Here is a 61035-nt window from a genome sequence, read left to right as displayed (position 1 = left end):
AAAGCAATAGTGTTCTTAAGGCATCATCTCCATGAAAATTTAAAAATTGAATATCTGTTTGTGGAGGATCCCAAAGAGTTATGGGATAATCTCTGCCAAAGGTTTGAAAGCCTGGAGAGAATTATTGGGCCGAAAGCTCGTATGACCGGATGAATATACGATTCCAGGATTTCACTTCGTTAGTGATTATGACTCGGCTATGCTTCGTATAACTTCACGATTAAGGTTATGCGGACAAGCAACAATCGATGCGCCATGATAGAGAAAACTCTATCAACTATGCATGCCGATAATGCGATCTTACAAGAATTATATCGTGAAAGGCATTATAATCGATATTGTGATCTAATTGCCATTTTAAGGATGGTCAAGCAAATATGAAAGTTATGTTTCACAATCATAACAAAAAGGCCAGCAGGACTGTTGCTCCTCCTGAAACATATGTTGTTAAAACGGACAACCATGGCGAAATTTCAAAAGGGAAATACCACCTTTCATAAGGGGAAAGGAAAATGGCGTCCGAACTTCAAACCCCTAAATCCCAAATTTAAGGGGAAAAAGAAGTTTACGCCTAATAAAGGAAAGCCAAATCAAACCACCAAGTGTTTCAAATGTGGTATTCTTGGACACTTTGGGCAAAAGAGTGTCGAATCGCTAAACATTTGGTTGACCTTTATCGACTTCCCAAAAGGGAAAAGGAAAGGAAGTTGAAACAAACTTCGTGAAAGAAACATCTCCAGTTCTAAGTCTGGATTTGTCTGATTATCTTATCGATGATATAGATAATGGTTGCGGACCATCAACTTAAGTTTACTTTATGTAAAAAAAAAATATGTTAATAAATAATGACAGTTGTAAAATATTTCCCTTTACCATGTTTATTATGTATCATAAATAAAACTGAATTTTCTTTCTCTGTTTAATTTATTCATAACTATTTAATTTATTCATATTGAATCTGTGTAAGACTCTCTTAGTATATGTTGTTTGATGAACAAGAATCCCATCTTTCAAATGTTCAATTTGAAGACCAATACAAAACTTAGTTTTCCCTAAGTCTTTCATCTCAAATTCTTTCATCGATATTTGCAAAGTAATATCAAGTTCATCGTTTGTTCCAATGATATTTAAATCATCAACATATACTGCAATAATTGCAAAACCCTTTTTTAACGTTTTATAAAAACACATGGGTGATTGGATTATTGACATATCCTTCCTTAAGAAGATATTCCTTAAGGCGATTATACCACATTCGCCCTGATTGTTTCAGTCCATATAAGGATTTTTTCAATTTTACACTGTATATTTCTTGTGGGTTTGAGTTATGGGAAAATGGTAACTTTATCCCATCCGGAACTCGCATATATATTTCAGTGTCAAGTGTTCCGTATAAATATGCAGTAACTACATCCATTAAACGCATTTGCAATGATTCAGACACAGCTAAACTTGTTAAGAACCTTAAGGTTGTTGCATCAACAACCGGAGAATATGTTTCATCATAATCTACTCCCGGTATTTGTGAAAAACCTTGTGCAACAAGTCTGGCTTTGTATCGTACAATTTCGTTATTTTCATTGCGTTTACGGACAAAAACCCATTTGTACCCAACTGGTTTTACACCTTTAGGTGTTTGGGTTCAGTCCAAAAACTTCTCGTTTTCAAATGATTTTAATTCTGCCATCATTGCCGCTTTCCATTTTGGCCAATCATCTCTTTGTCGACATTCTTCAACAGATTTTGGCTCAATATCATCGTTATCAATGACAACTTCAACAGCGATATAATGGGCAAAAATATCATCAATTTTTGTTATTTTTCTATCCCTTTGTTTTCTGTATATGCATAATTCATTGATATTTTTGATTATCAATGCCTTCATGTTCTTTAGTAAGTACATGATTATCCCCTTCAATAAGGGTTTTAGTGGCATTTTCCACCTTTTGTACTTCATTTTCTTCTTCAGAACATGTAATGATTTCTTCATCAGTAGTGGGCATTCTTTTGGACTTTCTAGGTTTAAGATCTTTTGATCCAATCGGTCTACCACGTTTCTTACGAGTAGGTTCACATACCAATTGATTTCCCGATTGTTTTTGGGGAATCTGAATTCTTGACGGAGCATTTAACGCAGGTATATGTGACTTTGTCACTTGTTTTATATCCGTAAATGCATCGCAATTGGTTTGCTATGTTTTGAAGATGTATAATTTTATACACTTCTTGTTCACACATATTTGACTTAGGGTCTAGATAAGATAATGCTTTGGCATCCCATATAATGTCCTTTTGACATGGAATCATCTTATCTCCCCCTAAACATGGGAAATTTATTTCATTAAAATGACAATCATCAAACCTTGCAGTGAACAAGTCACCTGTCATTGGCTCGAGATATCTTATGATTGATGGAGATTCATATCCAACATAAATTCCCACTTTTCGTTGTGGGCCCATCTTGGTACGATTGGGCGGGGCAATAGGAACATAAACGGCACATCCAAATGTTTTTAGATGTGCAATACTAGGTTCCTTTCCGACGACTAATTGCATCGGAGATAATACATGATTAGCAAGAGGTCAAGCCGTAACAAGTTTCTTGCATGTAAAATAGCATGTCCCCAAGCGAAGATGGAAGCTTACATTTCATCAATAATGGTCTAGCAATCCATTGTAATCTTTTAATTAATGATTCTGCTAACCCATTTTGTGTGTGAACATGAGCCACTGAATGTTCCACATCTATTCCGAGTGACATACAATAGTCATTGAATATTTTAGATGTGAACTCTCCAGCATTATCAAGCCTTATTTTCTTGATTGTATGGTCCGGAAATTGTGCCCTTAATCGAATGATTTGTGCCAACAATTTGGCAAAGGCAACATTTCTTGTGGATAATAAACTAACATGACACCATCGAGTAGATGCATCAATTAGCACCATAAAATATCGAAATGGTCCACATCGTGGGTTAATTGGTCCACAAATATCTCCTTGAATCCTCTCTAGAAACATAGGAGATTCAATTCCGACTTTAGTTTTGGAAGGCACGATAATCAATTTGCCAAGTGAACAAGCCGTACAAGATTGTTCCTTAAATTGTGGAACTTTAACTTTAGTTAAAGGATGTCCGATTGAGCTTTTGATAATTTTTATCATCATACTTGTTCCGGGGTGACCCCTGATCGGTCATGCCATAAGGAATAAAGCTCTTGGTTGTCTGTTTTCACTTTAGACACCAAATTGATTTCAAATGGACGTATATAAGTATAATACGATCCCGGAAGAGTATCTTGACATTTTTTCAAGTATGTATTTCTTATCATTCTCTACTTTGGTAAGATACATATACTCCTTATCATCTGACTCAATGGTTTCTATATGATAACCATTTGTCCGTAAGTCTTTGAAACTTAATAAGTTTCTACGAGTTTTACTCGAATACAGTGCATCATTTATTATGACTTGTGTCCCTTTTGGGAGCATTATACAAGCCTTTCCTGAGCCTTCAATTAATGTTACAACACCAGCAATTGTGGTAACATTAGCCCTAATGGGCATTAGTTCAATAAAATAGGCTTTATTGCTCAGAATGCTATGAGTAATAGAGAAAAACTAAAAAAAAAAAAATATAGGTGGTGGGGAACATGAAGAGGACAAAAGGTGAGGGAATTGTGGTTTTTCCTCAAAGCATGCGTACTAGTATACTACTAGTCTACTACCCACCCCACTACTCAAAGCATGTGCTCTACCACCTAAAACTTTTGTTTTTCGCAACAATTCAATATTTTAAGGAAAAGTGGAGGTGATAGGTCCACCATATACATAAACAATTCTTTTGGGTATTAATTGTTTTGTTTTGTACGTAACATCTTATGGAGTTTGGCCATTTTTATTGTTCAAAATTTATCTTTCAAAATTTGTTCTATAAGGTAATATGACAAGACATAAGTTTTATATGGGTCTATAATGAGTATAAATATTATACTTCAATATTATATACCATATATGTACAGTAACTCATACCGCTATAAAAGGGTTTGATCTGTATCTTTTTATCTTATTCATATAAGTTTTGTTATATCAAGATTTGAACTCTTGACTTTTTGTAAAGGTCAGACGTCTCGGACCACTATGACTTGTCATTCCATGTGATTACTTTTGTAAAGTAAATTTCATATATCGTCTAATTAAGTTTATCACTATTAACTTATTGTTAAATATGTTAATCAGAAAATGGCACATATGACGAAACGAGACTTTGATATCCTTGATAATAATGGCACAAAATACCTTCAATGGAGGGTGGATGCTAGAGCAAATTTAAAAGCCAAGGGACTAGAGCATACAATTTTAGTAGATGAAAATTCTACTTCACAAGAACAAGCAAAAGCAATAGTGTTCTTAAGGCATCATCTCCATGAAAATTTAAAAATTGAATATCTGTTTGTGGAGGATCCCAAAGAGTTATGGGATAATCTCTGCCAAAGGTTTGAAAGCTTGGAGAGAATTATTGGGCCGAAAGCTCGATGATTTGGATGAATATACGATTCCAGGATTTCACTTCGTTAGTGATTATGACTCGGCTATGCTTCGTATAACTTCACGATTAAGGTTATGCGGACAAGCAACAACTGATGCAGCCATGATAGAGAAAACTCTATCAACTATGCATGCCGATAATGCAGTCTTACAAGAATTATATCGTGAAAGGCATTATAATCGATATTGTGATCTAATTGCCATTTTAAGGATGGTCAAGCAAATATGAAAGTTATGTTTCACAATCATAACAAAAGGCAGGAGGACTCGTTGCTCCTCCCGAAACATATGTTGTTAAAACTGGACAACCATGGCGAAATTTCAAAAGGGAAATACCACCTTTCATAAGGGGAAAGGAAAATGGCGTCCGAACTTCAAACCCCTAAATCCCAAATTTAAGGGGAAAAAGAAGTTTACGCCTAATAAAGGAAAGCCAAATCAAACCACCAAGTGTTTCAAATGTGGTATTACTGGACACTGGGCAAAAGAGTGTCGAACTGCTAAACATTTGGTTGACCTTTATACAGCTTCCCAAAAGGGAAAAGGAAAAGAAGTTGAAACAAACTTCGTGAAAGAAACATCTCCAGTTCTAAGTCTGGATTTGTCTGATTATCTTATCGATGATATAGATAATGGTTGCGGACCATCAACTTAAGTTTACTTTATGTAAAAAAAAAATATGTTAATAAATAATGACAGTTGTAAAATATTTCCCTTTACCATGTTTATTATGTATCATAAATAAAACTGAATTTTCTTTCTCTGTTTAATTTATTCATAACTATTTAATTTATTCATATTTATTTATTTTGAAGATATGGAAATTCAACAAAGAAATGCAGAACAATGCCACGATTGACGGTGCCACAACTCATAGCATTTCGAGCAATAAAGCCTATTTTATTGAACTAATGCCCATTAGGGCTAATGTTACCACAATTCTTTGGTGTTGTAACATTAATTGAAGGCTCAGGAAAGGCTTGTATAATGCTCCCAAAAGGGACACAAGTCATAATAAATGATGCATCGTATTCGAGTAAAACTCGTAGAAACTTATTAAGTTTCAAAGACTTACGGACAAATGGTTATCATATAGAAACCATTGAGTCAGATGATAAGGAGTATATGTATCTTACCAAAGTAGAGAATGATAAGAAATACATACTTGAAAAAATGTCAAGATACTCTTCTGGACTGTATTATACTTATATACGTCCATTTGAAATCAATTTGGTGTCTAAAGTGAAAACAGACAACCAAGAGCTTTATTCCTTATGGCATGACCGACTGGGTCACCCTGGAACAAGTATGATGATAAAAATTATCAAAAGCTCAACTGGACATCCTTTAACTAAAGTTAAAGTTCCACAGTTTAAGGAACAATCTTGTACGGCTTGTTCACTTGGCAAATTGATTATCAGGCCTTCCAAAACTAAAGTCGGAATTGAATCTCCTATGTTTCTAAAGAGGATTCAAGGAGATATTTGTGGACCAATTAACCCACAATGTGGACCATTTCGATATTTTATGGTGCTAATTGATGCATCTACTCGATAGTGTCATGTTAGTTTATTATCCACAAGAAATGTTGCCTTTGCCAAATTGTTGGCACAAATCATTCGATTAAGGGCACAATTTCCGGACCATACAATCAAGAAAATAAGGCTTGATAATGCTGGAGAGTTCACATCTAAAATATTCAATGACTATTGTATGTCACTCGGAATAGATGTGGAACATTCAGTGGCTCATGTTCACACACAAAATGGGTTAGCAGAATCATTAATTAAAAGATTACAATGGATTGCTAGACCATTATTGATGAAATGTAAGCTTCCATCTTCTGCTTGGGGACATGCTATTTTACATGCAGCAAACTTGTTACGGCTTCGGCCTACTGCTAATCATGTATTATCTCCGATGCAATTAGTCGTCGGAAAGGAACCTAGTATTGCACATCTAAAAACATTTGGATGTGCCGTTTATGTTCCTATTGCCCCGCCCAATCGTACCAAGATGGGCCCACAACGAAAAGTGGGAATTTATGTTGGATATGAATCTCCATCAATCATAAGATATCTCGAGCCAATGATAGGTGACTTGTTCACTGCAAGGTTTGATGATTGTCATTTTAATGAAATAAATTTCCCATGTTTAGGGGGAGATAAGATGATTCCATGTCAAAAGGACATTATATGGGATGTCAAAGCATTATCTTATCTAGACCCTAAGTCAAATATGTGTGAACAAGAAGTGTATAAAATTATACATCTTCAAAACATAGCAAACCAATTGCCAGATGCATTTACAGATATAAAACAAGTGACAAAGTCACATATACCTGCGTTAAATGCTCCGTCAAGAATTCAGATTCCCCAAAAACAATCGGGAAATCAATTGGTATGTGAACCTACTCGTAAGAAACGTGGTAGACCGATTGGATCAAAAGATCTTAAACCTAGAAAGTCCAAAAGAATGCCCACTCATCGATGAAGAAATCATTACATGTTCAAGAAGAAAATGAAGTACAAAAGGTGGAAAATGCCACTAAAACCCTTATTGAAGGGGATAATCATGTACTTACTAAAGAACATGAAGGCATTGATAATCAAAAAATATCAATGAATTATGCATATACAGGAAAACAGTGGGATAGAAAAATAACAAAAATTGATGATATTTTTGCCCATTTATATTTATTGAAGTTGTCATTGATAACGATGATATTGAGCCAAAATCTGTTGAAGAATGTCGACAAAGAGATGATTGGCCAAAATGGAAAGCGGCAATGATGGCAGAATTAAAATCATTTGAAAAACGAGAAGTTTTTGGACTCAGAACCCAAACACCTAAAGGTGTAAAACCGATTGGGTACAAATGGGTTTTTGTCCGTAAACGCAATGAAAATAACGAAATTGTACGATACAAAGCCAGACTTGTTGCACAAGGTTTTTCACAAATACCGGGAGTAGATTATGATGAAACATATTCTCCGGTTGTTGATGCAACAACATTAAGGTTCTTAACAAGTTTAGCGTGTGTTCCAATCATTGCAAATGCGTTTAATGGATGTAGTTCTTTGCATATTTATACGGAACACTTGACACCTGAAATATATATGCGAGTTCGGATGGGATAAAGTTACCATTTTCCCATAACTCAAACCCACAAGAAATATACAGTGTAAAATTGAAAAAATCCTTATATGGACTGAAACAATCAGGGCGAATGTGGTATAATCGCCTTAAGGAATATCTTCTTAAGGAAGGATATGTCAATGATCCAATCAGTCCATGTGTTTTTATAAAACGTTCTGAAAAGGGTTTTGCAATTATTGCAAGATATGTTGATGATTTAAATATCATTGGAACAAACGATGAACTTGATATTCCGCAAAATATCGATGAAAGAATTTGAGATGAAAGACTTAGGGAAAACTAAGTTTTGTATTGGTCTTCAAATTGAACATTTGAAAGATGGGATTCTTGTTCATCAAACAACATATACTAAGAGAGTCTTACACAGATTCAATATGGGTAAATCATATCCTGTGAAGTCACCAATGTTAGTTCGCAATCTTGATCTGAAAAAGGATATATTAGTCCACGAGAAGAAAATGAGGAAGTTCTCGGACCTCATGTACCGTATCTTAGTGCAATTGGTGCACTAATGTATCTGGCAAATAATACAAGACCAGATATTGCTTTTTCAGTTAATCTTCTAGCAAGACATAGCGCAACACCAACAAGAAGGCATTGGAATGGTATTAAGTACCTCCTACGTTACCTTCAGGGAACCCAAGATCTTGGGCTATTTTACCAAGGAAGAAAAAATGCAACTCTTGTTGGTTATGCCGATGCAGGATATTTATCAGATCCACACAAAGCAAAGTCTCAAAATGGGTATCTGTTCACCTATGGCGGTACACCGATATCATGGAAATCAACCAAACAAACTTTGACCGCTACATCATCAAATCATGCTGAACTAATTGCTCTTTATGAAGTCGCTCGTGAATGTGTATGGTTAAGATCAATGATACATCATATTCAGAAGGAATGTGGATTAAAAACAATAACTGATCAACCTACTATTATATACGAAGATAATGCGGCCTGCATTCATCAAATGAAAGAGGGTTTCATCAAAGGAGACAGAACCAAGCATATTGCACCAAAATTTTTCTTTACTCATGAACTTCAAAAGGAAGGTGTGGTTGATATTCAACAAATTTCATCAAAACACAACTTGGCAGATCTTTTCACAAAGTCACTCCCATCAACAACATTTCAAGAATTAGTAAAGAATATTGGAATGTGCCACCTTCGAGACAAATCTTTGAAGCGAGGGGGAGTTTCATACGTACCGCACTCTTTTTCCCTTCATTAGGTTTTATCCCACTGGGTTTTCCTAACAAGGTTTTTAATGAGGTAGTCTATGAAAGCGTATAAAACACACAATCCTATACATGAAAGGTGAACATTCAAGGGGGAGTGTTATAATTACTTCCAGAAGTAAGGTGAAAGTTCACCTCTCCACTTCACCATGAACAGTAAGATAATGCTAAGTAATTGTGTATGAACAGTAGCACTTTTAAATTATACGGCAATGGTAGATTACTTATGAGAGTTGCATACTTATCTTCTTAAGCAGCTCCTTTTACTCTGTATAAATAGGTTGTCATATTTCAATAAGAAAGAGAGACAACACCATTACAAACTCTGAAATTATCTGAGCTAAAACACCAATTATTACAATATTTTCAAGGTTGATCCGGTAATTTTAATAAAACCGGTTGTCGCCGCCGTCGCCGCCGCCAACACCACCTTATTATGCATCCCCTTTTTTTTTTATATGCACAACATGATGAGACGGTCCCGGAATATCTTCCGGTCGGATTTCGGAACCTGGTTTTTCAACACTAGGCTCACTATTAAGGTCGATATTTTTTCGATCTTAACCTTTTTGTGTGGGAGGTGCAACACCATCCAACGGTCCCTCCGACGTGCGAATATTACGTGGTTGAGTACCACGAGCACGCGGTGGATTATCACAAAAGGTAAATTATTATCTTTTATGGTAAGATGTATATTAAGAAAAATATGTAACTTAAAAACAAATTAATACCATTACACTGATGGTCCATTTTTTTTCGTAAAAATGATATATTGTGAACAAGTTACATATATAATACTCCGTAGTTATGTTATTATAACAACTCAATACCTTGAACCTTTGAAGTTTTTGAGACTTTCGTGCTGATAACGTATTGTAATAATTGGTGTTTTAGCTCAGATAATTTCAGAGTTTGTAATGGTGTTGTCTCTCTTTCTTATTGAAATATGACAACCTATTTATACAGAGTAAAAGGAGCTGCTTAAGAAGATAAGTATGCAACTCTCATAAGTAATCTACCATTGCCGTATAATTTAAAAGTGCTACTGTTCATACACAATTACTTAGCATTATCTTACTGTTCATGGTGAAGTGGAGAGGTGAACTTTCACCTTACTTCTGGAAGTAATTATAACAGAAAATACTCTATATATAAATTTTATAGAGCAGAAGGAATTACGGTCGCCCGTAAAATATTTACACTTCTTGTTATCTTTTCATCACCCTTTTGTTAAGTTACTCTTATCACATATCGTTGTATGTTTGGGTTATTATTAACATGATGATAATATGTTTGAAGGAAGTTTATGCTATATTAACAGAAGGAAGAAAAAAATAAAAAAAATAAAAAAAAAATGGCCAAACTCCATAAGATGTTACGTACAAAACAAAACAATTAATACCCAAAAGAATTGTTTATGTATATGGTGGACCTACGCATGCTTTGAGGAAAAACCACAATTCCCTCACCTTTTGTCCTCTTCATGTTCCCCACCACCTATATTTTTTTTTTTTTTTTTTTTAGTTTTTCTCTATTACTTATACACTATCAGTTACGTTCATCATCATTTTTTTTTCTCTTCTTCCTTCTGTTAATATAGCATAAACTTCCTTCAAACATATTATCATCATGTTAATAATAACCCAAACATACAACGATATGTGATAAGAGTAACTTAACAAAAGGGTGATGAAAAGATAACAAGAAGTGTAAATATTTTACGGGCGACCGTAATTCCTTCTGCTCTATAAAATTTATATATAGAGTATTTTCAAGGTTGATCCGGTAATTTTAATAAAACCGGTTGTCGCCGCCGTCGCCGCCGCCAACACCACCTTATTATGCATCCTTTTTTTTTTTTTTTTTTTTTTATATGGACAACATGATGAGACGGTCCCGGAATATCTTCCGGTCGGATTTCGGAACCTGGTTTTTCAACACTAGGCTCACTATTAAGGTCGATATTTTTCCGATCTTAACCTTTTTGTGCGGGAGGTGCAACACCATCCAACGGTCCCTCCGACGTGCGAATATTACGTGGTTGAGTACCACGAGCACGCGGTGGATTATCACAAAAGGTAAATTATTATCTTTTATGGTAAGATGTATATTAAGAAAAATATGTAACTTAAAAACAAATTAATACCATTACACTGATGGTCCATTTTTTTTCGTAAAAATGATATATTGTGAACAAGTTACATATATAATACTCCGTAGTGTATAAGTAATAGAGAAAAACTAAAAAAAAAAATATAGGTGGTGGGGAACATGAAGAGGACAAAAGGTGAGGGAATTGTGGTTTTTCCTCAAAGCATGCGTACTAGTATACTACTAGTCTACTACCCACCCCACTACTCAAAGCATGTGCTCTACCACCTAAAACTTTTGTTTTTCGCAACAATTCAATATTTTAAGGAAAAGTGGAGGTGATAGGTCCACCATATACATAAACAATTCTTTTGGGTATTAATTGTTTTGTTTTGTACGTAACATCTTATGGAGTTTGGCCATTTTTATTGTTCAAAATTTATCTTTCAAAATTTGTTCTGTAAGGTAATATGACAAGACATAAGTTTTATATGGGTCTATAATGAGTATAAATATTATACTTCAATATTATATACCATATATGTACAGTAACTCATACCGCTATAAAAGGGTTTGATCTGTATCTTTTTATCTTATTCATATAAGTTTTGTTATATCAAGATTTGAACTCTTGACTTTTTGTAAAGGTCAGACGTCTCGGCCCACTATGACTTGTCATTCCATGTGATTACTTTTGTAAAGTAAATTTCATATATCGTCTAATTAAGTTTATCACTATTAACTTATTGTTAAATATGTTAATCAGAAAATGGCACATATGACGAAACGAGACTTTGATATCCTTGATAATAATGGCACAAAATACCTTCAATGGAGGGTGGATGCTAGAGCAAATTTAAAAGCCAAGGGACTAGAGCATACAATTTTAGTAGATGGAAATTCTACTTCACAAGAACAAGCAAAAGCAATAGTGTTCTTAAGGCATCATCTCCATGAAAATTTAAAAATTGAATATCTGTTTGTGGAGGATCCCAAAGAGTTATGGGATAATCTCTGCCAAAGGTTTGAAAGATTGTGTGTTTTATACGCTATGTCTTGCTAGAAGATTAACTGAAAAAGCAATATCTGGTCTTGTATTATTTGCCAGATACATTAGTGCACCAATTGCACTAAGATACGGTACATGAGGTCCGAGAACTTCCTCATTTTCTTCTCGTGGACGGAATATATCCTTTTTCAGATCAAGATTGCGAACTAACATTGGTGACTTCACAGGATATGATTTACCCATATTGAATCTGTGTAAGACTCTCTTAGTATATGTTGTTTGATGAACAAGAATCCCATCTTTCAAATGTTCAATTTGAAGACCAATACAAAACTTAGTTTTCCCTAAGTCTTTCATCTCAAATTCTTTCATCAGATATTTTGCAGTAATATCAAGTTCATCGTTTGTTCCAATGATATTTAAATCATCAACATATCTTTGCAATAATTGCAAAACCCTTTTGAGAACGTTTTATAAAAACACATGGGTGATTGGATCATTGACATATCCTTCCTTAAGAAGATATTCCTTAAGGCGATTATACCACATTCGCCCGATTGTTTCGATCCATATAAGAATTTTTTCAATTTTACACTGTATATTTCTTGTGGGTTTGAGTTATGGGAAAATGGTAACTTTATCCCATCCGGAACTCGCATATATATTTCAGTGTCAAGTGTTCCGTATAAATATGCAGTAACTACATCCATTAAACGCATTTGCAATGATTCAGACACAGCTAAACTTGTTAAGAACCTTAAGGTTGTTGCATCAACAACCGGAGAATATGTTTCATCATAATCTACTCCCGGTATTTGTGAAAAACCTTGTGCAACAAGTCTGGCTTTGTATCGTACAATTTCGTTATTTTCATTGCGTTTACGGACAAAAACCCATTTGTACCCAACTGGTTTTACACCTTTAGGTGTTTGGGTTACAGGTCCAAAAACTTCTCGTTTTTCAAATGATTTTAATTCTGCCATCATTGCCGCTTTCCATTTTGGCCAATCATCTCTTTGTCGACATTCTTCAACAGATTTTGGCTCAATATCATCGTTATCAATGACAACTTCAACAGCGATATAATGGGCAAAAATATCATCAATTTTTGTTATTTTTCTATCCCACTGTTTTCCTGTATATGCATAATTCATTGATATTTTTTGATTATCAATGCCTTCATGTTCTTTAGTAAGTACATGATTATCCCCTTCAATAAGGGTTTTAGTGGCATTTTCCACCTTTTGTACTTCATTTTCTTCTTCAGAACATGTAATGATTTCTTCATCAGTAGTGGGCATTCTTTTGGACTTTCTAGGTTTAAGATCTTTTGATCCAATCGGTCTACCACGTTTCTTACGAGTAGGTTCACATACCAATTGATTTCCCGATTGTTTTTGGGGAATCTGAATTCTTGACGGAGCATTTAACGCAGGTATATGTGACTTTGTCACTTGTTTTATATCTGTAAATGCATCTGGCAATTGGTTTGCTATGTTTTGAAGATGTATAATTTTATACACTTCATGTTCACACATATTTGACTTAGGGTCTAGATAAGATAATGCTTTGGCATCCCATATAATGTCCTTTTGACATGGAATCATCTTATCTCCCCCTAAACATGGGAAATTTATTTCATTAAAATGACAATCATCAAACCTTGCAGTGAACAAGTCACCTGTCATTGGCTCGAGATATCTTATGATTGATGGAGATTCATATCCAACATAAATTCCCACTTTTCGTTGTGGGCCCATCTTGGTACGATTGGGCGGGGCAATAGGAACATAAACGGCACATCCAAATGTTTTTAGATGTGCAATACTAGGTTCCTTTCCGACGACTAATTGCATCGGAGATAATACATGATTAGCGAGAGGCCGAAGCCGTAACAAGTTTCTTTGCATGTAAAATAGCATGTCCCAAGCGAGAAGATGGAAGCTTACATTTCATCAATAATGGTCTAGCAATCCATTGTAATCTTTTAATTAATGATTCTGCTAACCCATTTTGTGTGTGAACATGAGCCTTTGAATGTTCCACATCTATTCCGAGTGACATACAATAGTCATTGAATATTTTAGATGTGAACTCTCCAGCATTATCAAGCCTTATTTTCTTGATTGTATGGTTAGGAAATTGTGCCCTTAATCGAATGATTTGTGCCAACAATTTGGCAAAGGCAACATTTCTTGTGGATAATAAACTAACATGACACCATCGAGTAGATGCATCAATTAGCACCATAAAATATCGAAATGGTCCACATCGTGGGTTAATTGGTCCACAAATATCTCCTTGAATCCTCTCTAGAAACATAGGAGATTCAATTCCGACTTTAGTTTTGGAAGGCCACGATAATCAATTTGCCAAGTGAACAAGCCGTACAAGATTGTTCCTTAAACTGTGGAACTTTAACTTTAGTTAAAGGATGTCGATTGAGCTTTTGATAATTTTTATCATCATACTTGTTCCAGGGTGACCCAGTCGGTCATGCCATAAGGAATAAAGCTCTTGGTTGTCTGTTTTCACTTTAGACACCAAATTGATTTCAAATGGACGTATATAAGTATAATACAGTCCAGAAGAGTATCTTGACATTTTTTCAAGTATGTATTTCTTATCATTCTCTACTTTGGTAAGATACATATACTCCTTATCATCTGACTCAATGGTTTCTATATGATAACCATTTGTCCGTAAGTCTTTGAAACTTAATAAGTTTCTACGAGTTTTACTCGAATACAGTGCATCATTTATTATGACTTGTGTCCCTTTTGGGAGCATTATACAAGCCTTTCCTGAGCCTTCAATTAATGTTACAACACCAGCAATTGTGGTAACATTAGCCCTAATGGGCATTAGTTCAATAAAATAGGCTTTATTGCTCAGAATGCTATGAGTTGTGGCATCGTCAATCGAGGCATTGTTTCGCATTTCTTTGTTGAATTTCCATATCTTCAAAATAAATAAATATGAATAAATTAAATAGTTATGAATAAATTAAACAGAGAAAGAAAATTCAGTTTTATTTATGATACATAATAAACATGGTAAAGGGAAATATTTTACAACTGTCATTATTTATTAACATATTTTTTTTTACATAAAGTAAACTTAAGTTGATGGTCCGCAACCATTATCTATATCATCGATAAGATAATCAGACAAATCCAGACTTAGAACTGGAGATGTTTCTTTCACGAAGTTTGTTTCAACTTCCTTTCCTTTTCCCTTTTGGGAAGCTGTATAAAGGTCAACCAAATGTTTAGCAGTTCGACACTCTTTTGCCCAGTGTCCAGTAATACCACATTTGAAACACTTGGTGGTTTGATTTGGCTTTCCTTTATTAGGCGTAAACTTCTTTTTCCCCTTAAATTTGGGATTTAGGGGTTTGAAGTTCGGACGCCATTTTCCTTTCCCCTTATGAAAGGTGGTATTTCCCTTTTTGAAATTTCGCCATGGTTGTCCAGATTTAACAACATATGTTTCAGGAGGAGCAACAGTCCTCGCCTGGCCTTTTGTTATGATTGTGAAACATAACTTTCATATTTGCTTCAGCCATCCTTAAAATGGCAATTAGATCACAATATCGATTATAATGCCTTTCACGATATAATTCTTGTAAGACTGCATTATCGGCATGCATAGTTGATAGAGTTTTCTCTATCATGGCTGCATCAGTTGTTGCTTGTCCGCATAACCTTAACTGTGAAGTTATACAAAGCATAGCCGAGTCATAATCACTAATGAAGTGAAATCCTGGAATCGTATATTCATCCCGGTCATCATCGAGCTTTCGGCCCAATAATTCTCTCCAGGCTTTCAAACCTTTGGCAGAGATTATCCCATAACTCTTTGGGATCCTCCACAAACAGATATTCAATTTTTAAATTTTCATGGAGATGATGTCTTAAGAACACTATTGCTTTTGCTTGTTCTTGTGAAGTAGAATTTCCATCTACTAAAATTGTATGCTCTAGTCCCTTGGCTTTTAAATTTGCTCTAGCATCCACCCTCCATTGAAGGTATTTTGTGCCATTATTATCAAGGATATCAAAGTCTCGTTTCGTCATATGTGCCATTTTCTGATTAACATATTTAACAATAAGTTAATAGTGATAAACTTAATTAGACGATATATGAAATTTACTTTACAAAAGTAATCACATGGAATGACAAGTCATAGTGGGCCGAGACGTCTGACCTTTACAAAAAGTCAAGAGTTCAAATCTTGATATAACAAAACTTATATGAATAAGATAAAAAGATACAGATCAAACCCTTTTATAGCGGTATGAGTTCTTTTGTACATATATGGTATATAATATTGAAGTATAATATTTATACTCATTATAGACCCATATAAAACTTATGTCTTGTCATATTACCTTACAGAACAAATTTTGAAAGATAAATTTTGAACAATAAAAATGGCCAAACTCCATAAGATGTTACGTACAAAACAAAACAATTAATACCCAAAAGAATTGTTTATGTATATGGTGGACCTATCACCTCCACTTTTCCTTAAAATATTGAATTGTTTATCAATATTATTCTCATGAGTGGGGTGGGTAGTAGACTAGTAGTATACTAGTACGCATGCTTTGAGGAAAAACCACAATTCCCTCACCTTTTGTCCTCTTCATGTTCCCCACCACCTATATTTTTTTTTTTTTTTTTAGTTTTTCTCTATTACTTATACACTATCAGTTACGTTCATCATCATTTTTTTTCTCTTCTTCCTTCTGTTAATATAGCATAAACTTCCTTCAAACATATTATCATCATGTTAATAATAACCCAAACATACAACGATATGTGATAAGAGTAACTTAACAAAAGGGTGATGAAAAGATAACAAGAAGTGTAAATATTTTACGGGCGATAGTAATTCCTTTCGCTTCTATAAAATTTATATATAGAGTATTTTCAAGGTTGATCCGGTAATTTTAATAAAACCGGTTGTCGCGCTGCCGCCGCCGCCAACACCACCTTATTATGCATCCCCTTTTTTTTTTATATGCACAACATGATGAGACGGTCCCGGAATATCTTCCGGTCGGATTTCGGAACCTGGTTTTTCAACACTAGGCTCACTATTAAGGTCGATATTTTTCCGATCTTAACCTTTTTGTGCGGGAGGTGCAACATCATCCAACGGTCCCTCCGACGTGCGAATATTACGTGGTTGAGTACCACGAGCACGCGGTGGATTATCACAAAAGGTAAATTATTATCTTTTATGGTAAGATGTATATTAAGAAAAATATGTAACTTAAAAACAAATTAATACCATTACACTGATGGTCCATTTTTTTTCGTAAAAATGATATATTGTGAACAAGTTACATATATAGCAGCTCCGTAGTTATGTTATTTAAGGGGAAAAAGAAGTTTACGCCTAATAAAGGAAAGCCAAATCAAACCACCAAGTGTTTCAAATGTGGTATTACTGGACACTGGGCAAAAGAGTGTCGAACTGCTAAACATTTGGTTGACCTTTATACAGCTTCCCAAAAGGGAAAAGGAAAGGAAGTTGAAACAAACTTCGTGAAAGAAACATCTCCAGTTCTAAGTCTGGATTTGTCTGATTATCTTATCGATGATATAGATAATGGTTGCGGACCATCAACTTAAGTTTACTTTATGTAAAAAAAAATATGTTAATAAATAATGACAGTTGTAAAATATTTCCCTTTACCATGTTTATTATGTATCATAAATAAAACTGAATTTTCTTTCTCTGTTTAATTTATTCATAACTATTTAATTTATTCATATTTATTTATTTTGAAGATATGGAAATTCAACAAAGAAATGCGAGAACAATGCCACGATTGATGATTGCCACAACTCATAGCATTCGAGCAATAAAGCCTATTTTATTGAACTAATGCCCATTAGGGCTAATGTTACCACAATTCTTTGGTGTTGTAACATTAATTGAAGGCTCGGGAAAGGCTTGTATAATGCTCCCAAAAGGGACACAAGTCATAATAAATGATGCAATCGTATTCGAGTAAAACTCGTAGAAACTTATTAAGTTTCAAAGACTTACGGACAAATGGTTATCATATAGAAACCATTGAGTCAGATGATAAGGAGTATATGTATCTTACCAAAGTAGAGAATGATAAGAAATACATACTTGAAAAAATGTCAAGATACTCTTCCTGGACTTTGTATTATACTTATATACGTCCATTTGAAATCAATTTGGTGTCTAAAGTGAAAACAGACAACCAAGAGCTTTATTCCTTATGGCATGACCGATCGGGTCACCCTGGAACAAGTATGATGATAAAAATTATCAAAAGCTCAACTGGACATCCTTTAACTAAAGTTAAAGTTCCACGTTTAAGGAACAATCTTGTACGGCTTGTTCACTTGGCAAATTGATTATCAGGCCTTCCAAAACTAAAGTCGGAATTGAATCTCCTATGTTTCTAGAGAGGATTCAAGGAGATATTTGTGGACCAATTAACCCACAATGTGGACCATTTCGATATTTTATGGTGCTAATTGATGCATCTACTCGATGGTGTCATGTTAGTTTATTATCCACAAGAAATGTTGCCTTTGCCAAATTGTTGGCACAAATCATTCGATTAAGGGCACAATTTAGGACCATACAATCAAGAAAATAAGGCTTGATAATTTGGAGAGTTCACATCTAAAATATTCAATGACTATTGTATGTCACTCGGAATAGATGTGGAACATTCAGTGGCTCATGTTCACACACAAAATGGGTTAGCAGAATCATTAATTAAAAGATTACAATGGATTGCTAGACCATTATTGATGAAATGTAAGCTTCCATCTTCTGCTTGGGGACATGCTATTTTACATGCAAACAAACTTGTTACGGCCGGCCCTCGCTAATCATGTATTATCTCCGATGCAATTAGTCGTCGGAAAGGAACCTAGTATTGCACATCTAAAAACATTTGGATGTGCCGTTTATGTTCCTATTGCCCCGCCCAATCGTACCAAGATGGGCCCACAACGAAAAGTGGGAATTTATGTTGGATATGAATCTCCATCAATCATAAGATATCTCGAGCCAATGACAGGTGACTTGTTCACTGCAAGGTTTGATGATTGTCATTTTAATGAAATAAATTTCCCATGTTTAGGGGGAGATAAGATGATTCCATGTCAAAAGGACATTATATGGGATGCCAAAGCATTATCTTATCTAGACCCTAAGTCAAATATGTGTGAACAAGAAGTGTATAAAATTATACATCTTCAAAACATAGCAAACCAATTGCCAGATGCATTTACAGATATAAAACAAGTGACAAAGTCACATATACCTGCGTTAAATGCTCCGTCAAGAATTCAGATTCCCCAAAAACAATCGGGAAATCAATTGGTATGTGAACCTACTCGTAAGAAACGTGGTAGACCGATTGGATCAAAAGATCTTAAACCTAGAAAGTCCAAAAGAATGCCCACTACTGATGAAGAAATCATTACATGTTCTGAAGAAGAAAATGAAGTACAAAAGGTGGAAAATGCCACTAAAACCCTTATTGAAGGGGATAATCATGTACTTACTAAAGAACATGAAGGCATTGATAATCAAAAAATATCAATGAATTATGCATATACAGGAAAACAGTGGGATAGAAAAATAACAAAAATTGATGATATTTTTGCCCATTATATCGCTGTTGAAGTTGTCATTGATAACGATGATATTGAGCCAAAATCTGTTGAAGAAAGTCGACAAAGAGATGATTGGCCAAAATGGAAAGCGGCAATGATGGCAGAATTAAAATCATTTGAAAAACGAGAAGTTTTTGGACTCAGAACCCAAACACCTAAAGGTGTAAAACCATTGGGTACAAATGGGTTTTTGTAAAAACGCAATGAAAATAACGAAATTGTACGATACAAAGCCAGACTTGTTGCACAAGGTTTTTCACAAATACCGGGAGTAGATTATGATGAAACATATTCTCCGGTTGTTGATGCAACAACATTAAGGTTCTTAACAAGTTTAGCGTATCGAATCATTGCAAATGCGTTTAATGGATGTAGTTATGCATATTTATACGGAACACTTGACACTCGAAATATATATGCGAGTTCCGGATGGGATAAAGTTACCATTTTCCCATAACTCAAACCCACAAGAAATATACAGTGTAAAATTGAAAAAATCCTTATATGGACTGAAACAATCAGGGCGAATGTGGTATAATCGCCTTAAGGAATATCTTCTTAAGGAAGGATATGTCAATGATCCAATCAGTCCATGTGTTTTTATAAAACGTTCTGAAAAGGGTTTTGCAATTATTGCAGTATATGTTGATGATTTAAATATCATTGGAACAAACGATGAACTTGATATTCCGCAAAATATCGATGAAAGAATTTGAGATGAAAGACTTAGGGAAAACTAAGTTTTGTATTGGTCTTCAAATTGAACATTTGAAAGATGGGATTCTTGTTCATCAAACAACATATACTAAGAGAGTCTTACACAGATTCAATATGGGTAAATCATATCCTGTGAAGTCACCAATGTTAGTTCGCAATCTTGATCTGAAAAAGGATATATTCCGTCCACGAGAAGAAAATGAGGAAGTTCTCGGACCTCATGTACCGTATCTTAGTGCAATTGGTGCACTAATGTATCTGGCAAATAATACAAGACCAGATATTGCTTTTTGATTAATCTTCTAGCAAGACATAGCGCAACACCAACAAGAAGGCATTGGAATGGTATTAAGTACCTCCTACGTTACCTTCAGGGAACCCAAGATCTTGGGCTATTTTACCAAGGAAGAAAAAATGCAACTCTTGTTGGTTATGCCGATGCAGGATATTTATCAGATCCACACAAAGCAAAGTCTCAAAATGGGTATCTGTTCACCTATGGCGGTACACCGATATCATGGAAATCAACCAAACAAACTTTGACCGCTACATCATCAAATCATGTTTGAACTAATTGCTCTTTATGAAGTTGCTCGTGAATGTGTATGGTTAAGATCAATGATACATCATATTCAGAAGGAATGTGGATTAAAAACAATAACTGATCAACCTACTATTATATACGAAGATAATGCGGCCTGCATTCATCAAATGAAAGAGGGTTTCATCAAAGGAGACAGAACCAAGCATATTGCACCAAAATTTTTCTTTACTCATGAACTTCAAAAGGAAGGTGTGGTTGATATTCAACAAATTTCATCAAAACACAACTTGGCAGATCTTTTCACAAAGTCACTCCCATCAACAACATTTCAAGAATTAGTAAAGAATATTGGAATGTGCCACCTTCGAGACAAATGCTGAACTGAGGGGGAGTTTCATACGTACTGCACTCTTTTTCCCTTCATTAGGCTTTATCCCACTGGGTTTTCCTAACAAGGTTTTTAATGAGGTAGTCTATGAAAGCGTATAAAACACACAATCCTATACATGAAAGGTGAACATTCAAGGGGGAGTGTTATAATTACTTCCAGAAGTAAGGTGAAAGTTCACCTCTCCACTTCACCATGAACAGTAAGATAATGCTAAGTAATTGTGTATGAACAGTAGCACTTTTAAATTATACGGCAATGGTAGATTACTTATGAGAGTTGCATACTTATCTTCTTAAGCAGCTCCTTTTACTCTGTATAAATAGGTTGTCATATTTCAATAAGAAAAAGAGACAACACCATTACAAACTCTGAAATTATCTGAGCTAAAACACCAATTATTACAATACGTTATCACATTTGAAACACTTGGTGGTTTGATTTGGCTTTCCTTTATTAGGCGTAAACTTCTTTTTCCCCTTAAATTTGGGATTTAGGGGTTTGAAGTTCGGACGCCATTTTCCTTTCCCCTTATGAAAGGTGGTATTTCCCTTTTTGAAATTTCGCCATGGTTGTCCAGATTTAACAACATATGTTTCGGGAGGAGCAACGGTCCTATTTGGCCTTTTGTTATGATTGTGAAACATAACTTTCATATTTGCTTGACCATCCTTAAAATGGCAATTAGATCACAATATCGATTATAATGCCTTTCACGATATAATTCTTGTAAGATCGCATTATCGGCATGCATAGTTGATAGAGTTTTCTCTATCATGGTCGCATCGATTGTTGCTTGTCCGCATAACCTTAATCGTGAAGTTATACGAAGCATAGCCGAGTCATAATCACTAACAGAAGTGAAATCCTGGAATCGTATATTCATCCGGTCATGCGAGCTTTCGGCCCAATAATTCTCTCCAGGCTTTCAAACCTTTGGCAGAGATTATCCCATAACTCTTTGGGATCCTCCACAAACAGATATTCAATTTTTAAATTTTCATGGAGATGATGCCTTAAGAACACTATTGCTTTTGCTTGTTCTTGTGAAGTAGAATTTCCATCTACTAAAATTGTATGCTCTAGTCCCTTGGCTTTTAAATTTGCTCTAGCATCCACCCTCCATTGAAGGTATTTTGTGCCATTATTATCAAGGATATCAAAGTCTCGTTTCGTCATATGTGCCATTTTCTGATTAACATATTTAACAATAAGTTAATAGTGATAAACTTAATTAGACGATATATGAAATTTACTTTACAAAAGTAATCACATGGAATGACAAGTCATAGTGGGGTAGGAGACGTCGACCTTTACAAAAAGTCAAGAGTTCAAATCTTGATATAACAAAACTTATATGAATAAGATAAAAAGATACAGATCAAACCCTTTTATAGCGGTATGAGTTCTTTGTACATATATGGTATATAATATTGAAGTATAATATTTATACTCATTATAGACCCATATAAAACTTATGTCTTGTCATATTACCTTACAGAACAAATTTTGAAAGATAAATTTTGAACAATAAAAATGGCCAAACTCCATAAGATGTTACGTACAAAACAAAACAATTAATACCCAAAAGAATTGTTTATGTATATGGTGGACCTATCACCTCCACTTTTCCTTAAAATATTGAATTGTTTATCAATATTATTCTCAGTAGTGGGGTGGGTAGTAGACTAGTAGTATACTAGTACGCATGCTTTGAGGAAAAACCACAATTCCCTCACCTTTTGTCCTCTTCATGTTCCCCACCACCTATATATTTTTTTTTTTTAGTTTTTCTCTATTACTTATACACTATCAGTTACGTTCATCATCAATTTTTTTTTTTTTTCTCTTCTTCCTTCTGTTAATATAGCATAAACTTCCTTCAAACATATTATCATCATGTTAATAATAACCCAAACATACAACGATATGTGATAAGAGTAACTTAACAAAAGGGTGATGAAAAGATAACAAGAAGTGTAAATATTTTACGGGCGACCGTAATTCCTTCTGCTCTATAAAATTTATATATAGAGTATTTTCAAGGTTGATCCGGTAATTTTAATAAAACCGGTTGTCGCCGCCGTCGCCGCCGCCAACACCACCTTATTATGCATCCTTTTTTTTTTATATGCACAACATGATGAGACGGTCCCGGAATATCTTCCGGTCGGATTTCGGAACCTGGTTTTTCAACACTAGGCTCACTATTAAGGTCGATATTTTTCCGATCTTAACCTTTTTGTGCGGGAGGTGCAACACCATCCAACGGTCCCTCCGACGTGCGAATATTACGTGGTTGAGTACCACGAGCACGCGGTGGATTATCACAAAAGGTAAATTATTATCTTTTATGGTAAGATATATATTAAGAAAAATATGTAACTTAAAAACAAATTAATACCATTACACTGATGGTCCATTTTTTTCGTAAAAATGATATATTGTGAACAAGTTACATATATAATACTCCGTAGTTATGTTATTATAACAACTCAATACCTTGAACCTTTGAAGTTTTTGAGACTTTCGTGCTGATAACGTATTGTAATAATTGGTGTTTTAGCTCAGATAATTTCAGAGTTTGTAATGGTGTTGTCTATTTTTCTTATTGAAATATGACAACCTATTTATACAGAGTAAAAGGAGCTGCTTAAGAAGATAAGTATGCAACTCTCATAAGTAATCTACCATTGCCGTATAATTTAAAAGTGCTACTGTTCATACACAATTACTTAGCATTATCTTACTGTTCATGGTGAAGTGGAGAGGTGAACTTTCACCTTACTTCTGGAAGTAATTATAACAATAACTCATTTTTAACTTTATTTTTCTATTTACTTACAAGTCACTAAGGCCGCTGACTCGTTGAGTCACCCAACGACTTAGGATTAAATTGTTGAGCGACTTCTGCCTTTACACAAACTTCATACGTCCTTATCCTACATGAAACAATTTTACATGATCTTTTTAATTTGGACCTCATCTCATTAATTATATCCAAAAAAAAAAAAAAAAGTATGGGCTAGTATGGACGGACTGACTTTTGAGAAAACGCATTCACATACATATACACATACAATCTTCACTCCTTGCGCAAAATGCCAATATATATGATTATTCCATATTGGCAGGCAATAAGCATAATGTTAATTTGACCTTAATAATTTGACCTTCAGCTTGTGACGGATAGTATCCGTCTTCAATGAGAATTTGTGTTAGTAGAATTGTAGAAATGGTAATGTCGTCAAGTGGCTCCGCTACTGAGCAGAGTTGTGACCATAAATCGGTTGTCCGAACTTGATCAGGACCGTAGCATTATGTGTGGCTTGTCCGAACTTTCAAAACATTTACGGCCTTCTGAGTCAGGCCGTACTTGGTCAATAATGTTCTTTATAAAGGATTTGAAGGTTACCACGACCCGTCTACTAGAGATTCTGTCATGGGTGGTCAATAACGGCAATACCACTTGCAGTTTTTTATAGCCCACTACTTAAAAAAAAAAAAAAATTGAAAAATGTTAGGAAACTTCATAAAGTTGAAGCCTTTAGCTGTATAAAGTGCTAAATGAAATGCACTTGAACATAACCATACATATATACACAATAAAAATAGTTATTACATATTCGATATCTAAAAAAAATTCGATTATAAATTCTCGTCTCTTTTGTGTCCAAACTAACCATGTTGCATTTACGTCTTGTCGCTATACAGCTTCTTACAGCAGCTATACTTGTGCTTAGTGCAAGTACTGATGATTCGGGAATAAAGACGGACCTCAACGCGCTATTAGCCATAAAGACCCAACTAGTAGACAGTCGAGCTGATGGGGTCTTGGCCTCGTGGAATAACTCAGTTCATCATTGTAACTGGGACGGGGTTATTTGTGGGAATAAGCACAAGAGAGTAATAGAGCTAGACTTATACTCAAGAGGATTGTCGGGAACCATATCGCCTTTCATTGGAAACCTGAGTTTCCTCAACACAATAGCACTTTTCAATAACAGTTTATATGGTCACATTCCCCCAGAAATCGGCCGTTTGTTTAGGCTGCAGAGACTAGGTCTTTTCAACAACACACTGGTTGGGGAAATTCCGGCTAACTTATCTGGCTGTATTAACCTCCAAATCCTTTCTCTAGCTTGGAACAGGCTACACGGGAATGTTCCGATAGAATTAGGAGGCTTGTCGAACCTTGAAGCTATCGCGTTTCAACGAAACAGATTAACTGGACCGCTATTTAAAGTCATTCAGAACATTACTTCCTTACAGGTAATATCTGCTGCATACAATGAATTTACAGGAAATATTCCTGACAGTATCGCTGACATGAAAAACCTTGCGATGGTTGCATTAGCCGAGAATCATTTTTCTGGCCGAATTCCTCCGTCTCTATTCAATCTCTCATCTCTTTCGGATCTAGATTTGACATCCAACCAATTTGAAGGAAATATTATGTCACCTGATATGCACGTAAATCTTCCTCAAATAATAACTTTAGACCTAAACTTGAACAACTTAACAGGACCATTTCCAATTCCGATTCTGAACCTCACTAATCTCGTAACTTTAGGATTAAGCTTCAACAAATTCACAGGTAGCGTGTCATTTGATTTTCGACATTTTGCCAACTTATTTTATTTAGACCTTTCCGACATGAACCTTAGAGGCGATATCAGTTTCATCACTACACTTGCTAATTGTAGCAGCTTACAAACTATAGAGTTGCAAAGAAACAACTTCACTGGAACATTACCAGAATCTGTAGCTAATTTCTCGAAAAGTTTGAGCTGGTTTAGCATAGGCCAGAACCAAATCGGTGGGGAAATTCCTGCAGGTTTTAGTAGTCTCACCAATCTCAGTTTCTTATTCATGTATGGCAATGAATTCACAGGGACTATTCCTGATGAGCTTGGAAGTCTCCGAAAACTAGAGCAACTTGATTTAGACTCTAACAAACTAACCGGTATAATTCCAAAGTCCCTCGGAAATTTACCACGACTGAGTCAGCTTTATTTAGATAACAACAGATTGCAAGGTAGCATACCACCAGACCTTAGTAGTTGCCAAAACTTGTTATACTTGGGTTTATCACAGAATGACCTCAACGGAACCCTGCCCAACGCGCTCTTTGGAGGATCGGCTCAATTTCTTGAAGTAGATCTATCTCAGAATCAACTGAAAGGATCCTTGCCTCTGGACATCGATAAACAAATCAATCTAGTGAGATTTGATGTGTCCGAAAATAAGTTTTCAGGTGAACTCCCAAATGGGCTCGGTAAATGCTCAGCGCTTGAGCACTTCCATATAGAAGGGAATTCCATCCACGGATCTATTCCTTCATCATACAGTGCTTTGTCGAGCCTACAGACGCTTGACCTTTCTCGTAACAATCTATCTGGTATACTTCCAATCTATTTCTCCAACTTTTCTTTAGCCTACCTAAACTTATCTTACAACAATTTCGAGGGGAACGTTCCTGAAAAGGGAATTTACGCGAACATTAGTGCAGTATCAGTAGTTGGAAATAAAAGGCTTTGTGGAGGGATTCCGCAACTACACCTGCCTAGATGCATGACAGAAGATAAGGGGAAGAACAGAAGGAGAATGTCTATTGTCCTCAAATTAACAATTCCAATAATTTGCGCAGTGGTTGGATTACTGATAATGGCAGTGTGGTTGTATTTAGCGAGGAGAAGAAAGAAAAGAGATTCTATACCTTCAGTCTTAGCAATGGAAAAAGGAATCTTAAAAGTGTCTTATAGCATGCTACTCAAAGCAACAGATGAATTCTCGTCATCAAATCTACTTGGATCGGGTACTTTTGGGACTGTATTCAGAGGAATTATCGATACAAAGATGGTTGCTGTTAAAGTACTCAAGCTACAGCAACAAGGTGCTTCAAAGAGTTTCATGGCAGAATGTAAGGTCCTGAGGAATACACGTCACCGCAACCTAGTGAAGATCATCACAGTCTGCTCAAGTACTGATTTCCAGAGAAATGACTTCAAAGCTCTACTTTACGAATTCATGCCCAACGGAAGCCTTGACAAATGGTTACATGAATCCGGAAACCTAAGCCTTCTTCAAAGAATGAACATAGCAATCGATGTTGCTCAAGCACTCAACTATCTCCACCATGAGAATGATATTCCGATTGTGCATTGTGATCTAAAACCAAGCAATATATTGCTTGACGATGAAATGGTTGCCCATGTTGGAGATTTCGGGCTGGCTAAATTTTTTGCTCAACCTGGTTCCCTTAATCAAAGCAGCTCAATTGGCGTCAAAGGAACTGTCGGCTATGCTGCTCCAGGTAACCATGGTTATATCATTTTCCTGTCTAAGTACCATAGCTTAAGCGACAACCACTTATTACCTAACTCTGTTGTTTGAATTCTCGTCTTATAGAGTATGGCCTAGGAAGTGAAGCGTCTACAGATGGTGATATCTACAGCTACGGAACACTGCTACTTGAACTTATGACAGGAAAGAGACCAACCAATCAAATGTTTGAGGCAGATTTCAACCTTCATATGTATGCAAAAGAGGCATTACCTGATCAAGTATTGCAGATTGTAGACCCCACAATTGAACACCATGATTTTACTGAAGAAGTCGATGATAGAAGGGCAATCCAAGACATGGCTGAACGGAGAGTTGAATGCATGGTCTCCATGGTTGGTGTTGGTGTTGCCTGCTCCAACCATTTACCCCAAGACCGAATGAAGATACATGAGGCCATAAGAACGCTTCGGGCAGCTAGAGATAAGCTCATTAATGTCAATCGGAGTCAATTACATCATTGATCGGATCCTTAAAATCGCGTCTACAATCTGAATAATAAGAACATAAACAATCATCAGTAGTTACCAAGAGGTGAAATTTTCTATTCCATAAGCCCAAAGGGTGTTCCATCCTAAAATCGAGTAACAAAATCAGAATAAAGGGGATCTCTCAGCAATCCCTACATTTCAGATTTATAGATATCTAAATCTGCAATAAACATGAAATGATACACTCAAAGAGACAACGATCTTTTCAACAGAGAATTTAGCAACACAGACATTGTAGCAAATCTCCGACCACTTTTTTACAGCCGATTATAGTCGGCCATATAACTGTAGCTTTCTGCATCATTTGTATAATCAATTAATTTGCATTTCACCTAAACATAATATCACTATGTGTAGCTAAGTTCTCTCTCCGGCAACCTCTGACTTGATTATTAGACTCTTAACTTCTGACCTATGTTCATGCTATCTTCATTCTTCCTCTGCCCTATTTCCAACTATTTTTCTCTAATTCTCTCGAAATCCTCTTTAGTCCTTTCACAATATAATCAAGAATGCAAGGGTCCATGACATGGCGCTCGTTGCTTAAAGGCCTAAAACTGTATATTGTTGATCTGTTGCTGGCAACAGTATCTTATACAAGGATCAGTCACTATCTGAATGCCAACATTCTAACCTGAACATTTTTCAAGATTATTTCAATTAAAATGGTAACAATGATTGCATCTTTCGATTTCCCATGAAAGAATCAACAAAATCTTTTTTATACGTGTTCTTAACATGTGTCCTTAAGGCACACGTTAGAAAATCCGCTAAGCTAATTCCTGCTAACCTAAAGAATATTCTGTCAAATTGTCAGATTACCAATCTGGCAAAGCATGTGGCCATCTGATCAGCAAATGATTAATCTAGTGTAAACTCAGATTTACAATCTGACTGAATATTCAAGTCACCATTTTGTCAAAGTTAAGTCTGTCAAATAAATGTAGAGTCAAATTAGGAAGATCTAAATTTAATTTTGATTAGTAATTAAGTATACAGCAAGACAAACTAGTCTGTGAGCAAATCTGCATGTCAATGCTCCATGTGCAATGATGCTCATATCTTTGATTTCTTTTCTTACACTGAAACCTGCTAAATATCTACATAAATGCTCATTGTAATTTCTTAATATTTTGTAAGACGGTTTTACATAATATTGTGTAAAACGGATCAATACAACAACAACAATACCCCAATGCCTCACAAGAAAAAGAAGCGCAGCCACTTTAGTTAGCCATAAAATCTTGTGTAAGGCGATCTTACTCAAGAATTTATGTTTCCGTAGTTACACAACTTAGCATATTCAGGAGATGCTGTTCAAATCAACCCTACCAATTTTGTAGATGATGTATGATACAAATGAGAAGCAAGTAGCAGACAATTAGAAGGTATTGGCAGTAACATCCTTCTGTTAGTGCACATAAAAGGGGGGGCCCTTTGAGTAAAATTTGGCTGATTAGCAGGAGGTTGTTGGAATAAGACCACTGTGGTTAAAGATGGTGAAATTGATAATGACCTCTTTGCTATAATGCCAAATTTGGGAGCAAGTGGTATGGAGGTAAATCAAGAAGGGTCATTTGCAAGCATGATTTTAACATATCTGTATTGATCTTGATCTATCGTCGTGGCCTAACACTAGTCTGTTAGACCATAAATAAGGCCAATATGGCTTCAAAAAGTGTAAATAAGGCCCTGTTCTTTTCGACTAAAAGGAGCTGAACTAAACTAAATGAAGTTGGGCGAACTGAACTTAATAAAGCTGAGCTAAGCTGAATGGAGCTAAGTAAGAGTTAGATAGAGAAAAGCTGAGCTGAACTGAATTGAAGAGCTGAAATTAACTCAGAAAAAACAATACCAAACTTAGAAACCTTTGGTGGAATCCCAAACTTGGGAGCTAGTGAGGCACATCAAAAGTAGTCACTTTTTCCAAGCATGATTCAGTATAATACCAGTCTTGATCCCATATTAGTCGTCGTCGTGGCCTAATCATCATGGTGTTTGAGCCATGAATGCAGCCAAAACTGCTTCAAAATGCAATCACAAAATTGTCAAACTTGGGAGCTAGTGGGGGGAGGCACGTCAAGGGGAATCATTTGCAACTTGCAGTTCTTTCATCTTCAGAAGCAAGAACAAGTTGGTAATTGACAGTCAGTTATTCAAACAAAATAAGCATGCCTACTGCTATTTTAGGCGAACATTAAAGTCGCACATTAACACGAGTCATTTGCAAGAATTCATCTTCCAGGGAAAGATGTCGAGAACAAGTTAGTGACCATAAATACGTCAGTAATGCTATTAAGATGAATCTTAAGTTTTCACATCAGCAAGAGTTATTTGCAAATTATCATCTTTTAAGGCAAGAGCAGTTAGTAATTAGATCGATATCAAACAAAATAAGCGAGGTAAACATTAACCTTGCAAACATCATAAGGGTGCATTCAAAGCATAAAAAAATTGATGTTAGAAACAAAAGACACTCTAATGGAACGACATTGAATCAGTTCTGAAAGCTCCAATCTTCGGAATAGGGCAAGTTAGAAGTCAGTTATACGAACAAGACAAACAATGTCAATGATCTTAATTAAATGGTAAGAATATGGAAGCTTGCACATCAATGGGAGTTATTTATCGGCAAGCTTAAATTTTCAGGATTCAAAGGTACAAAAAATGTTCTGAAGATCATCAGAGTGTCGAATCAGATAAGCATGTCTATAGTCATACTACTGAGACGACTTCTGAACATTACGCTTGCAACAACCAGTGTCGAATCAGATGTTAATAGGTTTATTCATTATGTTAAATTACAAGTTATGCAAGAAGTATCCTCCATCAAGTGATAATAATCCAAAAATGATTAGTTATCAATAACCGGAGTTACCTCAGCAATTGAGAGGCTTCGAAGAAGCTGGGGAAGTATCAACAGAACTCGTAATCACTGCAGACAATCCACACTCCGGTAAGAACACAGAAGTATGGTGTAGTACAAACATAGATGTACTGAAAAGAATGGACAAGTTCAATTCAATGAAATTATTTCTCCTTTATTTATTTAATCTTTTCTGATTACAAATAATCACATTCTGAATACAATTCTAAGTCTAGGGACTAAATGCCAGACCGTCATTGGTATTGGAACAATCTCAGACCTGTCATTTTTCTCCTCAATGTGAATCAATAAATCCGACCAATCTTTTCCAACATCAACCACAAAGCTTTGCGTTTGTCGAGAACCATGGCATGGTCACCTTCCCATCGAAGAACCACCGTCTTTCTTAGAAATTCAGTGTAGAGCTTAAACAGATCATTGGTAGATCCATTTCAATCAGCCGGTCCAAAAATTCATCTTTCATGTCTGCGACCATCATTCTTCATTGACTGATCAAACTCAGTCGGCGCTATATCATTTCAGTTGGTACTGCAGAGTTTAACAGTACATGCCACCGCCTGCGCCCAAAATTTCAGCCTTGCTTTGACATCTTCTGGATGGTCACCTGCATAGACGTAACAGTAAATGATTAAGATCTAGGCCAAAAGGAATTCAGGAATTCAACTCTAAGAATCCGTAAGCTAAGAGAAGATCGGAAAGAGTAGGTCTCCTGAGAGACGGTCTCCTAAGTTTTAGCATTCAAACAAAAGCTAACAACTTTCCAATAAAGGAAGCAATCAAATCCCACAGAATTCCTCAATTGCCCATCAAAAATCAAGAAATACCCAGATCATAAAACTCATCAAAAACCGAAAAGACGTAACCTTTGGATCATGTCCAATAGATCTCCTGTAAAACGGTTTTACAATTAAATTACAGTAAAGCCATCAGCTAAAACCACAATACTAGCCCTTTTCTATAAATCAATCCTGGAAGCTATTCAAAAAAGGGTATTTAAGTAAAATGTAAAACCGTCTCACACAATAAATTAGGACTTCATATAATACCCAAATCACCAATCTTAACAAAAAAATCATAACATTGATCCAAAGCTAAGACCTTAACAACAAACGGGTTCTTTGTAAAACAGTCTTACACAGAACTAACTAAATCGCAAAATACCGAACAAAAAAGATAGAAACTTTTGACATACCAGGACTAGAGATCTTCCAAGTAGGCATAGGACTAGAAGTTTCGGAACCCGAAGACGACGCCGTATCACTATGATTATGTTCATCTAGAAACTTCTGAGACATTGAATAACAAAGCTCTAAAGCAGGTAAAGTATTACAAAGTTCAGGAATTTCATCATAACTAAAACCAAACCCTAAATCAACACAACCCTTTAATTCATCAAGATCATCATCAGTTAAACTCTTTGTTCTTGGTAAAACGTCGTCGTCTGATGCTTCTACATACCCTTCTAAACACACCTTTTGTGGGATTCTTTTTTTGATGGGTTTTTGTTTGGGTTCCCATTGAATAATTTCTTCATCTTCTTCTTCAATGAAGATTTGCCTGTTTTTTTGTTGAGTTTTTGCCATGTTTTTGTGTGTGAATGTGGTTTTTGGGAGAAGAAGAGTTGATGATTGATTTCTGTCTGTTGGAGAAAAATGGTGAAATGGGAAGGGTTTTTAAAGGAAGGGAATTTTGATGTTTGGTCCCTCATCTTATGTTTAATTATTGTATTGGTGACCCTTTGGGCATTATTCCTTTGCTTTTGATCCCTAAATAAGTAAATATCCAGTTAGTTACTCCATGTTTTTTCGGTTGAAAGGAGTTGAACTGGGTTGAGTTGAACTGGACTAAATGGAACTGAGCTAAACTAAATAAAACTAAAGTCAAAGTTAATTTGAGAAAAAATGTGTTCGATTAAATAGAGTTGAACTGAACTAAAATAAGCTAAAAAGAACAAGGATTTACTACCAGTTTAATTTTATCACATAATATGTTGCACTAAAAACAATATCAAGGTACAAACTACTCAAATAGTTAGGACTAGTAACTCTTTGGACATCTAATGAGACCGCTATTTTTCAATTGGTTTTTTATAGGTTTATTTGAACTAGTAGCTCAAACTAAGTCAATCTACATGACAACTCTAATGATCGAGCTAGTAGCTTGTAATTTATTAAAATTATAAATAAGTCCTTAAGTTAAAAAAATTAGAAATATTCTAACAAAATTATTGAGATACCATTTTCTATATTTTTATTCGTTTCTAAAACCCGTTTTATGATTAACAATGGCTTCTCGTAATATAATTTGCTGCATATTTTCATAATTTGAATATATTCATGATAATAATTTTATTTTATGTAGTTGAAAGAAATTTTCAAGTGTTGATAAATAAATTATTACTTATTTAAATAAACTTTTGAAAATTATGAATTTCAAAATTTTAGGCAAACTTTTGGGCGATTCACAATCTAATAATTACGTCAACACACTATCATAATCTAGCATTTACTCAAAAAGTCAAAATATTCAACTTCTCGTACGTTTTTTTACGAAATGTTTGCTTGAAACATTGTATTGTAATCATTATTTGATTTGAAGTAATTAGCTAATCACAATCTAGCATTTATGCTAACAAATTTGTAGCTTGATTTGCTCTATTCCCTACCTATAATAAACTCATTATTTAAGCTTCATATAAAGTTTGAAATTCATAATTTTAAAATCATTATATTTAAACTTTTTTAAAATTTTAAAATTCATAATTTTAAAATCATTATTTAAACTTTTTTAAAGTTTGAAATTCATAATTTTCTAGTCAAAGTTGAAAAAATCAATAACAAGAGGTTTTTTATCAAAGAATTTTAGACTTCGCTTTTGTCCTTATACAAGTTATTTAGATCCGGTGGAGCTTATATTATTTTGCTTTCAAGATAAATTGAATCATTTTAGTTTTGGTTCGATTAATTTAATTTTGACCATTTACAACTGGGTCAAGTTCGACTCAACGGAGTTTGCATCTAGCCAACTCAGGTACCACGTCATTTTGAATTGCATATTTCAGGCAATTTGAAACCTCTCAACTTTTCGAACAATAAACATTTCTAATTGTAAACTTTGTATGATTAAAATCACAAATTTTCATTTAAGGCGTAAACTATTTGTTTTATACTTAAAACAAGTCAAATACATCCTAAATTACATGACAAGTTGTCTAGGAAATGTTTAAAAATTTGTCTTTATTACTACTATGTGGTAGTATTTGACCCATTTTAAAATTTAAGTTGAACATTCCATCTTATACAGTACAAGACTTTACTGACTTAAAATTTGTATGTCTTTTACACTTGTAATAAAAAGAAACATAGTAATATATAGTAATTGCATTTAAATTGATACCACAATCTATTAATTCAACCACTCAATTCAGCCTAAATTGAGTCTTAAGTTTTTCATTTAGTTCAGTTCAGTTTAGCCCTATTTAATTCAACTCGATTTCATTTAGTAACTCTTACTTCGGTCCATTGAGTTCATCAATTCATTTCAGCTCAATCCAGTTATGTTCAGCTCAGCTCAATTCATTTAAACTCTTTTCAATCGAAAAGAACAGGGCGTAAACCAATTTGCTTACAACAATGAGCAAATAAAGATAAATACAAGGACTTCCAAGTAAATTGTCCTCAATGTTGTGCATGTTGTCATATTGATGATGATGTTACAAAAGTGAGCATAGTAAAAAGTCATAAAGATTTTTTTTTTTTTTTTAAAGTAAAAAGTCATAAAGATCATTTGTTTATGTGTGTATGTCATATGTGTACATGTTATGTGGAAAAGTAGCCGATCTTCACATACCATGAGTGACAACTGTACAACAGTAAATAAAAAATAAAAAGTAAATAAAAAAATAAGGACGAAAAATTGAAGGACACGTGGTGAAAAGTTAATGGAAGAGCCACCTGCCGCATTGGTGGAGTAAATAAGAACAAAATTTGCTGATCTGGCGGAACTTAAATATTGACGACGGTATCCAAATTCACTTTATCATTTGTTAATCATATGGTTGATATTTTTTGTTCTTTTTTTATGGTTTTCTAGAGTGTAAATAAAAACAAATTCCATTTGTGTGGTATATTAATCATTTTCACGAATCTCTCTTTGGAAAAAAGAGTGTCCATGTGACTAGATAGGCAACTAATCCCTCAGTTCCGATTAATTGTTATCATTTGATTTTGGCACAAAAACCAAAAAAAGGGGAGGAGGTCAATTATAAGATGACAAGTGGACCAAACTGGGTGTGAAAAATCAAATTGCTCATCAAATACAACCTTAAAATAAAAAAGACAACAATTGATTGAGACACCTAAAAATGAAATAAAACAACAAATGACAGGAACAGAGGGAGTATTTAGGATAAATTGAGGAATAAAATTCTAATTTTACATGTATAGTAGTGTATTGAATTTAAATAGGCCAATTTTTCTAACGTGCACACACGTTAATAATTTAAGGGTATTGCTTTTTCACATACGCCTTTTACTCTTTCACATACTTTTTTTCATAAAGTTTCCATCCTCTACCCTTTTCTTAAATCTAAACAAATTATTTTTTATATACCATTTTCCCTAAAATTAGAACCTAATTCTTCTAAAACTTGAACAATGGATTACAATTCTTCAAATTCTTCAATTAATGAATTAATACTAATTTGTTTAACAATTATTAAAAACTTGTTTATCGTTTATTAATTATTTTTGTCTTAAAATTATTTTTTTCAAGTTCTTCAATTATGTTGATGGCGGAAGGCATGGTGGTTTGTTTGATGGACTATGGTGTTCGGGGCAGGGGCATGGTGGTCGACGGTTGTCGGAGCAGGGGTATGGCAGGACGGTGGTCGGAGCGGAGAAGGGCAGTGCGTGGGAAGGGGAGTGCGGGGGAGGGGTGGGCTGTGAAGGAAGGTTGTCGGGTCAGGTGGTCGGCCGGTGGGCGGTGGTCGGGGTTGCATGTGGTAGGGTGTTGTTGTTACTGTTGTCGGGTCGGTTCAGTTGCAGGGGAGGGTTTACTGTTGTTCATCGTTTGACATTTTTTTTTTAGCAGAGAAGGGGACGGCGGGGGAGGAGGAGTGTCGACAGTCGCAGGGGGTGGCTGGCAGAGGTCCGACATGCGTGGGGTGGCCCGAGTAAAGGTTTTCCGGCGAGGTGTTGGTTAATGGAGGTGTGTGATGGTTAATGGAGATGGGATGGTGGTGATTTAATGGTGAAGGGGGATTATGAAAGGGAGAAAAAAAATTGAATGGGTAAAGGAAGAAAGAAATGAGAAGGGTAACATTGTAAACTACGTATGTGAAAGAGTAAAAGGCGTATGTGAAAAAGCAACACCGTAATTTAATTGCGGAAAGATTTATAACATATTCTCATAGATTCTTAGGTATAAACTCATTTTTACCATAAATAATGGAAATATGGTGTGAATCTTTTCGTATTTAGATTATTAATGTGTACCCTTAGAAAAATCGATTTATATTATGATCCTGTTTGACAATCATAATAAGCATATATTTATTATAACGGATAATTGTAGGAGAATACGGTTAACAGATTTTAGTAGAAGATTTGACTATCAAATTAAGTTAGTAGATTTAAGAATAGGTGTTTTATATTAGTAGATTATACGACAACTACATTATTTTCATGTACAAATTAAATACGGTGTTTGTTGTTACATTATGCTGCTAAAATCAACAGCATATTCAAAAATTGTAGATTTCGCCCAATATGCTATCAACATATATATGTAATTTACAAAACACAATGAATTAAATTATTATATTGATTAGTCAATCTACTACTTAGACCAGAATATATTAATTTCACCGAATATGTTCTTTGCCAAACAGGATTAGTATAGACTCCGTATAATGTATGCTACATTCTATGGAACTGTTTAACATGGTTCCATGTTTCCACCACCGTGTAAAGACCTAACCATACAAGTAGTAGGTAATTAGATTTCGAATTTTTCTACCATTTTTTCTGGTTAAAACTAACATTTCTGAGTTGGATGTAAACTTTAATATACACATTTTTCGCAAAGTATTTACACAGTGTGTCAAATCAAATCAAGAATGTTATTTGTTTACTGGTACAAAAATATTAACCTCAAAAGTCAAAACAACTATTGTATTATACATAAGAAATAGTGCATTCTTTAATAAATTGGGTCAAAACTAAAATAGTATAACAAATACAACCGTTTTTTTTTCCGGAACGATGAATTGTGACCCTCGTCATTCCAATGCCGGGTCACAAGGTACATACATTAGTAAGATTAAGTAAAAAAATTTAGTCTTTAATTGCCCTCGCAAAAAAAGAGGTCCCATAAATTCACGGGAGTAATGTATGGGGACACGGAGATTGTAATTTGTAAACACATACCCCTACTATTTATCATGTGGGTTCCAGTTAGAGAACTTTTCAAGTGCACATAGGGCACTTTTGGGAGTCAAGATCCTCTCCATTTCCTAAAAAGAAATGGAGAGACCATTTCCTATCAACGGATCGGATTGCATCTTGTTAATATCGAACGGTTCACGATTTATGTAAGGAAATAAAGATTTAATAGGGTGTAGAGGGAAAAATATTATTAAATGGGTTTGTGAGAGGAAATGGAGAGAAAGAAATGGAGAGAATCTTAATTGCACTTTTGGTATGCTTCCTATAATCCCTGTGTATTGGTCTAATCTCCCAATGAAAATGTGTGAAACCAAAAAAAAAAAAAAAAAAGTCATTAGGATTTAGGCCATTACAACGTAACGAAGTCGTTAGGATTATTATCATTGCTTATAAATGAAGTTAAGAATGACTCAGTCAAGTGAATCAACCCTCCCAAAAAAAAAAAAAAGAATCTAAATCTACGTGACTAGGTAAGAAATAAGATGTGTAAGAATGACATAGTTACGAAATAGCTAGGAAATCTCAACTTGAATGCGACGTTATGTACGTGTAGAGATTTTGTTATCACGCGTCAAACCGCTAACCATATCAAACTATATTGGTTTGATTACTTGCTTAAGGTTTCATCATCAAATAATCAAATACGGAGTAATTTGTTTAGTGTATAAACCGTGGCATTTAAGACTCTCGGGATTAAAATACCCTTTTAATTTATGGTATAATACTAATAAGTAATATGGAGTAACAATTATGTTCTAATCTGTATTATACAAGGCTAACTGCATTTAAATTTTTACGCGTATATAGCATGCAATGTAACAAGTTTCGGTTTGGAAAACCGTAATGTAATGTCTATATTAGGCAATCATTTGCAATTTCGTTTACCATTCCTTTGAATTTTTATGTTATGCTCAAATTGCACATTTCGCATTGGATTACTTGTTCAAGTTTCTTAGTCCCTAAGAAATTTCTATATATCCAATATATGATGAAGTATCTTTGAGAATAGGACTTCATATAGTTCATACGTACACCCAAGATATCGTTGATTAGTTAGAGTAGACCATTAAACGGTTGTCCAACTTGCATTGTTAATATTATTAATTATAATAAACAATTCTTAATTAGATAAAAAAAAAAGGAAATTGTGAATTGACGTAGGAGCTAGTAGGTTAATTAAGCAATCCCCCTAGGCATAACATGTGTAGTTGTGTACTGTAGTAAGTATCGATCTAATTTTTATAAACTCACAATTATTAACTACTAGGTAGTATCCCGCGCTTCGCGCGTTCTGTTTTAAAATTTTATTATTATAATTGAAGTAAAATAATATAATTCATATATAACCTTTAATATTTTTACCTATTAATAAAAATAAATTAATTTTTTTTCTCAAATTTTATGTTTTTAGGTTTAAATTCAGTGTTTTAAAATAAAATACATATAATTTTTATTAAAACTAATACTAAGTTATAGTTAATTACACGCATGATCAACGTTTTACAAAAAAAAAAAACTGATCAAATATCACATTAATTAAAATAAAATTTATTCGAATAATGCAACAATGAACATTAAGGTATCAAATTATATCATTTCACGATACGTTATGTTCCAAATCAGTTAAAATATTTGTTCAAAATAACGTGAATATAATTTTATGCAATTTTTAATTTTGTATGTATAACGTTTGACATTTATGTATCACACATATATGGCCCAAACAAAACTTATTCAAATGTTTTGGTTGTGTCTTACATGTGCTATGTGTCAAACATATCTATCAAAAATTTGCACCTTTTGTTTTTTTTAACAACTATATATAACGATGTTTAAGAGTTTACCGTAAATAAAATAGGTTGAATTTTCTCAAATATCATTTTTATAAGATAACATATAAAATATTTAAATAAAAGTAATATCTAGTTAGTCATAACTAATGTTTTGTTCTTGACGTATACATATTTAACTAAAGATATTAAAGGAAAATGTAACGTGTATTCTACTTTTTCATGTTGTTTATATAATAGGGTTTTTTCTACATGATACCCTTGTATTTATTCGAATTGTACGTGATACCTCTCGCTTTTCAAAAATACCCGTGATACCCCTAAACATGATAAAAACATCTTAAAATACCCAAAATGCTTTAATCCGCCTCTTTAAAATCTTTTATTTACATTTTTTATTGATTTTTTGGCAATAACTAGTCATGTCATTAACAAAATCTAACATATTAAAAACTTATTTTTAGTAGATTGGGTATTTTTAGAACATTTTACTAAATTTGGGATACCACTTATATTTTCAAAAATATAGGGGTACCACGTAGAATGCGAAGAAACACGGGGTACCACGTAGAAAAACCCTATATAATCTTATCTTTATTAATCCTAAAGACAATACTCATCCCACAACGTGCCACGTCATTAATGCAACCCTTTTTTTTATTTTTTATTTTTTGGAAATTCATGTTATGGTGGGACCCGTTAGTGTGCAATGTTTTTATTTATTCATAATTTTGGCTATAGGTACAAACGACAAATTCCGTCTCAGAACAAATATTATGAAAAAATATTATACATTCCGAATAAATGAAATTAATGGCTATAAGCGGAATAAATTACAAATTACATAATTACGAGAAGGAATTGCAAATAAACGAATTACATAACTTTTAAAAAAAAATTAAATAATAATAAAATTACATAATTACAAGAAGGAATTGCATTTAATAACGGGATTGTATTACATATAATGCGAATAAATTACATGCATAATTTTTAAAAACTAGATAGTACGATATATTTTTTTTAAAAAAATATTCTTTGTTATTTCTTCTTAAACCATTGCATGTGAACACGTATTTATAACAAGTTTAAACATTAATTATGTAGATCGCTGATTTAGACCAACTAGATAAGTACAATAAAAATGCAAAAAACAAAAAAAATACATCCAAAAACATCAATACCGGCCCAAATATATACCCGTGCAATTTTGCACGGGTTTAAAACTAGTATTATATTACTTAATAATCATTACTTTTTTTTTAATTATTCAAACTCACTCGTGATCACTGTGTACATACATACTCGCTATCACAGCATTTAAACTTCTCAAAATCTCATATGTATTCATTTTGTCGCAATATAATTTTTTTCGTTCCCACACTATAAAAACTCATATCTTAGTAGTTTTTTTAAAGTTTTGTTTTTAATAAATACAATTATTCTTCAATATATATTTTTCTTAATAAAATTAATGGTCTAAGTTTTATAAATTTCTCGAAATATTTTTTTACGTAAATGTAAAATATTGTAAGATGCTCACTTTAATCATCTCTACATATCAAAATATGTTAATAAATATAATGAAAAGTATACTCGAATGAAAGCATTTTTCGCAATGAACGTTTTTATTTAGAATTTAGAATTTTTATCAAAATATTTTTTTTTTAATAAATTTAGAATCAAATCAACGTAATTATTTAATAAAATTTTATAATAAAATTTATTAAATTATAATTAATATTTATTGAGATTTATGCTGCATTTATTATGTTTATATTTAATGTTCAGCTGTAATTAATACTCGTATTTAATGCTGGGTTGACACTTGTCGCATCCACAACGTTTCAACCCAGTTTTATATATATATATATATATGTATATGTATGGTAAATGCCTAAATGGTAATAGTCCGATAGACCTTTATACATAAATATATTATAAAATGGGTAGGTATGATATCTATTTTTTTTTTGTTCATATGGATCATGGTTTGTCATATTATTAAATTCGTTTTAACTTTTTTCGTGTAAAATCATCGTACAAATGCAGACTATCATGCACTCCGTATCTATGTGATTAATGTGAAGTCATCTAATCTACAAATGAAAAAGCAAAAAAAAAAAAAAAGAAAAAAAAAATGTCTAGGGTTAATTAAAAAAAAGCAAATAATTGTGAATCTTAAAAATTTCAAATAAACCAAACGAGTCATGTTTGTGACTACCGTTTCCATATGTCTCAATCTTACGTGTGTGCTTACATATAGTTGATGTTTATAAGATTTCGAAGCATTATTTTACCTGTCTACAATGGTTAGTTGGACGAATATGCTAAGAATAATGGGATAAGCTTAAATAATAATCTTGATCATAGTAAGTATTAATATAAAAAAGTTGTTAATTGGTTGAGTAATTATAGTTATATAATCAGAATTATTAGAGTACGTGAACGAGTGAAATCATCACTATCCTAATGGATGTTGATGTTGGAGTAGTTTTCATGGTAAAAATTAGTTAATCTTGTGCAACACGAATGCATACAACAATAACAGAACTATCCTCCAACGACTCCTTTAACATAAAATGGGGTCAATGTAAGTACTGAGTTAGTATTGTGAAAATTATCGTCCATGAAGGCCTTCAAATTTCAAATTACGACTACATGTCAAGAAAGAAAATCTAGATGCAAGTGAAAAAACTATGTTAAATATTTCAGTTTAAATATGTCAAGTTCTTTCTGACTTAATCAGTTTATTTCAGTTTAGTTCAACTCTTTCAGTTCGGTTTAGTTCAATTCGGCTCATCTCCATTCTCTTCAGTTCAACTCTTTTCCGCCTAAAAGAAAAAGTCTAATTCATTCATGATCCTCACATTTAGAATTGGACATCTCAAACAAATTTGGACGACGGATAACAAAACCTGATCGTATCGATTACCTAAAAAAGAGCTACGAGTGGGGAGATTAAAGAGCACTAAACATGGCTTCGCCAACCTAGAGCATCTAATACCTTACTCCACGGCATATAACATTACAACTCTTGATTGGAAATAAGATCCTCTTGCGTTGGAGTATTACGTTATTATTTGTTGTCATTTACGGTATCAATTTGAGTCGCCTTTATCTACACCTACCTTTTACGAAGTATTTATTTGCAAGTGCCCTAAGTCCCCTCAACGTATATTCTTTTTCCCATATTTTCCTGGTTGCTTCATCCACTCTCAACTTTTTTTAAGACTCGTTTTATTACCGGTTTTATTATGTAAGACAAAATGTTAGAAACGATATTATACACCTCATTTTAGGACATTTACAAGATCTCTATTTATCTAGTACAAATCCTTGAAGATGATGAATAAATAAATCGATAGTTAGTTAAAGCTAGCCTAAAAGTGTTTTAAAAACAACCATGAACAAAAATTTACGATTTTATTTATTTGATTTTCATAAAAATAATGTAAAGACTTCATCTCATTAACAATGTAAAAATGTAATCTGATTAAAAATTGATTAACCTTAAATACTCCGCCTTTTAGTTTTCCAAATCTTTGTTTACGTGAGCTTTGCAAGTTAGTGTTAAACATCTCTATTTTAGGGCATCAAAAATAAATCTATTGGTTTAAATTTATGATTATATATGGATTAGGGAGTATATTAAGCGTATGCATAATTAAAGTGAATAAGTACGGAGTATCAAATATTTATCAAACCCTTCATGGCTTTAATAATGTTCATGTCTTAAGGTCATTTAAATTCTCACGGCAATGGATGCTCAACTACAAAAGCTTAGAATAAATAGATTAAACTCATTAAAGATATGATTATTCCTTAAATCACTAAAGAAAATACTTGCTCGATAATATTCTACGTTTGTGGCCAAAATTATTGAACTTTTTACTTACAATCAGAGACGAAGCTCAGCCCTGGCCGAATGGGCCATGGCCCGGGCGAGCTTTCAATGCTAAGTATAATAAATGGCAACATATATAGCAATGTTCTGTAGTAGCACAGCGGTAAGCATTCAACTCAAGTACTGAGACTTCTACAAAGTCGCGTGTTCGACTCTCGGCAACGCTTGTTTTCATTTTTTTTTTACAATCTTCTTATTTAGCATTAAAATTAGAGTATATTCAACTCCTCGACTCGACCTATTATATTTTTAACATCAACTAGGATTTTTGTAATTAAAAGCAGGGAACCATTTTTATCATTAGGAATAGGCCTAATTTAGTAAACAATTTTACCATTACTCCAATAGTGATTGTTTTATGTCGTTCGTCTCACCTTAATTTACAATAGAATCTTCTTAAAATACATTTATTATTATTTATATTTTAGATTTGTTTCACCGTTTAGATAAAAAATCAATATGGAGTAAGTCCTAAAAAACTAATGTATAATTTAATAATTACGTAAAAAAAATTAATTTGTATGTTTCGTAAGTTACCAAAGTCTTTGTATAAAGTGAAAACATGGGACGAAGTCGAAATCGGCCCGGGTCATAATTTTACCCTAGCTTCGTCCCTCCTTACAATAATGTGGCCTAATGGTATGCCATATCATGAAACTTTAAATTTTATTTATTTTCTATTTGCCGATACTTTTTTTCTAAAAAAAAGGAAAAAGCATAAAAAGATTCTTCATTTTATGTGTTACCATGCAACTTCACCCATCAACTCTATCTTGCATTTGTTTTTTTTTTCTAGGCACAAAATGTCCATGTACATTATGTGTTACCATGCAATTTTTCTGTTTTATATAATACTTGGTTAAATTGAAGAGTTTACGAATATGATGATAACCGTGTTAAGACCAATAAATCTCTAGACATAAATATAAATCATTCATAAAGTTTATACGGTTTATATAGCCATGTCCAAAAAAAAAAAAACGCTACATGCTCAAAATATAACTGATATTATATTTCTTATGAGTATTTTATTTAGATTTTACTTAATTAATTATAATATGTAATTGCTTGTTAATTTTAAAATTTTAATTGGTTAAAACGTGTAAGATAATAGGGTATATCATATCGTATATGCAAGCTTAGTATAAATAATAATAATACTATAAGTTTAGGGAAAAGTTGTTTCGCATTAGGACTGTTCATATACATTGGCGGATTTAGGGTGGAGGGGAGGGGGGCGCCCCCGCTGGAAAATGAAAATGTCGTAAGTTTTAGTTAAAATTTTTGATTTTTTTACGAGTTGAACTTATGGTATTACTAGTTCGCCCTTGCTAGAATATTTTACCCCTCTTGCCTCAAATCCTAGCTTCGCCACTGTTCATGTGTCTTAGCCTCCTATTAGCTTGTCTTAATTAACAATTTGTCACATATTCTCCAGTGTCCAATACTCCAATTGGTAATGGTACCTAATGTAACACATTGATGGGAACGAAAACAACAAAATAATTAACTCAACTTGGATATGTATGCATGCATGTAGGCCATGTTGAGATAAGCTATCAAACTACTACTACCACTTCTCTTATACAAATCCAAACCCACTGATCGCACTTTATCTTTTCGGGTGAACCATCTTGTTTATAGTACTGTATGAGTGTATCTTGTGCCGGAGAAGACCACCGGTAGGGCGGTAGGCCGGTGGTGGGGGTATTTTTTTACCGTGTCGAGTCTTCAGATACCCCCACATGTTTCAAACTCTTACATTTTAAAGTTCGTGTTAAAATAAATTTTACCAAGCTTAATAAAAGGATTTATACATAATACCTTAGTGATATAATTTTTTTTAATTCATTTAAAATACTGTTTATGATAATTTAGCTACGCTATTGGCCACCTTAATTGTAAAACTCTTCCTCTATAAGATTATTGTATTTAACTAAAGAAATTGAATGATCTAAGTGATCACGATACACACATGTCATGCATGCATATTTTTTTTTTTCTGAGTTTAAAGACAGTTACATGGGTAATATGTTACTAACGAGAATTAATCGAGATTATAACTTATAAATTTCACCCCTCAAAATTTTATCAATTAAGATAGCTTACATCTAATACGTATTAATGTATGGAGTACATGTTATGCATGCATGTATGCATGAATTCATTGTGCATGTATGTTGTAGGCATGTTTATGATACATAAAGAAGAGGAAGAAAGAGACAAAAGAAGAGGCCAACAACCCACGTGGCGAGTCATTGTCAAGGATCAATAATTGGCGAATCGCGGGAAGCACGAGTCAGCGTAGTGATAAACTGTTTAAAAGCGACAAGTAATGTGGAACCCATGACATATACGGAGTATATTGACATATTGACATCCACCACATATTTTGTATGCTTTTGTTCACACATCCTTTTTTCCGAGGTCCATGCCCTTGGTAACCATATGTACAGATTTTACACTATTTCTTATGACGGGTCACAAAATCTCATTGAAGACGACGATATCCGTTATAAGCTTGTGACGGATACTATTTTTTTTCGTAAAATACCCTTGAGAGTGAGTGGGGAAGCACATGGGGGGTGCCCCACCTTGTCCCTTCTCCCTTCTCCCTTTTTGTGAGAGAGACGGGATTAGCCCGTCACAAGGAAGACGCTTTGATGACGGGTATATTCATCACTATCTTATGACGAATTAAGTATCACCGGATAGATATAAGACAAAATTAAGAGTATTTAGAGAATCACAGATGACTTGTTTTTATCTATGAGAGAGTTTTATTTGAGCTGTCACAAGCTTGTGAGTTGTGACGGATATTTCCCGTCATAAATGAGAATTTGTGCCATATGTATACTTAACGACCAACCTCATAACAATTTATGATCCAAGTTTATTATGCAAAATGCAATTCTAGCATTAATTATTATTGGTAGGAGAAATTCAATGTAGTTAATTTATTGGTGAATGATGGATATATATAGTGAAATTGTGGACAATTGAGGAGGAGTTAGTCCATGTCACACAATTGGCAATCATAAATAACTCGAAACAAGCAAAGACTCTTGGCAAACGAGTTAGCTGGACGGGTGTGAGTCTGGTCGGTTCGGGGGGAAAGTCATTTGAAGGAATTCGGCTCGTTTGGGGTCGGGTCGAGTTCAACTCAATTTAAAATCTGTTATTATCAAGTTATTTAACGATAGATGTCAAGGTGCAACAATAAATATATTTGGATCAGACATATTGAACCGAGCGAATGCGGATTACAAATCAAGCTCAGATTCTCAATTTGCATGTGTGGTCGAATCAGGTAATACAGTCAGGTCAATTTTGCCAGGTAAAAGACCCTGATGCACTTAAGTTACATTTTCGTTATAATTTTACGAAGAACCGAATTACATACGTACACTATTATAGTAAGCCCTAGAACAATCCAGACGATGCTGTTAGATAATTTTCGGGTCATTTTCCTAGCCCGGCCAATTCGGCCCCCAAATTGCTTGTTGCTGCCCCATGAAGCAAGCAACTAACTACTCTGGCCCCAGATTGCTTATAGGATACGTTGCTTTAAAAACATGTGTGTTTGTCAAGAATTAGGCAAAGGATGGAGTTAGTTAGAAACATTAACATGTTGGACAAAGTTGTTGATCGGACATATAGTATAGTAATAACAATGTCAGGTGTAACTAAAGGACATTGCTACCTCCTTAATTTTTGTTGACTATGTTGGATCATTTATGAAATTAATGTGTGTACTCTTGGACCCTCAACTGTCCATTCATAATTTATTGTAATAAGTTCCTAAATTATTGTAGATGATTCTAGGTTTAACATAATTATTTACATAATTAGATGAATAATAATCTCAATTATTGGGTGTTAAATCGTAAACGTTCTTGTCGATGACTTAGAGAGCTTTACCCTCCATGCGAATAGGTCTTAAGACTCCTGCAACTTTTTGTAATTAATCTTAGGATACAAACATATAGAGTATTATAGTATATAAACATATAACAGTTTTTGTTTGTTACATAAAACCATTGATAATTCTCGAATTGACATTATATCCCCACCCCAAAATTTTGTTACCTATGCTAGTACTAGGGGTATAGTCAGAAATGAAATTTTAACGTTTAGGCCCTATTCTTTTCGGTTGAAAGAAATTGAACTGAAGTAATTAGTTGAATGAAGTTGAGCTAAACTGAACTGAGTTGAACTGAATGAAGCTAAAGTAAGAGTTGATTTGTGAAGAGATGAACTGAACTGAACTGAATAGAGTTGAACTAACTTAAAATGAGTTGAAATTAAGCAAAAAAGAACATGACCTTAATTTCTTTGCTAATTAAGACCGATGTTTCCGTTCACTTTCAGCAGGAGCATCCCAAGCTAAAACCCAGGCACAGGGCTGCCCAGTGAGATTAGTACCATTATAGATGACTGCGGCCGTAGACCCGAAATCTCCATCGGCCAAATGGTTAAAAATAACTTTCTGGTTTGGCCAAATAGTATCAGGGTAACCCGGATAAGCGGGAGTCCCAGACCAATTGATTTGACGACCCAATGTCATCACACTTTTGGTTTGGTTAACCACGACCACTTGCGCTCCATTTTGGGGCTGTTTTACTTCCTTATTGTCTGAGCTTGTTGCCTTTTGCACCTGAATCGAAGCCATGCTTGTTCGCTTGCTGTATTTTATCAGAAACATAATCACATATTTTAGTTGCGAACTGGAACTGTAGATAATATCAGTAAGTGGACTATACATCTAATGTACTACATCAAATGATATAGTTTTTGAGCATTAGGATAAAGTTTTTGAGTTTTGTTTTAAAAATTATGAATTTTATTAGAAAGTTTTTGAGTTCATTCTTTTCAACATAAAATTAAAAAAAAAAATCAATATAACTCAAAAACATTATATATAACCTCAGAAAAATTTGTAAAGCTCGTAAAAATACACAAAAACTCAAATATATATAAAGTCTATGTAATACATCCGATGTATAATCCTTTTTCTCTAAATAATACTCCTTACTTGGTTTCGTCCCATGTTAGGAGTAACTGTTTCCGAAATACATCTCATTTTCATGAATGTTTGGAATCCATATTATGCAAGGAGACATTGCGCGCTACGGAGCCTCAAGCGGATTTGGTCGGTCAAACACACTAATGATATACTCTCCACTAGTCTCTCCAGTATGCACTATAACTGATAGCGCTTGGTACCGTTGCTTACAAAAGTCACAAATTCTCATTGAAGACCTGACATATCCGTCACAAGCTGAAGACGGATACCATTTTACCTCACAATGTATCCATTTTTTCTCTCTCTGCAACACTATTCATGTGGTCCCCTTTCTCCACTAACCCATTTTGTTTCCATTTTATCTCACAAAATATCCGTCACAAATGGTAACCCGTCACAAGGGAGACCAATTGTACAAAAGTTGGCATACATTCATGATTAATTTATTTTGACGGAAAATTACGCGTGGTTTACTTTGAGAGAATGCATAAAACGCATTACATGTTCTGAAGGTTCATTTGCTCTACAAGAATTGTTCGATCAGCCTGTGACACTATAAGAACACCACACATGACAGTTCGATAGAACGAACAAAGTAGTCGGTAAAGTTAGAAATCGGTACGTAAATATAATCTTATATGAAACGTACGCATTACAATTATCATTTCAAACGGCTAACTAGTAAACTACTGAGGACTCAATTTATTTCATCATATTTCAATATCTAGAAAAAATTAAACAACAAAATCTTGGACGTTGTTAAAGATAGATGTACTACTAACTATATTGTTATACATACATTGGTCAAAGTAAGAATTTAAGTTGTAGACCTATCTAGTATTAGGGCTTTTCTCTTATGTGTCCACCGAGCACATGTTAATAAGCATACATGATTAATGGTATTCCATGACCTTTATGGAGTACGATATATTAATGTAAAGTAACAAATTCCGATGAATAATTCACTGTGACAAATTGAGTAATATTTATCTTTTGTAATTGTGATTGCATTTTATGCATTATTTATAACTTTTGAGATATATTGACAAGTAGTATTAAATTTAGGACAGCCCTAATTTCACGGAGCAAATTACCTAGAAAACTGGATTTATTTGTCATTTGACAATTTTGGCCTTTAGTTTCCACAACCTGGCCAAATGGTGTGCTATCATGATAGGGGTATTTTCGACAGATTGCAACAAATTCAGTGTTCCAAGCCATTTTCTCCGTGAATTCATGCATGCCCTAAATTTATCTTGCCTTCTCTTTAAGTAGTTTTATCCTGTAATTTCACAAAAAAAGTAACTATTTTATACTCCCAAGTACAGTCCTACTAATAAATAATGTAGTTTTATTGCTATAAAATGTCCATGATCAATTGACGACTTTTTAACATAAAATAATCGATATTTATCATAAAATCATCACGCTTTATATCGTCACGTTTTGTGTCGTCTCCCTAATGGTTGAATTTTTCAAAGTTTTTAGCTGAATTTTTTAAAAGTGGTTCGAATATATATTTTATTATTAACTTCCTATCTTAAACTTAAATCCTAGCTCCATCACTCATACAGGGGGCTAGTTATACAGTAGAATTTGTACTTCTCTTCTCATATTTTGTATGCGAATTCTTAACCGTAGGTTAATGGATAACTTTGTCTTCTTTGACTTAGACTAGACTACACCCAACTTCAGTATTTTGTAACCTATAGGATTGCATGCATGTGGGTATACATAATTTGATCCAATATTGCGCCTCTTCCAATTTTGTCCGTTTTCACATCGATTACCGAGCCACGAAAATAGAAGTGGGCTAGTAGATAAAAAAGATAGCTAGTGCATGCGTCTACGTACCACAAGTCCACAGACCACAACCATACTCCTCAATTCTGCCCTATAGTGATAACGTAACATGGAACATGCACAGAGAGTTGATGATATAATCATATAAGGATGACAAAATCAATTCAACTACTTACACTTTACATGTGCGATTCAGAGATATTGTTCGATGTTGTTATTGCAAACTGTTCAAAATAACACAAAATCTCATTGAAGACGGGCGATATCCGTCACAAGCTTGTGACGGATACCGTTTCCTCTCACAAAATGTCCATTGAGAGGTGAGTAGGAAGCATATGGGGGGTGCCCCACCTTGTCCTCTCTCCCTTTTTGTGAGAAGTCACAAGCTTGTGACAGGAGTAGCCCGTTACAAGCAAGACTAGCTGTTAAAATAATCATACGATTGATCGATTGTGTACCTAACCGATAGATATTATCGAGTTCTTTACTTGTTTATCGAGCTTTTAAGCTCTCTGATAAAGTTTCTAATTAGATACGGAGTAATATATGTGTTCGTAATTTTGTAGAAGATCTCAAAAATCTTATCACTAGTGAAAAAAGTTTGTAAAGAAGCTCGATGATAGATATATACAAAAGTGTATATAGTAAGATTGTACAACACAAATTTTTGTTTACATAAGTATATTTGTCTTACACAAAAATCGAGTCTCGTCTACTTAAGTGGGGTCTTTAAATTTGACATGTTTTAATTTTAAGACGAATATAATAGAAAGTTAGAGATCGATTGTAATGATAAATTCTTTCTCCGTTTCCAAAAGATAAAGTAGTGAAAGATGAAGTAAATTAGAACATGCAAATTAAAGACATACACTTTCGTCAATCTCCTTTACTACTAAGAGAATAAAAACTCTCTTAGTTTTTTCCCTCCAAAGTAATCGATTTAAAAAAGGAAACTATATTATTACTATTTGCTAATAAATGCATAAATCTTCTATAGTATCTTCTTAACCGATTGGAGAAGACATTGATGTTCGTCAGGGTGTATTAAGAAAATTTGCGAATTAAAATTGATGGGGCATATTCTGCACCCGCTGACCAAGTCAACATGTTGAGCAAGGTCAAAGATATCCACAAGCAAGTCAACGACTTAGACAGCCTAACTGACGCACCCTGTCGGCCTGTCTCTTGGGTCCCGGCCGGGGCAACTAGACAGCCGGGGCACACATCCGCGAACTCATATCCAAGACCACTCGGCGGCGAGTCAACAGGGCCCGCCGGCCTGCCATGGGTCCCTCGGCCGAGGGTAGATAAGTCTTTCCACCTGCTAGCCACTTGGCCACTTGGCCACTACGTGACAAAAGTTGAAAGTCTATAAATACTCCTCAACTCTCATTGAGGAAAGGATCCACAATTTAACCTAAGAATCACTATTCATTTGGTAATATCTTCCTTATGTCTCTACAATATACACTTCGCCAAGTAACAACAATTTATCTCTTAAGTTTACTGACTTGAGCGTCGGAGTGAGTTCGCTCGGTCCAAAGCCGAGCCCTCAGTTTGTTCGTTGTTTCAGGAGACCGAGATGAGGATTCAACCAAGGACGTCATTCTACAAGCACGGGTGGTAACAAATAACTGCTCTGAAATTACACTCGAAACAATTAGCGCCGTCTGTGGGAAAAGATACTAGAAGCTAGTCATATTCATTCCCAAACAAAAAAAAAAACACAAAACAAAAACCCACCCAAAAAGCTAAGAAGATGTCGAAACAACCAGAGAAGGTGTTGGTGGAAAACGAATTCTACCAAGACGACACATTCCACAACTCAGAAATCGGGCAGTCCCCCACCGGCCGTATCACTGATACGACGAACGGGACGCCAAAGGAACAAGATACGCCGCTGCCCGCCGACCAGGTGACCATCATGTGACATGTGGTTGATGAAGCAAAGCTGAAGTTACTCCTGGACATAATTGGTAGTACGCCGGCTCACACTGTCACACCGACAAGAGCGGCGGAACCCATCCAGGAGACCAGGGCCCAGAATGTGACTCCAAGGGACTTGAACGAAGCACTGGAGGAAGCTGGCCCTGTCAAGACGCCGGGGGAGCCCAGAGTGCTAGTGGTAGACCTGAGTCCTTCCCGCACTCGCGGGAGGACGGCGTCGCCGCAGCACCGACGAGGCATGCCCCAGAGGAGTGAGAGAAGTCCGACTCACCAGAGTCGGAGAAGAAGCCCGACTCACCAGAGTCAGAGAAGAAGCCCTTCCCGCCACGGGGAGAGGAGCCGGACTAGGGATGTGAGGAGCCGATCGCCGCGTGTCGTTCGACACGTGGTCGACGACCCCTCGGCGCCACGTCCTAGATACCCCGGTCCGACTAAGCCGGAAGTTGCCACCCATAGCATACAAAGGAGAAGGCGGCCCGACCGACCACACTGAGGCTTTCGAGTCTTACATGTCGGTTTGGGAACAACCTGATGAGGTTTGGTGCCGAGTCTTCCCAACGACACTGCATGGGATGGCACAAAGTTGGTACAAGGGGCTACCCGACGGGTCGGTATACTGTTATGCCGACCTAAGGGACACTTTTTTAGCCCAATATTCTTGCAACAAGAGGAGGGCCGTTGAGACATCGGACCTCCTGACTATCGAGACGGGAGGGAGGCGAGTCTCTCCGAAGTTATGTGAAGAGGTTCGACGCCAAGAGTTCGATGGAGATTCGTGAGTGAGCAATGGCGGCGACCTTCGCGCGATGAAAGGCCTCCCAAGAGGGGACTTAAAGAATAAGCTCATCAAATGCGGAGGCTCGAACCGGAGTCCGCCGGGAAGATGGCCGATCAAGCCATAAAAGTGGAGGACTATCACAAAACACGGGTAGGCCCAGCGAGGCCGGCACTCAGAGAGAAAGAGCGCGGGAGGACAACCCGGATGAAAGACGCCGTGACAATAATAGGTCACGGTCGATCAGTCCGCCAGGAACTCGGTGGGCGCCGGGGGGAGTTCGGGAACGTACTACCAGAAGCGGTACAATGATCACACCCCCCTGGTCGTATCTGCCGCCGAGGTCTTCGCCCTGAGCAAGAACGAGGGCCAGAAGTGGGAAAGGCCCCCAAGCCGAAGGGGGGCGGTGACACGAGCCGATCTTTGTGAGTACCACGGCCACACCGGTCACCTTATCGACAACCGCCGGCATCCGAAGAATGCCATTAAAGAGCCGATCCGGAAGGGGAGCCTCGGCAAGTATGTTGCCAAAGGCCAAAAGGCGATGCGGCGGTTCAAATAAGAAGTCCGTCTTTGAACGGATAGGAGTGATCCATGTTGTCATCGGGGGCAACGAGAACGGTGGGTCCGCTCATGGGCACAAACGGCACCTGAACGAGCTGTATCAGGCCATCAACTTTGTGCCCAAAACAGCGGTCCCCGCTTCCAACATCCCCGACATGACTATTGGGAAGAAGGACTACGAGGGAGTCATCGCCCCTCACAGCGACCCACTTGTAGTCCACTTGGACATATCCAACCACCTGGTCAAGAGGTGCCGATTGACACGGCGCCTACACGAACATCATGTTCGTGGAGTGCTTTCTCAACCTCGGTCTGAAGGTTGAAGACTTGAGCCCCTGCACCAATCCGTTGTACAGTTTTTCCGGGGCCGGCCTGCTACCCCTGGGGTCGATCAGACTGCCAGTGATGTTCGGCGAGGGGGGTGCGGCTAAGAATGTCCTAGCTGAGTTCGTAGTCATTGAAGGCTCGTCCGCCTACAACGTTCTCATAGGCCGAGTCACTCTGAGCGAGGCCGACGCAGTGATGTCCATCCGGGCCCTGACACTGATGTATGTCTCGGACCGGGGGGAAGCGCATAAGCTCGTCTCCAAGGATGAGAAGGACGAGGTGGTCAACGTCCAGATATCTGCCAGAGGATGCAACATGCAATCCCTCAAAGTGGCAAAGAAGTCAGAGAAGGGGAAAAGCTCATCCTTAAAGCAGGAGGGCGACCTCATGGATGCAACTGACGGCTAACTGGGAAGGTCCCTACAAAGTGGTTGAAGAAATAAGGCTGGGTACACACCGGCCGACAGACATGGAGGGTGTGCCTTTGATCAGCCATTAGGACACTGACAATCTCGGGAAAAACTTTGTATAGCGGCGGAGGTGCCCAAGACAATTGTGGGCACCCCGACGCATGTTTATATCTAATGAAGAATGGTCCAAGTTTTCCATCAGTGTTCATTTCCCCCCATAGTCACTATCAAGAAGCAGACGCCCAGCAGTCACCCCAAGAAGTAGACGCCACGGCAGTCACCCCAAGAGGTAGACGCCGCGGCAGTCACTCCAAGAAGTAGACGCCACGGCAGTCACCATCAAGAAGCAGACGCCACGGCAGTTACCCCAAGAAGAAGACGCCACGACAGTCACCCCAAGAGGTAGACGCCGCGGCAGTCACTCCAAGAGGTAGACGCCACGGCAGTCACTATCAAGAAGTAGACGCCACGGCAGTCACCCCAAGAAGTAGACGCCACGACAGTCACCCCAAGAGGTAGACGCCACGGCAGTCACTCCAAGAGGTAGACGCCACGGCAGTCACTATCAGGAAGCAGACGTCACGGCAGTCACTACCAGCGCAGTTGATACTCGCAAAAGCGATCAACATGCCTTAGAAACGTTAAACACAGTTGAGATACGCACTCTAGACTCGGCCGGCGAGGCGGGAAACAAAAGAAGCGCCCAATTAATAACGTAAGAAGACAACTCAGACGAAGACAAGAAAAGACCTTGGCCAAGCCGGAGGCAAAATAAGCAATCTCTTATTAAAAATGATAACAGGTTACAAGTAAGGAGAATACAGGCGACGGCCGTCCCCATAGGGATAAGACAAAACACAACCTACCAAAGTTGTACAAAATACAAGGAAAAGAAAAGTAAAAGGTTACAGACATATCATTTGAAGCGCCAAAAGATGGCAGGGAGGAAAGGCTTAATAATTGGCTCCCGGACAGCTGAAGCTATCCGAGACACCGGGTGAGCCTGGAGGTGACGACCGCCCGTCTCCCTATGCCTGTTGCTGCTTACCATCAGCAGCGTTGGAAGTATCGTCTTTGATGGGCGACCCAGAAGCTGTCTTGGCAGCCTCAGCTTTAGCAGCCTCAGCCTCAGCTTTCTTGGCAGCCTCAGCCTCAGCTTTCTTGACAGCCTCAGCATCAGCACCCTCAACTACCTTCATCCTCTCGGCTTCCTCTTTGGCCGCCCTAGTCTTCTCAGCAAGAGCTGCCTTCTCCGCGGCCACCTCCTCCTCCTTCTTCACCCTGACCTCCTCTTTGGCTTTCTCCTCCGCGGCTTTCTCTTTAGCTTCGAGCTTGTCATCAAACAGCTCGCCAAATTTGTCCCACGGAAAGGAGCCATCAAGGGGGAAGAGCTCCCCAATCACTTCCCTGGCGGCTTCTTCGGCCGGGTCCGTGTGGGCGCACATGTTAGGGAGGATAACGGTTTGGAGCGTCTCAATGTCCTCCTCCCTTTGGGTGATGATAGCATCCTTGTTCCGAACCACCTTCCCCTGGGCCTGAAACATGCCCCTCCATTCGTCCCTCTGCGTACGGTAAAGGTCGGCGTGCTTCTGAACAAGGTCACGCCCCTCCAGCAGCTTAGCAACTTCAGCCGCCACAGCCTCGGTCTTGGCTTTCTCAGCAAGGACCTCCTTTTCAGCGTCCTCCCGAGTTTTTTTCTCGCACGGACGCCTCTTCGCCTCGCCTTGACCCTCTTAGCCTCCTTGTTCGCGCGTCGAGTTCAAGCCTTAGCCGCTCGAGCGTGGGGCGGCTTCACCATGGTCTTCTCTTGCTCCACAATAAAAGCACCGGCCGTATCGCCCACTTCGCGCAACTGATCAAACTTAGGCCCTCCGACTTAAACGGAGGGGGTAGGCTTCGGGAAGGAGGTGACAACGGTGGCGTCTTGACCACTTGCTGCGCGAGTTTTCTCCTCGCACGCCGTTCAATAGTGTGACCGGTAGACGGCAGCGGTTGATCTACAAAAAATTCAATTAAAGCATCCGTATCAATATACATGGACATACCGGAGAGCCTGTCATCAGGAACGCCTAATGAGCCGGCTAAGTCTGAGCCACAGGATAGATTTGTACCATACTTGGCCTTCTTGGGCGGAGGACGCATTTCCTTGCCGGCAGCAGTAGCAGCAGTAGCAGCGGAAGCATTAGCGGCAGGGGCAAGCTCTTTCCTCTTACGGACAAGGGGAGACCCCTCCGCATCGGAGTCCCCCCCATTGGTAATGTCAACGATCACCACCGTCTCCTTCTGGACTGAAGGGATGGGAGGTGGAACGGATGTCGACGCCGTCGCCGCCGAAGACTTTGTTTTCCGCGTTCGGCGCGGCATGTTACTAGCAACCTTCGCCTGGGCCGCCTCCACATTCAAGCCTTTGTTCGATCCATGAGATCATTCGGCGACGTTCTGCGATCACGGGCTAGAGCCTTAGGATGCAAATCAGCAACGGTCTTATCCTTGTGCAGCCCCATTCTCCGGAGGATATCCTCAGACAGGTCTGGTCCAAAGTGGTCTGCAAATGAAACAAAGCAAGAGTTAAGTAGAAGAAATAAACAACAAAAAAAAAAAAACAGAAACTTTGAGAGCAGAGATGGGCCTCACACCGACCCCACTCACCCTGTGCCAGGGCCGGTATGAGGCCGACATGGCAGAGCAGCTCATCCTGAAGAATGATCTGCGTTGGGGGAATCCATCTTTTCGGCACCCCACTCTTGTCCGCCTCAAAAAGCCTCATCGCCAAATTCTCATCCGCATTAAGAGGGACCTTGCTGACGTCCATCTTAAGCTTTTTCCGGGTGACCCATCTGTCATGCTCCGCCTTAGTCTCGCACCGCAAATTAACTTGGTGCTGGAAGGACCGGGGCAGCGGGTAGTCATCCGGCACCTCAACGTACACCCACCGATCTTTCCAGTCTTTGCAGGAAGAAAGCTTATCGACGGAGACGTAACCCGGCTCCATTTGCACGCTGTACCATCCGACGCGACCAGCAAACGATGGCCGAAGGTGGTGAAGCCGACGGAATAAATTAACCGTTGGGACTTCCCCCTTGAAGAGACAGAGCCAGACAAAGCCGACTATGGTCCTAATAGCCAACGGGTGCAGTTGGGCCACGGCGACGTTCATGGCTCTAATGATGGCCATAACGTAATCATTCAGCGGAAACCGGAGCCCGTACTCCAGGTGCCGGATGTATACGCCGGTGCAACCCGGTGGAGGGCAACAGACGGCCTGACCCTCCTCAGGGATAACAATTTTGTACCCCCTGCCGAAGTAGAAATGGCCCTCGAAAAATGTTTCGCCGGAACAACTGGCGAACTTATGGGTCCAAGCACGGTCAAAGCGGACCTTACAGGCCTCGCCGTGATCCATGACGTACTGCCTCCCCTCACTAGGATGAGCCCTTTCAGCATCATCACCGTCATCATCACCGTCATCATCAACATCATCGTCATCCTCCCAATCCTCCAAAGCTTTTGGATCGACTTCGGGAGAAGGAGACCTAGGGCCCCCAGACCTTATCGGGACGGCGTCTAGTATCTCCTCCTCATCAAGACGCGACGGAGAACCCCCCGGCGCACGGTTACTAGTTCCGGCATCAGCAGAAGACATGGTAGCAACAATTACTTAACAAAATAAGAGATTGAGAAAAATTTGTTTGTTTACCTTGAAAAAGCACTAGCCGAAGTAACGACTCTGAAGATTAGAAGAGAAAGAAGCCCTTGAAAGTTTAGAGAGAAGAAAATTTTAGAGAAAATGAAATTGTTGGCCAATTTCAGGGACTAACTGCCCTATTTATAGGGGAAAGCCCATGAAGAAGGACCAATCGGGGCACGACCCATGAAACGTCACCAATCGAGCGGACACGTGTCAGACATGCAACCACGGAATGTCAATCGTTGCAACAGTTGAACGTCAATCAATGCAACAGTGACCAAGCGTCTTCAACACGCCCCTTCATATCTCTCTGCCTATTCATCTTCCTCAACAAATTCCTAAATCATCTGTTCTCCGCCGGCCACATGATCAACCAAGCTAGGTAGCACGTGGGGCAATCAAAAACAACCTAAGCACTCTCAACCGGGTCTCGGCCGAGGCGTCACTTTCTTTTCCACATCGGATGCCCTTTACACAACCATGTGGAGGGGGGATATGGTACGGCCTAAGCAGAACCAAGCCGAGGTAGAAGAAGCCGGGGCAGAAAATTTTGTCTTACGCAGAATATACGCTCAACATACATCGGAGCCCATACCACGGCATAGACTACGCTGGGGGCAAATTGATGGGGCATATTCTGTACCCGCTGACCAAGTCAACATGTTGAGCAAGGTCAAAGATATCCACAAGCAAGTCAACGACTTAGACAGCCTAACCGACGCACCCTGTCGGCCTGTCTCTTGGGTCCCGGCCGGGGCAACTAGCCAGCCGGGGCACACATCCGCGAACTCATATCCAAGACCCCTCGGCGGCGAGTCAACAGGGCCCGCCGGCCTGCCATGGGTCCCTCGGCCGAGGGTAGATAAGTCTTTCCACCTGCTAGCCACTTGGCCACTTGGCCACTACGTGACAAAAGGTGAAAGTCTATAAATACTCCTCAACTCTCATTGAGGAAAGGATCCACAATTTAACCTAAGAATCACTATTCATCTGGTAATATCTTCCTTATGTCTCTACAATATACACTTCGCCAAGTAACAACAATTTATCTCTTAAGTTTACTGACTTGAGCGTCGGAGTGAGTTCGCTCGGTCCAAAGCCGAGCCCTCAGTTTGTTCGTTGTTTCAGGAGACCGAGATGAGGATTCAACCAAGTACGTCATTCTACAAGCACGGGTGGTAACAAATAACTGCTCTGGAATTACACCCGGAACAAAAATGAAACGCTATACACTATTATTATTATTATTATTATTATTATTATTAGTTTTGTGATAAAAAGACCATTAAAAAAAATTCAGAAAAAAATGATGTCATTTGATATAAAAAAAATCACTAAAATACACATCTCATAACATTATTAGTCAACTCTCTTGATTATTTTTTAATTTCAATTTTTATTTCAAATCAAAATACATGAGATATATGAAAATTTAATGAATTGACAATTGAAAATTTATATATAATCTCACTTTAAGTTAAAAGAATAAGTCTTACTCCAAAATTTCCCGCTCAACTATTTGAGGTAGGGATTGGGTCTCTATTAATTGCTATTATTCTGTAAAAGTTGGGCCTTACAAGTTACATCTGATTTATACGGAGTATGATCTTATTATTATATATGATGTATTAGTCTATCTAAAACATGATTGTAATATAACAAATCGCTACTCCGTAACTAATAGCATTTTGTATAAGACGTTTTGTAAGAACATATTTAATCTAAATTTTAAAAATATGAAAATTCATATATTATCTGCTAAATATTTTACGTAATTTTAATTGACATTGTTTATGAAAAATATTCACAGAAAGCTTTAGCTTCTACTACTATAAACTTACAAAATAAATATTTATTCATTTCCCTTTAACTTAATATCTTTTATCTATAGTGTGAAATATTTAAATTCGCTTTAAATTTTATCATCTTTATTTGCTAAACTCTTAACATCCTGATCTAAAAAAACCGTGCATTTATGCACGGGATTTACACTAGTTCAACCAGTAATTCATTTTAGAGGTGGTCAAATGCGGGCTTGCAGGTCGGATGGGGGCTGAACTACCATGACTTTTTTGGTGCGCGGCATATGAGTTAGAGGGTTTTGGGCGGGTTTATGGGCCGGGCTTTTGTAAATTTTGAAAATAGGTTGTCCAGTTTCTCTTTGTTAGCGAGCCCAATGAGCCATCCCGTCCATAAACAACACTAATTTAAACTTTCGTTCTTAGAATCACACTTTCGTAAGTATACCAATTAAATTATTAGTAGATATTGATTTTGTCATGATTTATCAATGCATGAAATGTGACATGACAACAATAAGGAGAACAACTTTCAACCTCAAATATATCATCATTAACAAAATTCTTGTATTCTTTCAAAATATGGGAGAATAGTGATGGTACCAACTTAACGATTTGAACATACAATTCCAACTAGGATGGCGCAATAGTAACAAGAGTGACTGATTACCCACACAATCTCTATTATTAATGCTATCCCAATTGACCCTCTAGCTTTCTAGGTACCTTGGTATTTAAGCTACCTTAGAATTTATGTGCATATTCTTTCATTTTAAGGTATCATTCTTTAGGTATCATTTCTTGTTTGCATTGCTTATTCAACCAATGTGATGAGGTTACCCATTCCTTGTAGTGGATTGTGTCAACTACATACTCGAGTAGTTTCAAATCTTTAAGATGTGTACATATAGACAAATTAATAATGTATAATTGATAAGATGGATATGATATTTTTGAGGCCCGTTAAACACTGTATATGAGATAACTCGTTTCAAGTTATATTCAATTTCAGCTTATTTAAAAAGTAAAAGTTCTAAATAGATAGGTTGAAATTTTGATTTTGATTAGATTTTACGCTATTTAGATTCCTAATTCTCCATCACTAAAAAAATTACTATAATCACTTTTATCTAAAGTTTAAGTGATCAATTTGGTCACTAATTCTACACTTATTTATATATGTTTTTCCCTTCCTCCCTCCCTGCTTTAGTACCATTAGATAAATCGAGAATGGGTCATTTTCAATATTTTTTCTCTCTATTTTCTTATAATTGATCATTAAATCGTTTCGAGCAAAATCTGGACGTTTAGAGAAAATGATTGAAAATAATTGGGGTAGAAAATGAAAAGAATTCAATTGGATAAACTCCAATGATGAGGTGATTGCAAATTTGCAATAACATCTTCGTCAAATGTAAGATATTTGTTAAGAGTGGGATAAAAATTATTGGTA

At 36.3% G+C, this 61035-nt stretch overlaps 5 protein-coding genes across 5 annotated transcripts; 3 read left to right on the top strand and 2 right to left on the bottom strand.

The window, feature by feature from the left end:
* Nucleotides 1-4240: 4240 nt before the first annotated feature.
* On the top strand, nucleotides 4241-4775 carry LOC141608483 (uncharacterized). Its single transcript, XM_074427832.1, has 2 exons — nucleotides 4241-4494; nucleotides 4577-4775. The coding sequence occupies exons 1-2, from the start codon at nucleotides 4241-4243 to the stop codon at nucleotides 4773-4775; spliced, it is 453 nt and encodes a 150-aa protein (XP_074283933.1).
* A 3440-nt stretch (nucleotides 4776-8215) lies between these two features.
* On the top strand, nucleotides 8216-8935 carry LOC141608482 (secreted RxLR effector protein 161-like). Its single transcript, XM_074427831.1, has one exon. It carries the CDS (start codon nucleotides 8216-8218, stop codon nucleotides 8933-8935), a length of 720 nt encoding a protein of 239 aa, XP_074283932.1.
* Nucleotides 8936-15162: 6227 nt separating this feature from the next.
* On the bottom strand, nucleotides 15163-16130 carry LOC141608481 (uncharacterized). Its single transcript, XM_074427830.1, has 3 exons — nucleotides 15877-16130; nucleotides 15677-15749; nucleotides 15163-15558 (listed from the first exon to the last, which is right to left on the bottom strand). Exons 1-3 carry the CDS (start codon nucleotides 16128-16130, stop codon nucleotides 15163-15165), a joined length of 723 nt encoding a protein of 240 aa, XP_074283931.1.
* An 8931-nt stretch (nucleotides 16131-25061) lies between these two features.
* On the top strand, nucleotides 25062-28580 carry LOC141606313 (uncharacterized). Its single transcript, XM_074425400.1, has 2 exons — nucleotides 25062-27693; nucleotides 27789-28580. Exons 1-2 carry the CDS (start codon nucleotides 25062-25064, stop codon nucleotides 28184-28186), a joined length of 3030 nt encoding a protein of 1009 aa, XP_074281501.1. The 3' UTR covers nucleotides 28187-28580.
* Nucleotides 28581-31233: 2653 nt separating this feature from the next.
* Nucleotides 31234-32758, bottom strand: LOC141606314 (uncharacterized). Its single transcript, XM_074425401.1, has 2 exons — nucleotides 32293-32758; nucleotides 31234-31704 (listed from the first exon to the last, which is right to left on the bottom strand). The coding sequence occupies exons 1-2, from the start codon at nucleotides 32681-32683 to the stop codon at nucleotides 31619-31621; spliced, it is 477 nt and encodes a 158-aa protein (XP_074281502.1). The 5' UTR covers nucleotides 32684-32758; the 3' UTR covers nucleotides 31234-31618.
* Between the last annotated feature and the right edge of the window lie 28277 nt (nucleotides 32759-61035).

This window comes from Silene latifolia, chromosome 10 (assembly GCF_048544455.1).
Source record: "Silene latifolia isolate original U9 population chromosome 10, ASM4854445v1, whole genome shotgun sequence".
NCBI lineage: Eukaryota > Viridiplantae > Streptophyta > Magnoliopsida > Caryophyllales > Caryophyllaceae > Silene > Silene latifolia.
Note: the sequence above shows the minus strand (reverse complement) of the source record. Positions and strands in the feature narration are given on the sequence as shown.

What these genes read in the sequence shown, in the direction of transcription:
- LOC141608483 (XM_074427832.1), top strand. Translation starts at nt 4,241, where the DNA reads ATGGCACATATGACGAAACGAGACTTTGATATCCTTGATAATAATGGC. An exon ending in TGGGATAATCTCTGCCAAAG is followed by an intron (nt 4,495 to 4,576) that starts GTTTGAAAGCTT and finishes TCACTTCGTTAG; the next exon opens with TGATTATGACTCGGCTATGC.
- LOC141608482 (XM_074427831.1), top strand. Translation starts at nt 8,216, where the DNA reads ATGTATCTGGCAAATAATACAAGACCAGATATTGCTTTTTCAGTTAAT.
- LOC141608481 (XM_074427830.1), bottom strand. Translation starts at nt 16,130, where the DNA reads ATGGCACATATGACGAAACGAGACTTTGATATCCTTGATAATAATGGC. An exon ending in TGGGATAATCTCTGCCAAAG is followed by an intron (nt 15,750 to 15,876) that starts GTTTGAAAGCCT and finishes TTCACAGTTAAG; the next exon opens with GTTATGCGGACAAGCAACAA. An exon ending in CTATGCATGCCGATAATGCA is followed by an intron (nt 15,559 to 15,676) that starts GTCTTACAAGAA and finishes ACAAAAGGCCAG; the next exon opens with GCGAGGACTGTTGCTCCTCC.
- LOC141606313 (XM_074425400.1), top strand. Translation starts at nt 25,062, where the DNA reads ATGTTGCATTTACGTCTTGTCGCTATACAGCTTCTTACAGCAGCTATA. An exon ending in TGTCGGCTATGCTGCTCCAG is followed by an intron (nt 27,694 to 27,788) that starts GTAACCATGGTT and finishes CTCGTCTTATAG; the next exon opens with AGTATGGCCTAGGAAGTGAA.
- LOC141606314 (XM_074425401.1), bottom strand. Translation starts at nt 32,683, where the DNA reads ATGGCAAAAACTCAACAAAAAAACAGGCAAATCTTCATTGAAGAAGAA. An exon ending in TTGGAAGATCTCTAGTCCTG is followed by an intron (nt 31,705 to 32,292) that starts GTATGTCAAAAG and finishes ACGTCTATGCAG; the next exon opens with GTGACCATCCAGAAGATGTC.